This window comes from Ctenocephalides felis, unplaced genomic scaffold (assembly GCF_003426905.1).
Source record: "Ctenocephalides felis isolate EL2017-DRISC unplaced genomic scaffold, ASM342690v1 CF-g0.4_SCAFFOLD_01886, whole genome shotgun sequence".
Lineage (NCBI taxonomy): Eukaryota > Metazoa > Arthropoda > Insecta > Siphonaptera > Pulicidae > Ctenocephalides > Ctenocephalides felis.
In genome coordinates, this window is record NW_020538040.1 from 86475911 (window position 1) to 86547999 (window position 72089).

General features: G+C 28.2%; 3 protein-coding genes across 3 annotated transcripts; all 3 read left to right on the top strand.

Annotated features, from left to right (window-relative positions):
• The first annotated feature begins 37056 nt into the window (after positions 1 to 37056).
• Positions 37057 to 39628, top strand: LOC113378273. Its single transcript, XM_026618800.1, has 5 exons — positions 37057 to 37113; positions 37181 to 37387; positions 37956 to 38112; positions 38217 to 38377; positions 39332 to 39628. Exons 1-5 carry the CDS (start codon positions 37078 to 37080, stop codon positions 39626 to 39628), a joined length of 858 nt encoding a protein of 285 aa, XP_026474585.1. The 5' UTR covers positions 37057 to 37077.
• A 3042-nt stretch (positions 39629 to 42670) lies between these two features.
• Positions 42671 to 49597, top strand: LOC113375478. The gene is made up of 5 exons (XM_026615412.1): positions 42671 to 42703; positions 42824 to 42979; positions 44290 to 44446; positions 46533 to 46812; positions 49405 to 49597. Exons 1-5 carry the CDS (start codon positions 42671 to 42673, stop codon positions 49595 to 49597), a joined length of 819 nt encoding a protein of 272 aa, XP_026471197.1.
• Positions 49598 to 61584: 11987 nt separating this feature from the next.
• On the top strand, positions 61585 to 71199 carry LOC113375479 (protein psiA-like). The gene is made up of 5 exons (XM_026615413.1): positions 61585 to 61617; positions 61734 to 61892; positions 63514 to 63670; positions 66750 to 67029; positions 70800 to 71199. Exons 1-5 carry the CDS (start codon positions 61585 to 61587, stop codon positions 71197 to 71199), a joined length of 1029 nt encoding a protein of 342 aa, XP_026471198.1.
• Positions 71200 to 72089: the final 890 nt, after the last annotated feature.

The following is a 72089-nucleotide window of genomic DNA, read 5'->3' on the forward strand; positions in this document are numbered from 1 at the left end:
CACATGAGTGAGTCACAGGCTGATGATAATAATATCTTTTATTCCAATTTTGGTTTTGAACAACAATAGCATTTTTGGAACTTGTTTGATCATGAGTGATGATCATTTATAATAATGACTATTTTAGTAGGCTATCAAAGGTTGCCCTTTTCTAATTGTGGTGGTAAAAGTCTATTTTACTTGAAAATACAATATCATTTGATCCGTATTAATTTTCAGTTTATTTATTATACTGCGTTTCCAAATTGGTATTGAAGACTATTGAATCTAAGGAATTGAACAAACTGATACTAGTGATGCATGGTATCGTGTTTTAAGGCAAATTCTAGGAGCTTCCTGTATCGTAATTTAAAATTTTTAAAAACTTAGAAAATCAAAATTAGATTCTTTTAGAGGATTTTGTATTTTTTTGAACACATTTTGGAAACATTTGAAAAAAATGGAATATTGAAATTTTCTTTTTCAAAAATACTGATGTTTTTCAAAAACTTGTAAATTTTTTGAAAGCTTAGCCATTCATATCGGTTTTTCATAGCATTTTTTTTAACTTTTTTATCTGAATCTGTCTTATTTGATTATTGAAAAATTTTCTTTTTCGAAAATACTGATGTTTTTTGTAAAAACTTGGAATTTTTTTGAAAGCTTAGCCATTCATATCGGTTTTTAATAGCATTTTTTTTAACTTTATCTGAATCTGTCTTATCAGAATATTGAACATTTTTTTTTTCGAAAATACTGACGTTTTTTAAAAACATGGAAATTTTTTGAAAGCTTAGTCATTCATATCGGTTTTTCATAGTATTTTTTCAACTTTTTTATCCGAATCTCCAAAACCCCTGGACCTACCTTAGCAAAAACTTAATCATTTCTTCATTACATCAATACAAGTCAAATGTCTTATGAATCATTCAAATCACCTGTTAGTTCTTTCGAAAAACTTTATTTTCATTTTCTGAACTCTTTGCTCCGTATCTCCAAAACGGCTGGATCAAATTTTGCCAAAATCTAATTAGTACGTCTGCTTATCAATAGGAATGGAATTGCTTTTTAAATAATTAAAATAGGATGAGCTGTGCTCCAGAAAACGTCGACCAAAAATTTGTATCCATACAAACGTACATACTATATACACATACATCTATTTTTTCTAAGGTATGCTAAGAAACCTCTGAAATGTAAAAATGTAAAAAAAAAATTTTTTATTTTCGATTTTTGGACAATTTTTGTGACTTACCCTACGGTAGCTTGAAACCAATTTTCTCAGATCGCAACGATTGGCAATAATATAATTTTTAATCAAATAATTACCAAATAAATTTTATAATCCAAATCAGTATTTGAAAATTTCTTTTTCAAAAAATTATTCAAGGCAGATTCATTTTAGGGCAGAACGTTGAACAAAACTAATAGTTTAATACATTTACAAACTTTATGTAATAAGTTATTTACTTATTATTTAGTAAGTCCTTAGTGATCTCTTTCTGATTCTGGTGTACAAAAAAACATAAATGATAATATATTTAATTTAATGATATGACAACAAAGTTTACATATTTTTTTTTAATTAATTTTAAAATAATACAAAATCCTCAATGTACATATCAAACTCGATCGTAGTCATCACGTTTCCAATTTTGCTTAGCTAAATGAACTTTAATGATCAGGAAGCTGCATTTAGGAAAAAACGACATCTGAAAACCCGCCGTGTTCATATTATTACATTTTCTTCAGCTAATATATGCGAACTATGTTGTGCTATATGGGTGGTCTGATGGTCAATCCAATCGGATTGTGTGCCATCAACTTCTTTGCAAGTCCAATAATTGATTCAATCTGTTTTTCCCCTGCGAAGGATAAAGCTAAACGTCCGGTTTCCAGGCATGGGAAACGAGCGTTTCTTAGGCTAATGTCACATACGATAAGAGATACTAGACGCAAGTGGAATTTTGCTTTAGGGCTAGTTGCATAAACTTTCGAATATTTTTATAATTAATTTACTTAATCAGTGAGAACTGAAAATTAGCAACCTTTAACATGGTGACGGTAAAATTCTCTATAGAAATTTCCAAACAATCCAATTTGAAATATATCTTATAACTTATTATATAAGCATACCTATTTATGATATTGTAATTATTAATTACAGTGCACAAACACAAGCTTAGAATATAGTGTATAAAATATTTTAAATAATAAATTACGAATAAATAGATCCAAAATTATCAAATCAAATTTTCTAGCAAAAACATGCCAGAAAAACGTGAAGTTAGTGAAATAGTTCATAGTACATGCAACAATTACATTTAATGCATTATAAGTGTGCGCTAAAAAACTATGTAAAATATAGACATGTCATGAATAACGTCGTATTAACATCCAATTGTTTTATTTTATGTTACAGTTGCTAATTAACATCAGTTACCAATATACCGATATAATTTAAAAATAAAGGAAATATAAAATGAGTAATTCATAATCAGAGTAATATTTGAAATCTAAAAAGCAAAAACAATAATAACTAAAATAGAATGAAAATTCAATGCGTCAATGATATTGATTGAAAAAAATTCCAATTTTCAACAAGATTTTTTTTTCTAAATTCAACATTGATTTTAAATTGATTACAAAAAACTTTTTTGACACGCCTTTGATGTAAATAGACAAAGTAAAATAATTTTTACAGCTTTCAAAATCGAATTCTCTGCATTTTTCACACAAATTTTTAAAATCTGTTATTTGAAGGAAACTTGATAAAAGTTCATTACAAAGACACGGCTCGACAGACCATCATGCTAAACTTTTTAACATGAGCCATTATTAAGTTTTATCATGCCTTTATTATATTTCAATAGATGAACCTATTACCTGAAAACGTCTTTAATCCATATTACATTATACAATTCAGAATGAGTTGAAACTTTCTGAAAACAATTATACAACTATAGAAAACATGCTGAAAACAACATCTTAGATTCAAACTTGCACAGAATATTGTAACTTTATAATATTTATAATATTTATATTTTAATATTTATTGTAATTTTATAATATTTTGAGAATACATAGTACTCGGTGAGATGTTTGAGATGTTATAAAAAAATCTTAATAACTTGCCCAAATTATCTTCTAATTAATAATAATAACATACTCTATTAATAAATGATAATATCTATTTCTCTAAAAATTATCGTGTTAATATTGAAGGAATTATCAGTAAAAAATATCACACTATTTCTATTGTGAGTTTTATTAGATGCTTATTTATATAAAGATTTTTTCAATATATTCTTATAATTTCTAAAAAAACAATTCTTTATTACTTTATCCTCCGTCAGGTGTGACTAGAACTATAGTCATTTCTATTCAATATGCGTGTAAAATATTTAATTTGCAATTTATTTACAATCGGTCGCAAATGCTACTGCATCCCGATTTGATTGTTTTATTTTATTGGATATGTTTTTGCACTTTGCGAGAAGGTCGATGCAAAAATATTTATTTTCTTTGTGAATATTTTCTTTTTGCGAACGTTATGCTGCATATCTCACTAGATACAATTTATTACAATTAAAATGCTCACCAAGGAATGCTTAATTATAATAGAATTTATAACAAAAAAAAACATTCCAATACCAATCTGATTAGTCAGTTAAATAATTTTAAGCAAAATGTAAGATGAGGTGGGGCACAAAAGTCCAATTTGACTTTGAGCAATTATATTGTGAAAACCAAACCAATTATATAACAACAAATAACACATATCAAACAAATCATTGTAAAAATGTGCTTTTTTTGTTTCTCAAACATTTATAACCTGATCCTTTTCACCCCATAGGCGGGGTAAGTTTGCACGGCTAAGGGGTCAACCGATTCAATATCCTATTTTTAATTTTAAAGGGGAAATAATAGCTACATTATTCAACCAATCAAAAATAACACTTGATGGAATTTTAAACATTGCCGTTTATCTCCCGAAAGCATTGTCGTAAGAATCAAGGTGATGGCAGGTTATACATCTTTTTTCTTCTACTTTCAAATATTGTTGTTAAAAAATTCTTAACTTTACTTGCTTTTGAAATATCGGTGAAGGACCCTTATACCCGCGGATCTTTAAACTCCAATCTACCTTATATGTTGCCCCAATAAACTGTAATTTATTTCGACTTGATCGAAGCACGATTGAAACCGGTATTATTATTTTACAAATATTTTACAAAATTAATTAAAAAAAATTAAGTATAAATTACTGAGATTTTTCAATCTTTTTGCCACTTGGGTTGAGTTTGAAAAAAAGCGAGTTTGCAAAGTTTTTAATAAGCTCTACCAATTTTACAGTTTACAAAGTTCAAAATTTTGTTTTGTAAAAGTTATTGTTTTGAATTTCTTGAGTATAATAATTATAAGGTATAACTTTTATGATTTTTTAGCTTAAAGTCAATTTAGACTTAACCTATTTATAACACCAAAATAAAAAACGATATAAACGATGATTTCATTTTATTCAGAGTATTTTTTTTTACTGCACTGCAATTGTTGGTCTAATTAGTGAAAAATGAAATTCTTAATTTGTGTACAAAATTCTATTACTAGAATACTAACATTAAGATGAAAATATTTCAAAAACATCTAGTATATTTAATTCTTTACATTTAATTGAATTGACAATATTATACTTACAATATAAGAGTTTTCATTATGAGAATAATAACAAATGAATGCAATCATTTACTGAATGCGAGCAATTACTGCATAAAATAATAATGCGCTTTTGAATAATTGCAACTTTAACATGAAACAATAGAATATTGCTTTATACATATTGTTCCATTGTTAATATTAAGTAACTAGATGACTCGACAGACGTTGTCCTGTACCCATGGCTAAAATTTTTTAATATAATATACTAATATTTACCGTTTACCTAAAAATATTTTTTTTTTTAAATTACTCTTCACGCCAAAATGCATATACATACATTTACAATATGAGCGCTGTTAAATGTAGAGCTGCTTCAAATAAAATGATGAGTCTCAATTCCCACACTATATTGGAAATTAGTCTTTTAAACGGTATAATATTACCATAACCATAACATATCACTGGTACTTCATGTAGGATCAAATTATTTTAATTTTTTAATATTTAAGATATCCAAAATTGCATCTTAAACTTCTCCCAATCGATATCGTAAGGGCCGAATTGTATGTATTCATCTTCACTCTCCGATTTTTTGTTATAAAGTGAAAATTTTACGAATTTTAAAAATATTGTGGAAAGATTAGTAAAAGATGCAAAGAAATTATACATTAAAAAAACTATATTAAAAATTTAATATCCGAATCTTGTGTTAGCGCCCGTTCGATTAATTTGAATAATACTTAATTTTATATTTCAAGTGAATTAATTTGTCATGTCCTGTTCATATGTGTATCATTCAAACTGCCATACATATAGTGTATTTTATATTATTTTAATTTCTGGCACATCTCAGTCATATAAATCCCAGTACTTTATAATCACATACATCCTAGAAAATTTCCTTAACAAACTTCAGAAAGATTTATCAAAATCCGCATAATCGTTTAGAAGGAGTATACATTGAGTGCTTGTAATTTAATATGAACTTTATATAATAGCAATAAAGCTCAAATTGATTCTACGTTTTAGTTAGAAAACGTTTGTTTGAGAAAAAGAAAAGGGCTGTTTTTAGGGTTTTCCCGACGATTATTCGAATTTTTTTCGCCGTAACAACCATCCTTGGACTTCAACGAACATTTTAAAAAAAGAATTGGCCAAATTGGTCCAGGCGTTGTTGAGTTATGCGCTTACCAACACATTTTGCGATCCATTTTTATATATAAGATAAAGGCCACTCGAACCGAGATCGAATATAGAGAATACTGTTTTGCTTTCGAATAGGCATTCCGATGAAAATATAAATGAAAATTCCATGCGTTCCACAGAAGTTCATAGCTGCCGAATTTATGGTTAAAATACTTGTTCCCATATTAGATCAAATGAAATACAATCTCAGACTAGAATTTATGAAATTGTAATACGTTTGTAATTTGAAAGATTAATTGAATTCCTAATGTGCGTCATTGCAATACAAAAATTACAAATTACTTATAAAGGTGAGGACCCACTCATCATTTTAATATTTCTTATTAAAGTTGTGTATAATCTAAACAAATGGAGAAAATACAGTATAAGCCATGTTTTAATATGAGTAAGTCATAATCAATATTAACTAGCTGTAAGTGGAATTCTGTCTTAAGGCAATTAAGGCATCGTGCCTTAAGGCAAATTGCTGGAACTTTCCGCACCAAAAATTATTATTTTTTTAAAAACGATTAACATTTTCGAAAAAAAAAATTACTTTGAAAAAATAAGATTTTTGAGAAACTATAAATTGGACAAAAAATTACTTTTTTTTGAAAAAAATTTAAAAAAAAAAAAATTTTTTTTTATAATTTTTGTTTTTTTTTGAAAAAAATTTTTTTTTTATTTTGACATATTGTGGAAGATCTGAACTTTCTTTTCAAAGCAATCAATCGTACTGCTTTAACTGCATAGGGACAAAATATAAAGCGCGTAAGCGCCGCGTCGCTGTCTAAAGCATAAGCATTGGTACGGAACCCATAGGAATGTTAACAAATTGTATACTTATTGTTAAAATCTCTATAAAATATCTGATAATTTTATGAGCATATGTCTAATGATCATTTTTGAACGCCACATGGCTCATTTTTTTACTTTTTCCTCCATATCTCCAAATCCGATAGACCTACCTTCATGAACATTTTATCGATTCTTCATCTTGTCAATACAAGTGAAATGTTTTTTGAATTAATCAAATCGAACGCTCCGTTCTCTCAAAAACTGAGCTACCGTTTTCGGCACTTTTTGCCCCGTATCTTTGGAACGGCTAGACGTGCCTTTCCCAAAAACTAATCAGCACGTCTCCTTATCAATACAAATCGAATGTTTTTTGAATTATTCAAATCGGTTGACCCGTGTTCCCGAAATCGTCGACGAAAATTTGTATCCGCACATACATACACACACATACATACATACATACACACACACATACACACACACACACACATACATCCATTTTTTCTAAGGTATGCCAAAATGTTCAGAAACCTCTGAAACGTAAAGATATATAAAAATTTTCATTTTCGATTTTTTTGCGATTACTATAACTTGCCCTACGGGAAGTTAATAATTAATTAATAATATAATGAATAATAAATTAAAATTTCTTAGTTATTTATTGATCCAAATTTGTCGCCAGTAGATTTATATTTATGTCACAAGCACATAATTTATTTAAAGCATAAGACTTGCATACATAAATTAAAAACACTGCTTGAAATAAAATATATGTCGAAAGAAAATATATATGATAATCACCCTGTCTTTTTGTTGAAAAGTATTCGAAAATAGATGCGTTTATTTGGAAGATTTCCCCAAACCGTAAAGCATTTTATTTGAATGAAATTATTTTTAAAAAGTGAACTTTCAATCATTTTTTTGTTAATAATTTGAAAAAAAAAACTAATAAATATTGTCGTTGCACGCTGTTTCAGAATTATTCATTGCATTTTAATTAAACCAAGTAGCATTCATTAGCATTTTAAAGTTTGAATCTCCATTAATAATCTCCATTAATAAATAATTATAATGATAACTAATGATAACCTATGCCAAAAACTAATCAGCAAGTGTCCTTTTTAATAGGAATCAAATGTTTTTTGAATAATTGAAATCGGTTAAACCGGGTTCCCGAAATCGTCGACGAAAATTTGTATACGCACACACACACACACATACATCCATTTTTTCTAAGGTATGCCAAAATGTTCAGAAACCTTTTAAACGTAAAGATATATAAAGTTTTCATTTCTGATTTTTTTGCGATTTCTATAACTTGCCCTACGGGAAGATAAAGTATAAGATAAATCCATGATTTGAAGAAAAGGACAAAGAGCTACTTTTTTAATTGTTTACTTAATTCTATAATTCAATTTTAATTAGTAATAGTAATAATAATAATTGAAACAATATTTTTGTATAATGAATATTAAAAAAGAACCTTGATCTAATTTACAATGTGCATTTCATCATTTGAAGTCACGTGTTATATATATATATATATATATATATATATATATAGTAGGATTACTGCTTTTAAAATTGCCATATACGTAAAGAAATTTTGCTACCTTCACAAAACAATAAAAATATTATGAGCAAATGGAACAATAATTTTCATTGAACTTGTCTCTGTTTATTACGAATGTGATTTATTGATTTTCGTCCGCCGATTCATGAGTATAATAAATAATTAAATTGCCAAGTCGTTAAACAAATTTCAAAGAAATAAATAATATATGATGACCGTTTCTCGGAATCTCTTGATTGCCATGCACAGTAGCTGCTTACAAATGCACATTGCTTCATTTGTTCAAATATTTCGTATCTGTTATATTAGACGATGACACGAAATATTTCATGAAATTATTCTAATATTATCAAAATTTATTCTTATAATGCAATATTTAAAATATTCAATAATAAAATAGTATAAATTGTACAATAATTTGTACTTTGATTTAAATATAGAATCTCTAGATATTTATGAATAATCGCATATAAAGAAATCTTTGGGGATGTGTAGTTTTCAAAAAAATTTTAAGATTTAAGTATATTTTATTATATTAGGATACAATGAGTGTACAAATATAAATGAGTCTTTTTTACCCTAGAGTATTATACATTTCCAACATTTGTTTCTGTTGCGAAATTTTGTGTAAGTTAGTTTTTATATATTGTGTCAATTTCTCTGCAATCCGACAAAGCCCGAAATTTATTCTTGAGTACTTAAGGAGGCGTCCATTAATCATGTGAGCGAGTTTTTAAGGATTTTTGCCCCCCTCCCCTCTTCCTTGGTGATACATGGTGATATTTAAAAACACCCCCTCCCCCTCCAAACATTACGCGTATTTTTAGTTACGTGAAAAAAACTGTATTTTTGTTTCATTTTTAAAAAAAAAAATTGTTAAAAAATAAATACAGGTGATATCTTACTATACCCCCCCTTGTAATATTTCGTGATTTTTTGTCAAACCTCTCTTTCCCCTAAAAACCTCACGTGATTAATGGACGCCCCCTAAACCAGCTTGTACACGCCTGCACGAGAATTTCTTTGGTACCTTTACACGCAGCAATGATGTTTTAAAAAAATTAATAGTCAAACAACAAAAAATGTCGCAATTTTAAAATGTAAAAGCCACACTCTAATAGTGCTGACCTTCTATCCATTACCAATTTTACCTTCCCATTTCATTTTTAAGGGGGTTGTTCTTTTTTTTTACAAAAAATGCAAGGTAATTGTTTTTTACCCTCGAAATGATTATTACGAAATTTTCTTTTTCTTTTTTTTCGCTGTCATTTTTTAACCAGGGGGCGACAAAATCGATCTCTTTTGCGGTGCCACAGATAAATCCGTTGCGCATCGCCTGAAACAAAAAAAAACTATGTTGAAGAAGAAGTTTGAATTCAGTCCCCCTACCAAAATGAAAGTAAGAAAGCAAGAAGAAAAAAATAGCAGCTATTTAAAAAAAAGTGTTGAAAAAGGCTTTTTTTGGGCGAGAAGCTTCGCAAATTTTTTTTGCGTAATGTTATCAAGTTGTTTGAGGTAGGGGGACTAGGTATTGCAGTGGTGAACAAATTAAAAAAAAATGCAAGTCGATCCGACTTGTAGTTTTTTTTAATTTGTGGCATTGCATTGAAAAAAGTCAATTCGAGAAAAACGTATTTAAAGTTTTTAATATAATGTACTATGATGTTCCAAGATGCTGACACATTAAAAAGGTCATGTGCATGAGGTGTTACAATGAAAAAGGGAGCAGCTGGTATACAATAGCTCGCGGAGCGATGAAAAAAACGGTTTCAGAGGATCATACACATATATATATATATATATATATATATATATATATATTAGGGTGGTCCTTAAAATGGTCATTTTCGAATTTCCTTGCTCCCAGGGGCTCAAATGGTTCCAAATTGATAAAAAACAATTCTCTGAAAGTTTTAGCTGTTAATATTAACGTTTAGATAGAGCGCAATTCAATCAAAGTTTTGTATGGAAATAGCATGGAAAATTTTTCAAAAATTGTAAAAATGTTTTTTAGATGTAATTTAGCGAACAAATGAATGAATAAAACTCATTCATTTGTCGCTAAGTTATACCTAACACATTTTTTTTAAATTTTCAAAATTTTTTCCATGCTCTTTCCACACAAACTTTGATTGAATTGCGCTCTATCTAAACGTTAATATTAAGAGCTAAAACTTTCAGAGAATTGTTTTTTATCAATTTGGAACCATTTGAGCCCCTGGGAGCAAGGAAAATCGACAATGACCATTTTAAGGACCACCCTAATATATATATATATATATATATATATATATATATATATATATATAACTTCGTCAAAAAATAGATATTGAGATGATTTTTTTTTAAATAATTCTAAGGTTTTTAGCTTTCATAATATCAAAAAATCTCAAAATCGAAAAAAAAAATAAAAACCGAACAACCCCCTTAACCTTTGTAATTTTATTGAAGCCCTTTACAAGGTTTTTTAGTTCCAAGAATATCTTTAACATTTATCAAATCAAACAACTTAATCTTATATTGTATATACGATAAAAATTTTAATGTCGTGTAGGGTGAGTTATAGTAATGGGCCTAAAATCGAAAATGAAAATGTTTGCATTTCTTCATGTTTTGAATGTATCTGAACATTATAGCATGCCTCAGACAAAATTGATGTGTGTATGTTTTGTGTGTCCGCAAACCGATTTGAATGGTTCAAGAAACATTCGATTCCTATTGTTAGGGAGATATACTGATTAGTTTTTGGCAAAGGCAGGCCCAGCTGTTACGGAGGTATGGAGCAAAGAGTGCAGAAAATAGAAATCGTGTTTTTGAGAGAACGGAGTATGCGATTTGATGATTCAAAAAACTTTCTGCTTGTGTTGATAAAATGATTGCTTTCCAAAAAAAAATTTTTTTTTAATTTCTAAAAAAAAATTTATAATAATCTATTTAAAAACATTTAATATTCCTCAAATATTTTTTCATTACGGTATGGGAAGATCCAGCAATATGCCTACCACTAATCCGATTTTTAGATCAATGAGTCTAACTGATTTTCAATCTTAATTTTTGTTTATAAAATTAATTATGTATACTTATCGGAAAATTAATGCAACTTGCCTTAAGGCAAAATGCTATTTACAAATAGTTTAATTATTGAGGCCCATAAGGTGCAATTAATGGGCCTTCCAAAAATATATATCCGTCTAACGGACGTTCAAGAAAAAGGTTTGCATGGCAAAACGGCCATTGTTGGGGTATATTTATGCATATTTATGCAGTACTTCGCGGCGCGAGTTAAGGAGGAAACCTGCTTAAGAAGCTTCAAAAAATTGCTTTTTTTGAGAAATTTTTAGGGTTAGAAATAAATATTCAACTGAAACGAAACTTTCAGGGTTTACTGTTATATATTTGAACATTCTTCTCAATTTACTTGATTAAAATATATGACATAATATGCCAGGTATAGGCATTTTGCCGATGCGCCACGAGCTTGCAGGTGTCATTTGACGGGAAAGATGCAGATCACAATTTCCATCCGAAACAAAAAAAATCAGAGCAAACATATATTTTCAATTTTTTAAAACATTAAATATTTTGAAATAAAACTATAAATTTTATTAAATATAAAGATTAAAAAATAGAAAAAAAAACTTGTAATAAAAATATTACATATTTAACAAATTAACATTCTATAAAATAGAAGAGACTGGGTACGGTTGTGCCAGGTTACGGTAGTGACAGTTGCAGAAATTAGTTTTTGCTTAGATACATAACGATGATTTGTTTTCAAAAGTGTGCGTTGGGTACGGTTGTGTGTTCGTGTTTGTGTTTTTCGGAATTCAAGAGGACCAAAATATCTAAAGCCCTATCTTTTTGGGTTATCTAAATCTGATATGATTTCAGAGGCATATAAATAATTAAATGTAGATGTAGACTGAAGAGATAAGTGATATTACAATAATGCAGTTCATAATTCATACTTACGGATTTCTTAAATTAACACTTTATGCTTATAAGAGTACGCTTAAAATTATAATTTTATATAAGTATTTTTATTTCAATTCAATTTCAATGTCTTTGTTTTTGTGCTGGGTTGATAGTATTTACTCATTTTCGGAAATATTATAGCTTGTGTTTATATTCATTTAGCTAGAAATCACTAAATTAGAAAGCTAAGTGAAATTATCAATTAATTAGTATTATTGATTGAAATATTGATAATCAGAAAGATGTAAGCGCACAAATTATTTGTATATATATATATATATATATATATATATATATATAATTGTAGAGCTTGGAACAAAGAATTCAAAAAATAACCAAAAACAAAAAAAAATGAAAAACCTTTCCTTTATTTACTGTTGACGTTTCGTACGTTCCATCTTCAGAACAAATTTTGGGATGGAGTAATTACTTAATAGGGATGAGTAATTACTAAAATATATTTATAAATGTTAAATGTAATACCTGCCACTTTGGTTGAAGTATTAATTGCATCTTTATTGCTCCTGAAGATTTTCCACGTATATTTAATTTATTGTAATGCTTTTTACAAATTTTTCATTGTTCTCAATCGACTAGCAATTGATTAAACTTTTTTCTGTCGTTCTATGTAAATGTTATTTGAATTTCGCGCTCAACGCGAGTGCAATTCATCACTTCTGGGTACTTCATTGCCCGTGGTTGTCGTCATTAGTGTGGACCACCCAGGAGCTTAAAAATACGGAAAAAATATAAATATATAAAAAAACTTACTCGGTTTACTTTACATGCATTTAAGTTTACAAGAAAGTAATTAAAGCGCTGAAAAAAATGCCAATTATTTTGTTTCGCCTAATATGAATTTCAAGTAATTTTAATAATAAAAAAACGTGTGTCGGTACAAAAACCGAACACAACATATTAAAGTTTATTGTAAATTAAATTAAATTATTGTTAGTACTCTGGTAGTTGTTGATAGTATAACTCAATGTTTCTCTTTTGTCTTTTTTAGTTTAAGAAATTAGATTTTATATTAAATTTCTTCTGAATATAAATAACTATCAGTGCGCATTATTATTAGAAAGCCTAGTGTATCCGGATAACCAAAATTTAAAATTTTAATTAAAACGCTTTTAATTAACTAAAAATAACAATAAAATTATAATTACCAATAAATTTACTCATAGTTATAAGTCTTGAAACAAAGACTGACGAAGAAAAGACGACAATCGTAGCAAAAGGGTTAGTCAACAATGAAATTTCTATATCGATATGAGCATTGAGAGCATAAAACATACGATTAAAATGTGCAAAAAGTAGCAAAAATAACGACTCTATAAAGTTAATGTAAATAAAGAAAGCTTGCCTCATAATATATAAAAGAAGTTATAAACAATGTAGGACAAAAAAGAATATTTATAAATTTTTGAGAATAAGTAATAAATCAATTATTAAAAAAAGACTAAACTTTCATCTAAATAATCTATACAAATTATATTAAACTTAGGTTGAATGTAATTTAAGAATGAGATTTCTATTTCATTAGGGGCATTAAATGCACAAACCAAAGTTAAGATATTGATGGAGTCCTATAAAATAAAACATAAGTGATAAAAGCGCAGGACATAATAATTACAAATTATAAATTTTTATGAATAAATAACAAATTGATTATTTATAAAAACTAAAGTTCTATCTATCGATCATGCAGTCTAGGAATGAATTCTCGAACGCTATTAAGTAAAATGTGCATTACTAACAAAAATAAGCCGTAACCGTCACGTTTTATGCAAATAACATTGAAAGAATGAACAATTTAAATTTTTCACGGAATGCTGTCAACGTATTGCAATTTGCTTCCATTGATTGCAGAACTACCGGTGCACATTTTTTCTTTTTTTATGATCGTTATTAAAGAGCAGGCACTACTTCCTTCCGCAATTATAAAAGATGGGAATTGAAAGATATTAACGCAAAATTCTTTACAGTTCAATTTATCAAAGTAGTAATTATCACATAAGAAACGCGTTCAAAACAAAAAGCATTTGTTGTTACGTTATACAATGAAAGGATATGAGCATTAAATAAACAAAGAGGTAAGTTATGTTACTTGGTGTTTCAAGAGTTTCATTTTTGTTTAAGACAACTTGCTATCAAGTCTGCTGCTAAATATTATTACTTTAAAATATTGATGAAGCATTGCTGCACTAGGTTCAAAATATCCTCACTATTAGAAAAATTCGAATGATAAAGTATAGGCAAAGGCAAGTAGCTAAGAAGTATCATCAGAATTGCTAATATGACTCTTAAGTACTGAAAACAAATAAAGAACTCCATTAATTATATTTCTACCTTATTTATATAATACACAAAGTCAATTTTGTGTACTATATAAGCTTTTGTCATCAGCACTATCGATTCATAATAATTATGCGAAAGAGCTTTATATTTAAATTGAACGGCATACTAAATTAGATCTTATTAAAGAAAAATAGGAAAATAAATCATTATCAATAAATATTTATTTATAAATTTACATTGCCTATATAAACACAAAAAATAAGAATAAAGTTCTAGATGTAGAAGTGTATATAGTATAATAGATGATTCTATAGATAGAATTGTATATGTATTAATGAAATGGCTTGATAGATCCAATTATACTGATTGAATAATACACAATACTTTACTGATTTTTATATAAAATCGATAAATAATGATAATAAAATGTACAGAATAAAAAAAGTCAGGATTTTTTGCAAAACGTGGTGAATATTTTTCATTCGAATGTTCACAATATTTTCAATGTTAAATTAAGCGAATAAGATCTAGAAATAAAATAATTCAAATATTTTTCTGTTTTTTTTGCTGATTTTTTAACACTTCAAGCTACTTACTTATAGCTACTTTGCCATAAAAGTGTTAAAAAATCAGCAAAAAAAGAAAAATATTTATTTATTAGAAAGAATGTGGTCAAGTTCAAAGTGCTGTCATATATGGAGAGATTTGATACTACGGCGAGAGCAGCAAAGACTTTTAGGCGACCGTACGCTCCAACTATCAATTCTACAAAAAAACGGTTTATTAAAGAGTTGTAGGAAATTTTATCTAGTTTAATTCGTACATAGATACTTTTATCGTAGAATGAGCCAGAAATAGATATTTTAAAAAAGCAGTTTTTTGACGCCATTTTTCCAATATGGCGGCAACTTGCCGTTCAAATTTGAGGTGGCAAAGTTGATTTTCGTAAAGAGCACCTCGAAATCTATAAGATTACCAATTTTCAGAATTTCCGGAGTACTGTACCGGCAACAGCCTTTTTTTGCACCAAATGACTGGACTTTATGGATAGATGGATAAACGAAAATCTACGAAATGGTTATGATACTCATTTAATAGTGTTGAGATTGGAAATTATTTACAATTAGTAATTAATAAGGTTACCATACGTCGTTAGCCGAAAAAGTCCCAGATTTCCATCTTGCGTTCCGGGATTTTCTAAAAGCAATACTTTTCCCGGATTTTTATCTTTTGTCCCGGTTTTTCAAAAATTAATAGGTTAATAAACAAAAATTATTAAAACAAACAAACAAATTCTATTTTTTTCAAAATATTTATGAAAAAAATTGAATTGAATTTTATACTCAAAATTGAAAAATATAAAATATAATATAATATCATAGATCTTCATATAACTGTTTTTTTATTGTATCAATATTTTAATTTTTGTGCTTTTGTACAGATAGGTTCAATAACATACACAATATATTTTCGTATTTGAAAGCTGGCAAGAAGGGAAAGAAAATCTCATCGAGTTATTAGAAGATTTTCAAAAACAATTCTCTTAAAAGGTTATTAGCATCAATTGCAGCACGGGGCGTAAACAACGGCCTTCAATAAAAATATGAAAATAATTCCAGCTAAAGATTATTTTAACTTCCTTAGACGTGAAAATTGGCATGAAGCGTTGTTAGTGTTGAACACGATATATTTTCGTATCTAAACAGAAGCGATGAACGGAGGCAAATTGTAACAAATTAGCAGAAGCCGTATTAAAAATAGCGCACTTAAGAGGTTGTTAACGTCGTCCGTAGCACGCGCCGTTACGCGTTAATAAGCGTTTAGTACGGATGCGATAATCGGCAAAGTATCTCGCGATTCGAAAGGGAGACGTGGGTGGGCACTTGTTCTAAGCGCACAGCCTCCCGGTTAATTATATACTAACAAACCCGACGGCTGAATTCGAACAAATCGACCGTACGAAATGTCTCGGCAAGATGTACAAGCACATGCGTTAAGTGATGAATGAACCAGCAGGCATTTTTTGCACTTAACACAAATCACATATAGAATTACTCTGGGATAAAAATACACGATTTTATTCTATGATTTTTGAGATCAGATTTTTTTTTTATTTATTATATTTTTAACTGCAATCAGAACCTTACGTCCTATGAGCTGTCGGGCTGAAACTTCTTACTTCGTATATTTAGATGGTAACCTAATGGTTAATCCATCCATATCTGATGATTTTTGTTATTAGAATTAATCTAATAGGGCTGACTTTTTATTGGTGCACCAATGCCGGAAATTATATTATATTATCACTTGGAAACATATTGCTATCTATACTTTCAAGTGAAAATCGTTGTCACTGCTGCCTGACAACAGGCTGCTCGAAGTGGATATCGAACCCGGGACCTCTGAAACAAGTCCCGTCGCTCTTAACCGCTTACCTACGGGCGAGCCCAAGATCAGATGATTAGGTTGCAAGATTTTAGAAAATTTGTTTTCATGATTAATTAAACCGGTTCACAAAATAAAAAAAGTTCTCTGGATTGGGTGTGCGGCATATGTTTTCCAATGTAGTTTTTACCGCTGAATACGAAAATAAAGTTTAAACTGCGGGTCGAATGCCAAAAAATTGATTTTTTTTAAGACAAAAACTCTAGTTGGTGAAAAATGTATTCTTGAAATTTATATTTTGCATTGGATGAGTATTGTAGCTATTATTTCGTAAAATCCCTTCAAAATTGAAAATAAGACATTGAACCTGTTTGCCTCTGCCTGTAAAAACATATTTCTAGAATGATAAATTATCTGGGTGTTTTACTTAATATAGCCTTTGTTTGATATGTGTTTTTTGGTGTAATATATTGGATTTTTTTATGTACTTTATTTAATAGCAATCAGAATTTACTCAAAGAATTGCTCAAAGTCATATTGGACCTTTGAACCCCGCTGGTTTAGTAAGAATTTCATAAATGCTGGCATTCCTATCATTATTATATATGGATCCTTGTCAGATTATCTAAATTTAAGTTCTTGTATTTTTCTAAATAAAAATCAACAGATGTATTTTAAAATTTAATATCGTTTTGATAAAAATTTTAATTTTAATGAAAAAAAGGAATTTTAGTTTAGGTTTTGATTACACCAGTTAATTTTTAAATTTCTTCAACAAATGTCGAAAGTTTCTCTTGACTTAACATTTATTTAGAATAAATCTTACTAGTCTCCAATATGAATATTGAGAGTATTTTAAAAATTGTTATTAATTAGAACGAAACGAAATTAGATGATCAAGTTAAAAATGTAATCATGTTAAAGATTACGAACAAATAATGAAAAGCTCTATAAAATTCACTCATTTGCGTAACTGCAAAATGGTTTAGTCTTCTTTCATTAAAAACCAATAAGCTCAGAGTATAAACATGAATGTTTTATGGTTCATCCAAATCAAATATTCTAATTTAGAAGTATGTCAATTAAATTAAAAAATGCAATGTATATGAAAAAAAAAGAAACAAATTTAGTTAAAAGCAAATAATTTCACTATTTGCTTTTACTTGAATCACATTGTGCGAAATATTGTTTAACAGTTGTTTGCCAATTTTAGATTGAACTAATTAAATTGCAATATTAATTATTTTCTATTATACTCTATATTAGTACTCTACATTGGTAAATAATGATTATTATTAACATACATTAGTGAAAAACAGATCAAACAATGTTACGTAGCCTTAAGGTTTAAACATTATTGACCAATAAATTACATTCAACCCACATTGCTAAATAATATTTAGTTTACTTTGGCAAACTAATTTTACGTATATACTAAATAATAGATTTTTCATGAAAAATAATAAACAAAAATGCGTATGAAAAGTTATACTTCTGGCTATTTGCTTTTTAACCCGTAGGGCCGAAAATCGAAAATGAAAATTTTTGCATTTCTCGACGTTTTGAAGGTTTCTGAACATTTTGGCATACCTCAGAAAAAATTGATGTGTGAGTGTGTGTGTGTATTTTTTGTGTCCGCATTTTTCGTTCACGTTTTCGGGCGCACGGAGCATCCGATTTGAATGGTTCAAAAAACATTCAATTAGTAATGCTTGGGAGAAATGGCTATTAGTTTTTGGCCAAGACAGGCCCAGCCATTTTGAAGATACAGAGCTAAATATACAAAAAATGGCAGTTTTTGAGAGAAATAAGCATCCGAATCGAATGATTCAAAAAACTTTCTGCTTGTGTTGACAAAACAATTGCTTTTGGGAAAAAAAATTAATATCAATTTTTTTTGAAAATCAAAAATAATTCAAATTTCAATTTATATACTAACATTCAATTCATACATTTAACTTATATACTTTAAATAAATATTTTTGACTTCGTGATTCAGTTTATATAATTCTTGCAAATATTATTCAATGTTACAGTGTTTATAATAATCATAACATTTCGTTACTAGTTTCTTCTTAGATTACTGACTAATATAGTAATATGAATCTTAATGAAGTGACACCGCAAAATACAAAGAATTTAGTATATAATTTTCGTCAATGTGTATTAAATCAATTTTATTTCTATCTTATATTTTCCACGTGCCACCGCATTATAATATATTTTCAAATATGCAAATTGCGATATATATCACGGAAATTAACTTTCTTAATTATATTCCAACAAGAAATTATTTTAGCTTTTTCAGTGTCACGTACAGTGGATTAAAGCTGAAATTATGGCATTATAGAGTAATTATACATTGCATTATCGGTAAAAACAGTTTATTAGATAAATATATTATTAAAAAGTTTATACGAGCAGAAAAACTAATTCATTAAGAAAATTAAATATGCTATTTTTTTTAAATATATAAGCATACACTAGATAGAGGAAACAGGATACTATTGTGCCAAAGTACGGTAGTGACAGTCGTCATAACAGCTAAACTAAAGAGGAAAAAAATGAAGTATGTTTGTTCGAACAAGTTTACTTTATTGCATTGAGTCAGTGCTCTACGTTAACTTGATCTGTAAAACGCATTTCTTTTTTTTAAAGTTTAAAGTTTTTTTTCGTTTGATTTCTTTTAATAATATCTGTTGCTGTTGCATAGATTACTTTGCTTGTTTTTATGCTGTAAGTTGAACATTAGTTTTGCGCAGATAATTTAGCTCAGTCATGACGATGACATGTTTTCAAAAGTGTGGGTTGGGTACGGTTGTGACAAATTTCATGGGTACGGTTGACACATATATTTTTCATACATTTTGAGTGAGGGTTAAACAGATAAACAAAAATCTATCTTAACTAAGACCAAATTTGAATGGACACAGTACAAGAAGTAATAAAAAAGTAGATGCGTATCTCATTTTGACCGTCTTAGAGAACATGAAAATGCTGTAGTCATATCTATCGCTGAATCTTCGAATACCGGGAGAAGATTGAAGAAAAAACAACTAATTGATTTACTATAAGTAATATGGGCTCTCATTGGAGAGTTTCCTAAACAAGCGACATTTGCGTACTCAGTTTTAAGTTCAAATACATCTCAATAGCTTATAGAATAATAAGATTCTGATTCCTATTATATTTGTAAATAAAAAAAAACTAAGACAAATACGATAGAGAAAAGAAAAGGATAATTTAGCACAAGAATAAAAAGTTCGAATATTAGTTTTTTTATGAATTTCTTGTTCCAAATGCTGAACAAAACATTCAACAACTCAAGATTTATGAAGTATATATGGATATATAGATAGAAATATATCGAGAATTATGTATGTATAAGTATATAAAGTAATAACAGATTTTATGGCAATGTAATTCGTACCAAATGGTATATAACATATGGAACACAAAAGCTCGAGCCCTCGCGGACGTGATTTTGCAGTATAATGACAAGATCGCAATTTTCAAGTATCAAATATAAGAGCGTTGGCCGCTCATATTTTTACTCTGTCATGTACATTGTTGCTGCATGCTGAAAATATTTCAGCGCTTATTTTGAAATTATATACACCGTACTTGCAGTTTAATAAATCATATACATTTCTTGCAAAATACAAAGACACTGCACAAACAAACGTAAATATAAATTATTCATGGTATTATTTTGAGATATTCAATTGAACAGCGCAGAGGAAGAATTTACACACACAAATATGTATTCACTACATGTGTACTAATATATAATTATGTGACAAATAAACAACTACAATTTAGTCCTCTGATTACTACCTAAATCATTTGCTATTTGTATTCAAATAGCTGTTGCCAAATAATGATTCACAAAAAAAATTAAGACCGTTAAATTAATATCTCAATTTTATAATTTTTGACTGTAAATGTACTATACTCAATCATGCATATTAGAATCAAATATTTTTTATGCAATTTTAAAGTAGTTTGCGTTTTAATTAGCTACATGCGATACTTTTCTTCATAAATTAAATTAAGGATGCACATTTTAATCTAATTATAAAAAAGTTTAACTCACTATCACTTTACACTAGTTCCTGCGTTTAAAAAAAATATATAACCCGCATAATACGCCTTTCTGCGTGTTTTTAGTCCGGTTTTTGGGTAAAAAAATACTGATGATATATTTCTATGCGAAAATATCGGTCAAGGTTTATTTTTACTAGAAATCATATATGGATCTATATTATCATTATTGACTAATATCAGGTTGACAAAGGTGGATATCAAGCCTGAAACCTCGTGATTGTAAGGCCAAAGATTTATCACTTACCCGAGGAAAGCCCTGGTATACAAACAGAAAGTTATTTATAATCCAATGTAAAATTTTATAACCGGGAACCACGGTTATAACGTATATTTACATATCTGATTACGTCAAAGAATGAAAGATAAGATAAGAAAAAGTACTTTAATAATTATAATATCTTGATAAAACTCAAATTAATCAACAGATAATACTATAAGATGTTTGTTATAAAATTAACACATTGCGCATAATTTAGAACATAAATACTATATTGTGGTAGATTAAATTAAGAAAAAAACGTTAGAATCTATTTCTCTCTATGAAGCCTAATTCTGAAAAAGTTTGAACCAATTTTCAATTACATAGTTGGGATTTTTTCTGATTAGTATTTGGTAGAGGTCAAAATTTTTCGAAATAAAAATAGAAAATATTTTTTTTGATATTTTTACGTTTCAGACGTTTCTGAGCATTTGAGCATACCTTAGAAAAAATGGATGTACGTGTGTGTGCCATGTGTATTTACCGGGAGTACGAATCAACCGATTGAAATGATTAAAAAAAACATTCGATTCGTATTGACGAAAAGGCGTGCAGATTAATTTTTGACAAAGGCAGTTTCAGCCTTTTTGAAGATACGAATCAAAAAGTGCAAAAATGGTAATTTTAAGAGAACGAAGAGTCCGATTTGAACAGCTCAAAAAACTTAAGTGATATGTAGTTGTCAGAATGAAGAATTGGTTAAATTTTTGTAAAAGCAAGTCAGAGGAAAAAGTTTTAATATCATTATTGCCACTTTGTTAATATCATTATTGCCGGCCGGCTTTGGATTATTTTAGAATATTTACAATGACGCACAAGTGTGTACCTAAATGTCGCAAGTATGGCTGTATTCATTCGTCAAGTGATAATAATACGCGCATTTTTTTCATTTCTTTGGTTTCCGTATTTAATTGTTGTTTCTTAATTATGTAATTTCTTCATTCTCAATTAAGTAATTTCTTCAATCGAATTAAGTTTTTGAATAGTCGAAATTCTCGCAGATCAGTGGGTACAATTTTTATTTTTTTATTTCAATAAATTATAACAATCAGAGTCAGAATGACTCTATGAGTTACAGAGCTGACATAAGAAGGAAACTATAATTAAAATAATATATAAAAGTTAAAATAAAAATAATAATAATAATTACAACTCATAGCACAATTAATACTAAAGGTAGAATTATAATATAAACTAAATAATCCGTGAAACTGTTCCAATGAACAGCTATGTTATGCCAAATCCAAAGAAATTTTTTTCTTCAACCTTCTAGTAGACGGAGTCATAAATATAGGTGCTATTTGGATGGTTTTCTAGCTTGGAGTGATGGATTGAACTTCTGCTGCTAATTACATCCCTAATAAAAGGAATATTGAGGTCGCCATGGATGACTTTATTGCTTACATACCAAGACCTTAAGATTTTGGATTGCATCCGTTGCATTAAAACAATGTTGGACATGCTGGCACAACCTCAAAGCTCTATACCGTAGGTCCAGATGGCTTTATTGCAGATTTATATATCAATAACTTGTTGTCAAGCGATAGGATTGATTTGCGCCTTATTAGCCAATTCAGATCTGCAATCTTCTGTTTGATTTGTTTTATTTTAGCAATAATGTGGGTTTTCCATATTAGTTTTCGATCCAAATATATTCCCAGATATTTAACATTTTCAGCTGGTGGAATTTTCTGGCAATTAAAGTAAACTCAAGACATCTTAGTTTGTTTAAAGAAAATGTAATATGGCAAGATTTGCTCTCATAGTGGGTACAATGATCCACATTTCCATTAAGTTTTTGAATTGTTCGCGAATCGTCCATATTTGCGGCATCGTGTCCGATTACAAGTCATCGGGAGAGAGTCTAGTACTGTGGAATTATACGCAAATTGTATAACATTACATCGAACGGTCTCGGACGTGTGCGAACGGCAACTCACTACCGCTGCGGACCCCAAGCGTTCCGCTGGGGTCAGTGGCGGAAAAACATCGAATTGGAAACTTAAACGGAGAAGATATATACATATTTGTTTTTAAAATAAGCTTACGTTTAAAAACCTATTAAATATGGCAAGCTATACAAAAAATAAAACTTGATGTATGGTGTATGTTTGTCTGTATGTATGCTTTTACGAGTACATTTATGTATTGTTGAAACCATCGAATACCACCGACAATGCCAAACATGTATGTAGGTTCTTCCTGCTGCTAAACAAAGTTGTTACCTATGGAGGCTGATCAGTGAAACAGACAAAGACGTTTGATGTATTTTTTTATTTCATGACTTCTTATATACTTCACATATAACTTGACTTAACAACTGAACTTGAATACGCCTGAATATGATTAACTAATTGTAAGATACTGATCTTGATCTGAACTTTATGGAAACTTAATGACGACTGACTGACCATGTTGCGATATTGCAAGCCTTTTTAACAGCTCGCTACAGTAAATAAAAAAGTTAAAATAAATGCCATTTGGCAGTCAATAGTGATCATTAGATATATGCATATCACCTGAAAAAATTATCAGATATTTTATAGAGATTTTAATAATATGTATAAACTTTTTTTATACTTCTATGGGCTTTTTTTTTAAAAAATAATTTTCGAAACGGAAAGTTTCAGCAATTTGCCTTAAGACACAATGGCATGCACCTCTTGATTTTTTTTTAATAATTTGCATTTGATTAACAATAAAATTATACCGATTGTGTTAATGAAAAAAAACTAAGCTATGTCATTTGTTGTAAATTTTCTCTTAATCTAAAAATCCACTCCTGTTCATATTTCCACCAAACGTTCTTGTTCTTTGCGCTCAATTCCCGCGTCTTATATTTTGCCCTTTGCATCTTCTTGGTATTATGCAATTCGGGGACAACGCTACATGCACATCTAACGCGTTTGGTCGCCCGTTATAGCGGCTATATGCTATCGTCACATATTTATGATGGAATCATCTATTATGACTAAGAAATTATTCATTATTTATTACAATTATTCCAAAACAATAGTATTATAATACATTTATAGCATGTCTTTACTATTTTTTTTTAACTTTATTAGAATTTCTTACATTTTTACATACTGAACACTTTTTCTTACATATATATTACAACTTCTTACGTATTGCATACATTTTTTACTTTTTTTTAACATATTACATGTTTGTTACTTTTTCCTTTTTATAACATATTTGAATTTATACCTTTTCCCGAAGGTAGACGTAGATGTATTAACTCACCAGCTCAGTCATAGGTGCACAGAGTCAAAGTCCTTATTTTTCAGAGTACAGGGATACAATCCGACTACCTCTTACTTGTAAGAGGCATGTTGCTACTACAGCTATTGCCCCTTCTTCATGTACGTATGCTGCAGCAATGCCCACGAAACGCCATTTTACTTGAGTTATTTGAAATCTATGATTTCAAGTGAAAAGTTGGTATCAAGCTAGTTTGATACCGAACCGACCGAGGTTGGATTCGAGCTCGGGACTCTATTAAGATAGACGAAGCATAAACGTCCTATTTGACTTTGAGCAATTATATTGTGAATACTATAGCAACTATATCACAACAAATAACACCAATTAAACAAACAACTGTCTGACTATGTTCAGTAAAACTCCGGGTTAATTCATAATTGCAGAAATTTGTTCCTTTGGCTGTTTTTCAAACATTTGTCACCGATCCTTTCTTTCCCGATGGTATGCGAGGTAAAATGGAACATTTAGGGGACAAACAGGTCCAATGTCTTTTTTTTAAATTTTATATAACGAAATAATAACTACGTTATTCAACCCATGCAAAATATAAATTGCATGAGTATATTTTTCACGGAGATAACAGTGTTCATAACCTTGATTTAGTATTATTATTCAGAGAGCAAAAAATTCTACTACTTTATTTATAATTTTAATCAATAAATGCGCTGCAATCTGATTATTTGGCTGAACAACAAAATTAAAAATTATAATGTATATTTATATTATCAAATGTAATAAACCAAAATCATTATCAACTCTTATTACTATCATGAATCTTGCATTTTGGTAGGTATTTCAAACTGACACTGTATATGCGTCATTATATACTTGTCGAATTAATTTTTAATAACTGTTTATATTTATTTAGGTGTTTATATATCACTTATGTGATTTTTATTTTTTACATAATATGGTACAATTAATTTGTTTATAAAACTCACCTAACACACAATACAAATTTGTATGTATGGATTTTGGCACAATACAAACTTGATAGTAAAAAAAAAAAATAAATAAGCATGGTATTAGATATGCTGCTTCATCACCTACTTAAAAAAATTACAATTATTTATTTAATCTTATATAATTCAGCATCAATAATTTGATTTAATATTTTTAAACTGACTCTCAAACTATTTTTTAATTGTGAAACACGTTGCTGAAAAATAATAAATATTTTAAACTAAAATATTGAAATTGAATAATTAATTTAATTTGATTAAATAATTTAATTAAAGGTAATTGTAGAAAATGCTGAAAAAACAGGATAAATGAGTTAATTTGTATCTATATAAATAATACATATATATATATATATATATATATATATATATAAAGGTAAAAATAATTAAAGTAGTGTGATGAAAAAATGAATTCAATTACATGAAATATGCGTTATATTAATTAGTAATTAAATATCAAAAGCATTTGCGCATATTCATATATAATTAAGCTATAAATCACAAACTTTAAAACGGTAATAAATCATGGAACAATATTAGAACTTTATTAACTTGGTAATGTCATTTTCGTTGACTTAGCGAAGCGACTTTCCAACAGACTTGACTTTGATCTTGTTAATGCAAACATCGTCATTATTCTCCGCAAACATCTCATCACGTGCTGCCTGATCTCACTTTGCCTTATCTCATAATCATAACCGAAAAACATATCTATCTAATTTTAAAAAATAATACATATAAACCTTGGCACATTTTTTAATAAAACTGCCGTAAATATTTGAAATAATAAATTAATTCATTCAAAAGATTATTTACATAGTTTAAATTCAGTATTAATTAGCACATCACTTTTTGGCAGAGAATACACGTTTCATTTTATTCATTAACTCTACAAATATTAAAATATTTACCACAAATATTATTCAAATTTAGATTGTAATGTAAATATTGGGGTTACAAAAAATTTTTAAAATTTAAGACAGTTCACATTTTTACCCAAAAATTCAATTGAGAATTTTTTGATACAAGAATTATAATGGTTGTATGTGTATGTATGTAGACTTGAATTTGAAAACGGCTAGTCCGATTTTAAGATTGTAAATGTGCTTTGATAATTCATACGAATGTCTTGCGTTGTTTGATCGAGTTGCTTTCTTTGTAATGAGCAATTTAATAAAAAACATCAAGCTTCAATAAAAAATCCGAGGCCGATTAGAAAAATTCAAAAATCCAAAATATATAGTCCAAATATATTATTTGTGAACAATTTTGTTATTTTAAGAAAAATTTGTTACAAGTAGATTATCGTACACAAACAAATCGTTTAACTGGTTAAAAACTTTTCAAACTCAATCAGTGATAAACAAATATGAAGTCATAATTTCTTAAAAAAAATTTAAGTATCCAATATTATGTATTGTATACAGGAAATACATAAATTATTAAAACAAATATTAAAAATCAAAATCAAATACTTATCTAAAAACATATCTACCTGAAAACATTAAAGCTAATATCATTAATTATTGGCATTAGCCATAGTTTTGCAAATTCGACAAATAACAGGTAAAGTATTCTGTAATAAATTTATAATACTGGAAGCCATCATATAAATCGATTTATAGTATTTCTCGAGTAAGTATCTCTAATAATAAGTCGATTTTTCTTTGTGATAATTAGCAAAATGTTTATGTCAATTCAATATTTTTTAGAATTTATAGATAAGTAGTTTATAGGTGTGCATGATAATAGTGTAGACATGATAATGATAGTTTTATATTTTTAAGATTATATTCATGAGTATATGAACCTGTTCCGATTTTGGGAACTTGGTTCAACCGATTTGAATGACTCAAAAACATTCAATTTCTATTGATAGGGAGACTTGTTAATTAGTTTTTGGACAAGGCAGGTCCAGCAGTTTTGAAGATACGGGGCAAAAAGTGTCAAAATGATAAGGCAGTTTTTAGGAGAACGGAACGTCCGATTCTAATAATTAAAAAAACATTCTACTTTTATTGACGAAATAAAGAACTGATTAAATTTTTGGAAGCCAATCAAGTGAAAAAATGATCATTAGACATATGCAAATCAAATTATTAGATATTTTATAGAGATTTTAATAATAAGTATTTTAGTCCACATATCTATGGATTCCGTAAGATTGTTTATTCGTGCGACGCGGCGCTTACGCGCTTCTATATTTCGTCTTTACGTAGCTAAAGCAGCGCGATTGCTTTAAAGAAAAAGATTAAAATTTTTAAAATATTTCAAAATATTTTTTTTTTCAAAAAAGTCAATTTTTTCAAAGATTTCAAGATTCTATAAGATCAAATATTTTTAAAGTTTAAAAAAAAGTTTTTTTTTAATTCATTTTTTGGTACGCGAAGTTACAACACTTTGCTTTAAAGGACCATGCCATACACCATTATTTTAATACTTTTTTCATATAATTATGAATTGCAATAAGCAACAACTTTCAAATTTTTTTAAGTAACAACGGTTCCAAATGTTTGGAAATTACTTTAAGATACCATATATTACATTCGGTGATTTTAGTAGGAAACTAAAAAAACCTGATACAAAATACCCTGATGTGATATTATAATTGCTGTTTTAATATCTAGATATTTGGTTTGATATTATATTTTATTTGTCGGTATGTTAGAACTAGTCTGAGTTTGAAATGTATGTTTAAATCAGTAGTGTGTCAAAAACTTGTAACTACAACTTTTGTTAATAGAATTTATATCATTAACAGGTCGCATACCGCAGATGGGCAGTCCGAGGACAACCCCGTCATCCTACAGCCGTCGGATGTAAATAATCCATTGGCGTACGAAGAAAATTTACCATATGATGACTATTTGCTAAACGAAAATTTTATAACCTTTCTGACTCGACCAAAATCGCTGCAACGCATGCGACCGAACATAAACGGCTACGACTTTGAACAAGATAATACTAAACCGTAAAAAAATCTCATTGCACTTTCATATATTGAATGAATTAATATTTTATGATCTAATGGATTAAGATTGAGGAAAACGATTTATTTGAACCAGCAGTTTCCAAATTTGCATATGTTCATTCATGTATTGTTTTGCGAAAGTTCTGCAAGTAATTTTTTGTATTTTTCTTTTTAAAACGTTAAGTATTTGCATCCATTTATATCAAGAAATTAATTATCAGACATTTGTTCTTAATATATAATTGAAATAGTGTTATGAAGTTCTTGATAATCTTGTACAAAAAAATGTATAAAAATATATGTATGGTACAACCGCGCACTATATGTATTCTTTCAACCAGGCTCTGGGCAACCTGACATCGCGCAGTAGCGATGTCCATTTTTACTTGAAAATATAGATCAAAAATATGTTTCGAAATGAAAACACTTGGGGCACTGTGGTGTGAAATGGCAATGAGAAATCTCTCACACTATTTCTTCCTGAAATGAGTTGGAGTTTAATTCAGTTCACGCACCTGCCCTAGGACACTACTACCCTTTATACATACATATATTATATATATATATATATATATATGATATATATATATATATATATATATATATATGTGAATATACATATATAAATACAAGTTGTACCCTACATATATTTTTAATTCGATAACTATGTGTTTAAATTCAATCATTTTTTAGTTTATTTTATTTTTAAACTTTGTATGTTATCCGTATTGACGAAGAGTCAAACTGAGACTCGAAACGTATGCAGCATACTCTTAAATAGCTTATTTAAATTTTCAATAATTAGACGAAAAACTAAAATCTTTTCACACTATGTTTTTCACCAACTCAAAACTTCTAAACATTCATTATACCATAAGGAATAAACAAATGTTAAAACGAAAGTCTCCTACTGCTTTTTTTAAATATAAACTAATTGAGTTTAGAATCCGTGGCTTTATCTATAATTATCGACATCCATTTGATAATGAACAATCTATACAAGAACTTCATTAACAATATTCTGGTTAAGCCGATTTTATTCCAAGTTTCACTTATCAGATAGAGAATTAGTCAATTATTACAAGAAGTAACATTTTTGGGAAACAGCTGGATACGCGTTAAAAATTATCATAAAATTTAATAAAACTTGTGAATTGCAGAATAATCTTAGTTTTTAGCGCAATGTTATCCTATAACATTCAAATAAACAAAATTATAAAATATTTTATCATAAACAAGTATATCTATATTTTCACTATTTTAAAATCCAAGAATACCTTTCATCTTAAGCATATCATAAGAATCATAATACCTATAATTATATCATATCGTTATTAGCTTAAAATTTAGGTCCGCAAACAAGGCTGATAATCATATCATTTTATTTTTTAACTAATACGGAATATAATGACAATAATAAGCTCTATAATAAAACAGAAATGAATCTTAAAAAATACGAATATATATTTTTCAGTCAAAATTATAGTATAATATTTTAGAGAAGTATTAGATAAATATTTATTATTAGGACAAGATATCTCAAGAGTGCGGTTAAAATAATATATATCAATAAATTATTTGGAATTAAATAATGTCTTTCTTTACGTACTTTATTAATAATCTACGTAAATTTTGATAAGTATCTACATTTGTCCTATAATATTAAATTTATTTTTTAATTTTCATGTAACTAAAATATCAGATACAAAAAAATTCAATGAAGATTTTCATCCTGATTCATTGTCCCTAGTTTCATGTAAAATAAATTTTTCTAATAAATTAATTCAATAAGTAAAATAAAATAATTGATTATGAAAATATGCCAGAGAAATGCATAATTCTGTGTTGAAAAAAGTCATACTACCAACATATATAATCTTGTATGCAAATTGTATGTGTAGTTATAAAATGTATGATTGTCTGCTTCACCTGAATATAAATTTTATTCAGTAAGTTATTAAAAAAAATCCGTTTTAAGTTTTATGTAGTAAATAAGTTGAACATCATATTATTAAAAATGATTTTCGAGGATTTTTAAAAATTACATCGAATTGCAGAGACGCTTCAAACACACATACTATAATTTCAACAAAATACTGAATAAATGTTCACCCAAGATAAATAATTAATAGTTTTTGTGTGGATTATTGTTTACATCATAGTAAAAAACCTGTTTAAACAAAAAAATATTTTCAAAAATCAAGAATGTCTGGTTATAATATTTTAAGTGATCACGCGCACTTGTGGAATCTTGTCCTATATTAAATATTAAAACAATATTATTTCAGAAAAAATAGTACAAGCGTACACAGAATATACAAAGACACCATCGAAATGTAAAAACAATTTTTATTGAATTCAGTTTTATTTCTTTTTTAAAAATCTGTAAAAAACAAGTATATTTATAATACGATTAATATACTAATTTGTCGATCATCGCACATTGATATTTTATATATTCTGTATAAAGAAAATGATTTTGTCGTATGTTCTGTGTACGCTTAAAAATACCAGAATTATCATAAATACATATTTCCCAAAATAAAGTATAAAATAATTTATATTATTTAGCAATCATAGCTCAAAATAAGTTTTGACAATACGTGGGAGAAACAATAATATAGACCGAAGGATATTTAGTATAATAAAGTTGGAAATATATCTATAGATTGATTATATATGGAAATATTATTTATAAACATATTTATAATACAAATAAACATAATTTACTCAAATGTTTAAAAAAATAAACTTTTGAAAATTCTAATATATAAAAAATGATCTCCATTAATAAGAATAATCACGTACATTTCCTAGTTTTAGTGTTCCAATAAATATCTGAATTTACTTTATAATACTTTATTATCAGAAATAAAGATACTGCATAAATACAAAAAATCTATATGGAATTAACGTGATCTTAACATTGACAATAAAGTCTCAAACAATAAAAATAATATAAATGTATCTCAATGTATAATGATGAAATAATTAAATTTGATGTAAATTTAAATTTTAACATATAGAAAATATTGAATAGACTACAATGTCTTGTAAATTATGACAATAAATTAACTTGAAAAAAATCTGTGAAATTGACAATAAAATCAATATATACAGTTATCAAAACTTACCTTAAAAGCATTTGATTTCAGTTTATTATATATATTATTATATAATAATTTAAGTATGTATAATTTAATAAATGTTACATCAAGGAATATCAAACAAAATCATATCTTGTGTGTGTATAAATGTACAAATATTTTATTTCAATGTGCGTGACAATACGATTAAATGTAGACCTTAGATTTTATTATTGATCATTTAAACAAAATATATCTACATGTTTATATCAAATTGTAATAGGCACTACATGTATCAATTACAACTATTTAGTTTACAAATTAATCCAAATACTTTTATGTATATAAAATATTAATATTGAATAAAATGGTATCATCAATGTAAAATTGTTTATTATTTAATTTCAATAAGAATTTATTTATGCACAATTTTTTTTGTGGCTACGTGCTTAGCTAAAAAAAAGCTCCGAAAAGCTCTAGCTCATATTTCTGATAGCTGTTTTAAAAGTAGAAAAAATCCTTGAATTAAATTTTTATGAGAGATAAAGAATAGAACGCATAGTTATTATCAAATAGATGGTAATAATAAATGAACTAGGTGTTTATTTGAAACTTGCATAACCTGACCGATATCGAAAATAATTAGATAGGTCTTTTAGTGATTTAGTGGTCGAGAGTCTCAAAATGAGAGGTTGACTCTTTATAAAGGTTTAAATATATCAAATTGTTTGTGAATTTCTAAAATTGTCTAGAAATAGGCTCTGTCTGCTGATTACAAAGTCAAAATTTCATCTGACACTAATAGGAGACAATAATTTTGAACCACCTAATAGTTTTAAAATATTTTAGAATAGTGACCGAAAAAATTTAATTGCCAATCAAGAAAAACCTGCTTAACTGATTAAAGTAATTTCGATTAAAATCATTTCGATGCATATAATTTCAAATAGTTTATGATTTGCAAATAGTTTATACAAAATATAAACTTCCCATGTAGAAATTAATATCGGTACAATATATTACCAATATTGGTTTTCTGTGGCCGTGATTGCCTATATTGCACAAATATAGGCGAACGTCGGTTCTGTGATGATGTCAACTAATCGATCAGGCCAACGTCAGCCGATATTGAGGCAATAAGCTCTATAAATGGCCTTGTCCAATATTGGTCTCAAACTAAAATAGAAATATTGATGCAATATTTTTTATCATCGGCTAATAAATATTGTCCTCAAATAGAAGAATAAATATTGATGCAATATTTTTTTATCATCGACTGATAAATATTGTCCTCAAACTAAAATAGAAATATTGATGCAATATTTTTTTATCATAGGCTGATAAATATTGTCCTCAAACTAAAATAGAAATATTGATGCAATATTTTTTCATCATGGGCTGATAAATATTGTCCTCAAACTAAAATATAAATATTGATGCAATATTTTTTATCATCTGCTGATAAATATTGTCCTCAAACTAAAATATAAATATTAATGCAATATTTCTTATCATCGGCTGATAAATATTGTTCTCAAACTAAAATATAAATATTGATGCAATATTTTTTTATCATCGGCTAATAAATATTGTCCTTCTCTAGAAAAATAAATATGATGTAATATTTTTTATCATCAATATTGTAAGTATTATTATTTAATTAACTTCTCGAAAAAGAAGTTTGTTTTGTGAAAAAATCTGATTTGCTAATTAAATATTTTGTCGAAGTGGAATGAGATCAAAGATCTATATATTCACATATATCCTATGCTACAATCTAAACGGTAAAGGATACTTAAAAGGTTTATTCAGACGAAAAATGCAGAATAAAATTACGAATAAAATGATATATAATTCGACATGTGCATTCATATAATTTTCTTGAAATTTTCCAATTTTTTTAAAATTTTGGCACTGCAACTCGCCTATAGGCCAAACCGTTTAAAATACCAAGTTGTGATATGCGGAAGAAAAACTAAGAATTTTGAGACGATTCTGACGATGTATAATACTTTATACGGTTTCTTTATGAAAATCTCAAATGTTGAGAATAGTATAAAAATTGAGTTTTCCTTTCATTATAAAAAAGTTATAAATGTTACAGGGTAATTTATTTTAAATACTGTCCGATATATATAAAACTAATTGAAAACTTTAATTTTATTTACTCATGCAATTATAAAATAACAAAATAATAATAAAGGGACTGGGATTTGAACCCCAAAATCAAAATCTAAACGCTGCAATGCTAGCCATTGCACCACCAAAATATACAATCTTGTTGTAGTAACTCACTATCTTGAATTGCAGGTATAAGGTTCTAGATATTTCTATGAACTTCTATGCATGACGCATGCCACAAGAAGCGCTGCGCGTCACGGCGTCCTTAGCCTTTAATGCAAAATTGTTAATTATAGTATATTTTAAGATACTAGTGTTGCTGGAAATAATCGAATAATATTTTCAGTTATGTGTAATGTGTAATAGTGTTATAGTGTACATTGTTTTCTAATGTGTGTAATGTGCATTGGTGCGAAATATATACCACAAACAAGTTTTGTTAACAATTGTTTAGTAAGCATTGTCTCTGAAAAATATACAATATTTCATTTCTTTGTTGTTACTTTGGATTAAAATACAAAGGTTTGAAAGTTCAACTTAATTTTACGTCATCTGATTTGATTTGGGATGGATAGATTAAGTAATAAGTTATGTATATCAAACATAACCTTAGTTTTAATAGACGAATACTTTTTACTATTGGTGAGTATAATACTTAATTATGCGTTTATGCATTGTAACTAATAGCTATTTATTTTTAGAATAATTACTGCTAACTACATTATTATTAGTATCTCTAATAAATAATCGGAAACTAGCTATTCGAAATGTCAAAATTTGCAAGTTTTCAATAAAAATGGTAAGAAATGCAAGATAATTTTATTTTTCTCACTAAGGATTTTTATATTGATCAGGAGTTTAAACACATTGAGAAATCGGTTGTACATATTACGTGAAATATAATAAAATATAACATAATAAAATATAACATAATAAAATATAACATAACCTAATCTTTTTGAGTGAAGACATACTGCACTTTCATATTTATAAAAGGTAAGACAATACTTGTTATAATATAATTATATGTCTCTGCATTTAAAATATATTCTTATTTATTTTCAGGTAATATTGTTGTAAGCGCAGAAAATAGAGAAACTGGTTTGCTTAGTAGTAAAATGTTATCGAAAAGTTTTTCATCAAAAGTTTGTAACTAAATAAGTTATAGAAAGGAAAGATATAAATTTTGACAGAATAGTCATAATGTTTGATTATAATAAATGCAGTGTGGAATGTCAATAAATCTGTACATTTGCATAGCAAGATTCTAGACTATGATATGAAGTCATTATTTTTTAAGGTAAAAGTAGAGTCGAGTGCATTTTACAATCTCATTTTAACGCTTTCATAATTATTCATATTGATAATATATAATGATATATTATAAATTTATTAACATGGAATACGAGGTTTCAGATGACAATACAAACTTGGACAAAAATATTTTGGGGTTATGATTGAAAAAGTTTCCCAGTCACTGTTCTAGACGATGAAATAAATATTTCATAATGGATAATAAATATATTAACAACAAATAAAATATGTTCAGATGCTGTGAAATGTTTTATCGAGTGATGATGTTATAAATAGTTAAGTTAATTTGCTTTTATTACTTTTATTACTTTAACTACCTTACATTTGATATATATCACATAAATTATAATCGAATAATTATTCGATTATAATTTATTTGATATATATCAAATGTAAGGTAGGTTTTCCAATGACTGTTCTAGACGATGAAATAAATATTTCATGATGGATAATAAATATATTAACAACAAATAAAATATGTTCAGATGCTGTGAAATGTTTTATCGAGTGATGATGTTATAAATAGTTAAGTTAATTTGCTTTTATTACTTTTATTACTTTACCTACCTTACATTTGATATATATCACGTAAATTATAATCGAATAATTATTCGATTATAATTTATTTGATATATATCAAATGTAAGGTAGGTTTTCCAATGACTGTTCTAGACGATGAAATAAATATTTCATAATGGATAATAAATATATTAACAACAAATAAAATATGTTCAGATGCTGTGAAATGTTTTATCGAGTGATGATGTTATAAATAGTTAAGTTAATTTGCTTTTATTACTTTTATTACTTTACCTACCTTACATTTGATATATATCACGTAAATTATAATCGAATGATTATTCGATTATAATTTATTTGATATATATCAAATGTAAGGTAGGTTTTCCAATGACTGTTCTAGACCATGAAATAAATATTTCATAATGGATAATAAATATATTAACAACAAATAAAATATGTTCAGATGCTGTGAAATGTTTTATCGAGTGATGATGTTATAAATAGGAAAGTTTATTTGCTTTTGTTATTGTTATAAAAAAAGTTTACTTGATATGTATTAATAATATCTATTAAAAAAATAATCAATATTTATGACACTTTTGTGTTTTATAAATAATCATATTTTAATGCAGTTATATATTTGTATCATTGTTTATATTTAATAAATGAATTTCCACAAAAACATTCTTAATAAATTTACGTATATGTTCATTTCAGAAATAAATAAATAAATAAATAAATAAATAAATTTCAGGTGTTTTATTGTTAAATAAATGACATTGATTTATGCGTTATATTATTTCAACTTCAAATCTTCAAATATTTGTGTAATATTTCAACATCAGTTATAAGTTTCAGAATAATTCAATAATTAATAATTCTAAATGTTTACCAGCTCTCTGTCTAATTGTATATTACCTTACCAACATTCAACAATTTGTAGGCAACATTGGTTCCAAATTTCCAAATATAGACCAATATAGACCAATGTTGGTTTACCTATATGGCCTCAATATAAAAAATGTTCAATTTTTATGACCAGCCGATATTGGTTTCAAATTTGACCAATGTAGATTTTATATTGCTTGTAGATTCAGACCATATTAATTTCTACATGGGTTATTATTAATAGATTCACACAAATTCATTTTTCTTTTTAATATTTTGTTTCCGCAGAGAAATTTATTATTTTATACGGGTTATTACCAATGATCCAAGATGCATCAATAACATTGTTAATACTGCTAAAATTATAAAAAATATTTTTTCAATATTCTACATAATTTCAGCAATAATTTAATACTTTTGCTTTTCATGATAGTTTTATGTCTATTATATATCTTCTAGAAATTGAAATGAGGTTGCAAAAAAATGTGTCTGAAACTAAGACATAATAAAACTTATTGTACATAAATAAGTTTGACAAGCTTAGATCATAACCTTCCATTATTCAATATTTGCAATATGCAAACGGCCAAGTATAATAACGAATAATCCTGTTATTTGCAGAATGCAACGATAAGAACGTTTTTTTATTTTTAAAATGTATATAAACCCATTTGAATATATTAATCATAATTAGTCCACATATAAAGCTGGGTAACATATTTATTAGAATGTTTTATAACACATTGGTTTTTATTAGTTTTGTGGTATGGTTCAATGTGAAAGTTTATTTTCTTAAAGAATTATGTAAATTTGTTATTTTTTTAATTTCAGGCGTTATCTGTCGTTACCGCTTATGATGGTGAGTTTAATGTCGACGGAACGCCTTTAACAGTAAATAAAGAAGTATTTGCATCATTGGATGAGCCCGCACCAGGAGTAGTACCTACTCCTGAACCTACACCTGTACCGAAACCCGAGCAAAAATGTGAAAAAGTAAAATTTAGTTGCGTGAATTCGTGCAGTTCACCCGAAATGCAGGTATATATGCATACAATTTATAATTTTTAGGAACACATTATTTTGGGAGAGTTTCTCTTATAAATAGCCAGAGATTCCAGTCTTCACTTGAACATATATATCTAAATACAATTTCAAGTTAAAATAGTTTATCAGAAAATTACTGCAAAAAGTTAAAAAAAACTAGTTGGTATTGGTATTTTGCCTTGGGGCAAATTACATGAACTTCCTATGAAGAACAAATATGAAGATAAACTTATTTTTTTCAATTGTTAGTGGTGTGATATAGTTTTATATAATTGATTGTATGATAATATTATTTATATCTATGTATTTAATAAAGAAGTGATAAGAAGGGTCCATCAATTAATTTTATAGTGAAAAGTATACCGTAATTAATATTATTTCAATAAATAAATCAATATAATTGAATCTTACGAATTTGATATTTTAATTATTCGTAAACTTTCAAATGAAGTTATATATAATTATGAACTTGATCACTAATTTAATCTGTTAATCTTTCGTCGTGATTATGATAATCATAGCATGATTATTTATTTATTTGATATATACTTCTTTGTTACAGTATTGTACGGAAATAGGAGCAGATCCGGTTAAGGAATCCTGTAGCCCAGATCAAGTGTGCGCTGATCAAAGTGGATATCTACAGTGCACCAATAAAGAAAGTACAGTCTGCAAAGTACAAGGTTTCAAATGTCCGTCACCATCGAGATTTTATCCAAGTACGGTTCTATTATTATTTTATATTTATTTATTCATACATTATTCAATAGAATAATTAATATTTTATTTCTAAAATAATTTACTGTTGATTTTCTTTTTTTAGATATAAATGATTGTCAAAGTTATTATTATTGTGACGAAAACAGTATAGGAACCCAATATTATTGTCCCGCAAATTTCGCGTATGATCCATTGCGCCATAATTGCGGACCTATGGCTCTGGGCACAAAATGCTATACAGTTACATGTCCTGCACAGCCTAAGGTAAATGAATTATTAATTAATTTATTTCAAATTGTTAATAAAATTTTAGAAATATCTAGAATATGATATCAAATATCTAAAAAATTAACGTTAAACATATGCAAATAATATTCTAACGCGTTCAAAAGAAACTTTTATGAATTTAATGTATGAGTATTTAGGTTTCACATTAAAATTGGGAAGAAATAGAACAGACAAATTTGGTTTCATTCGATTCAAAATGACTCAAAATGTCGATAAAACATAAAATTAGCAAATTGGATATTTGGGTAAAAACATCAACTTCTCCCAGAAGTTAAAATTATTAACTTCCCGAAGGGAAAGTTATAGTAATCGTAAAAAAATCGAAAATAACTAGCTGTAAGTAGAATTCTGTCTTAAGGCAATTAAGGCATCATGCCTTAAGGCAAATTGCTAGAACTTCCCGTACCAAAAATGATTATTTTTTTAAAAACGATTAACATTTTTGAAAAAATTTTACTTCGAAAAAATAAAATTTTTGAGAAACTATAAATTGGACAAAAAATTACTTTTTTTAAAAGTATAAATTATGTTTACATTCCTATGAGTTTCATACCAATGTTTACCCGTTAGACGGCGACGCGGCGCTTACGCGCTTCGATATTCCGTCTCTATGCAGTTAAAGCAGTACGATTGCTTTGAAAAAATGTTCTGAATTTCCAAAATATTTCAAAATAAATTTTCTTTCAAAAATTCTTTTTTTTTTTAAAAAAAAGTAAATTTTTGTCTAAAATTTATAGTTTCTCAAAAATCTAATTTTTCAGAGTAAATTTTTTTTAAAAATGTTAATCTTTTGAAAAAAGAAAAATTTTGGTACGGAAAGTTCCAGCAATTTGTTTTAAAACACGATGCCCCACTAGTTTCAGTAAAAAAATTTAGACATATATTCAGAATGACAAATTAGTTAAGTCGATTGTAATTAATAATTACTAGGTGCTTCCGTACATTGGTGATAAATCATTATACGTCGTATGTATGGCCGGAAGAGGAACCGTATTGCAATGCGAAGAACCCGCTGAGTTTTCCCCAAGGAGCGAAACTTGTGTCGGGCAATGCCGAGCACGTGGAAAATTTGCTTTCAAGAACGACGCTACATGCCGAAAGTTCTTCACGTGTTTACGTCCTAAAGGCGAGCCAGTTCCTGATCAATGTCCGATTGGAACAGTATTTAACCAAGCTACTCAAAGCTGCAACACAGGAACTTGCGAGAGGAAACCTAAATTATATTAATATATAGATGAAATATTTAACAAAGGAACTACACAAAATATGTGCTTTGTTTCATTTCATGCTTTATGTAAAAAATTATTATGTTTGAACACAGTCTCATAAATATGAGAAGGCATTTAAAAACTTCACAATTTAGGTTTTTTCAAAACCATCAATATAATTGTTCTAATCAAAATTATTTATTTTACGATTAATTTTATTGGTTGAATATATTGTACATATGTACATAGTACTAATAGATAGATAGATATAGATAAAATTAATATAAAAATAAAGAAAATATAATTAAAAGTAAGAAATAAGACGGACTTCTAAATGTATAGCATGAAGATGTAGAATAATTATTATATCACTATCACTATGAAATTTTGTAACAATGTCATTTTAAAGTAGAGGGTGAAATACATGTAAATTAAATTGAACCTTTATGCTTACTCCCTACCCAGTCCCCCTCCTTTCTAAATACTATATTACATTTACACGAAGTTGTAGTATGGGTTAGAGACCTAATATAAAATACTAGATACTAATACTAATACGGTAATACTAGAATGATTGCAAAGACATTTGATTATATTCTGGAAATGCTGCAAAATTATATCTGAAAATACGGTGTGTCCCAATAAAACTTGAAAAATACACTCGAGAACTTGATGCTCTATTCCGGTTAAATACAGATCAACTATTATTATGGAATCAGTTTATTTGTTTTTTTCATAAATTTGTTCATATTTCACCTTTCTATTAGTTAAAACTTTATTAATTTTAGTTAAGATTTTGTTTTATTGAATAAGCACTAAGAAGTGTATCAACATTAAAATTAAAACGTGACAGTCAATATTTAAATAGTCTTATGTTGTTCGTCTGAGTAGATTAACACTTTACGAGATCATATTGGCATATAGAGACCGATTCTGTCGAAAATAGACGAATGTTATGGCAAGGCTATGTTACGTAGCGCTCCTCTTACAAAATGGTACTAATTACTTTTCAAATGCCATGTGGTTGCTCTGCAGTCAGGCGTGTTAGATAAAAAAAGCCTAATCTAGAAAACACACAAACGTCAAACGCATCATAAACACATCATAAAACGATCTTTGTGATGTGGCATAATAACATATGAGTGAAGTTGCATTTTATGCGTAAAACGCCTGATCGCACAGCAAAATTATAGCATTATGACAGTATTTTAATGCCATTTTGTATGAGAAGCGATTTGTAACATAGCCTGCCCATAACATTAATCTAACATATTTTTTGACAGAATCGGCCCCATAATCTTCTTTTCTGAGAGATTGTTAAAATATCATGCTTTTTCTGTATCTTATGAAGCCACATTAAAAAAATTAAAAATATAAGTTACCAAAAAATCTTTACCCTAAATATTTTTATATAAATTTAAAATACTAGATTTTAATTTTCATATCTTTAGTGTAAAACGATACTTTTTAAACGGCCCGGCATAATTCAAAATTCTGATGGTTTGAGGCAACTTTAGAAATTCTGACAAATTTATTATTTTATGATATTTATTCAAGCACTTATTAGTAACATTACTATAAAAATAAATTGCTTAACATATAGTCAATTTGTAGCTTTTATAATAAAAATGTTATTATTGCCCTCCAAGCAGCCAGAAACGATGTGGGGCGATAAATAATGCTACTCTTATATATATTTTTTTTGATATTTAATTTTTTTTATTTGGCCTCGCTTACTCTGAGCATTTAGCCACTTACAACATTTTTATTTATTTACATTCTAATTTTTTATATCATTAACAATCTATTTATGTATCCTGTTCTATATTCTTAATTTTTCTTATTCTTTTTTTTTTCGAGTCTCGCTCTTTTTTTAAATTTCGAATTCTATTTAACTTTCAGCTTAATTCCATTTTTTTCTTCATTCTTCTTTTAAGTTCAAATATTTCTCTTCTTACTCCTAATTCACAATTCAACTATTCTAATTCTGTTAGACCTATTTTCTTGATTTTTATTCAAATTCTATTTACCAAATACAATTTTTATTTGATTTCAAATTAAGTACGCAATTTTTTTTTCATAAATTATAAGTCATTGACAGGATTTGATCCGAAGATCCCTGTCATGCGAATCGAACACGCTACCAAAGAGCTATGCTCGCCCTATATATATATATATATATATATATATATATAGGGCGAGCATAGCTCTTTGGCATATATATATATATATATATATATATATATATATATATATATATATATATATATATATAAATATATTACTAACAATATGAAGTATTCAAAATATTATATAAGTCTCAGATTTCTCTAATTTTAGTATTTGCTAAGCTTGCTTAAATATACATATAACTATATCAATAAACATATGTACACATATTATAAGTAATAAATTATGGAACTATTTATATAAAAATTGTTTTATAGAAGTTTATGATTAGATATGAGATAAATAGTGCAATTAACAACACGATTTCTCAGGTGTAAAACATATACCAAAATTTAGATTTATGAAATAATCTAATGAAAATATTCATATTTCCGGATACCTTACATTCCAAATCAGAGAATATTTTTTATATTAAGTGTACAAACAAATATAGAACATATTAATTAACTAATAACTGCAACTTCTAAATGTATACGCAATGAAAAATGATAAATTTCAATATTATCAATTAATTTTAAAATAAAATAAGCTAAAATATAAGCTGTACCAATGATAAGAAATAGTGATAATAACAATTGGAATTTTAAATTAAATATAATTAAAATTTATTTTATGACATATCAATTCACATCAAGTTATTAATGAGATCACAGTATTTTAATTTTTCACATTGGTTAAAATCAATATGATAAGATAGTTTTCTTCATATGTTAAGCTTTAGGAGCTTTTTTTTTCTAATATTATAAAAGAAATTGTTAACCTACTCTGTCACTCTCTGACATATGCAACTTAGAAACAATATATAAAGGCATATATGATTATCACTGCAATATGAGCTGCATATAGTTCTACTTGGAAATAAGAATTAACAATGAAGTTCTTAGGAACTTTAATATTTGCAGTGGTAAATATTTTCAATTAGTTAAAAACCAGTTTAGGTTAACAGCTGACATCATTTTTAAATATTTCAACAAATATATTGCAAAATTAATACAGAATTAATGTTGAAATAAAATTCATACAGTTAGTCTTGGGTGCAGTGGGTGCTGAGAGAAAATCGCCAACATATATGCGCGGTTTCCCGGTGGGAAGATCAAGATCACGTGCACCATTTGGCCCTCAATTAACGTGTACTAATAATCAGTATGGATCATTTTGTGACGGTTGTTCGACCTTGAAGGTAAAATATTGAATTTGATAAAAAATGTATGAAACAGTTCTCAATTCCAAATTTAACTAGTGATGCATGGCATCATGTCTTGAGGCAAATTGCTGATACTTCCCGCACATTTTTTTTATATTTCGAAATTTTCTGAAAATTTTTAACTTTTTTTCGAAGCAATTGCGCTGCGTACTTGTTTTAGAGTCAAAATATCGAAGAAACCCATAAAAATATAAACAAAATGTGTACATATTATTAAAATCTATATAAAATATCTTATAATTTGATGTGGGTATGTCTAATGATCATTTTGGACCGCCAAATGGTATATTTTCACTTTTTTTATTGGATCTCCAAAACTGCTGGACTTGCCTATCCAAAAATTTTATTAGCAATTAATTTTGTCAATACAAATAATATTTACTATAAATCATTCAAATCAATTGATCCGTGTTCCCGAAATCGTCGGCATAAACATTAACACAAATATTTTTTCTAAGGTATGCCAATATGTTAAAAAACCTTTGAAACCTAAAGATATATACAAAAATTTATTTTAATTTTTCTGCGATTATTAGAACTTACCCGACGGAAAGTTAAAAATCATTGAAGAAGTTTATGGATTACTAGGCCCATTCTCGAATCAATATAAATGTTATAGTTATGTTATGTTACGGGTCTATAACCGCATAAGTTGGTAATCACAAAAGTCAAATGACTACGTATTTGCTGTGCAATCAGGCGTTTTACATATAAATTCTAATCCTAACCTAAAAACGCACAAATGTCAAACAGCAATTTTATCATAATTGCAACTTTATTATATCTCTTTGATAACACATACGCGAAGTAAGGTTTTTTGTATTATAGACCAGCAACATAGCATTACACAACATTTCTATTTTATCCGAGAATAATTTATCATAAATATTTTATATAAGACGATCCGAGCTTTTTAATAAATACACGCAACAAAAAATGTAAAAATTTAAAATTGAATAGTCCTATAGATATTCAAATCACAATTTTTTTAGATTAAACACATTTGCAAGTATTATAATTGCGCTTTTTGTTTATTTGCGATTAATTTTACAACGTATACGAAATAATTTAACATGGTACATCCTCATAAGCTGTTAGTGTTTAAATTAGGGATTAAAGTTTAGTTTAGATCAATTTCAGTTGCATTTTTCACAGAAAGAAGGCAATACTTGCACATTTTTTATTGATGTAACGCTCAAATATGTGAAAAATGAGTATCTGTTCGTAGTATATGTCTTAATTTAAGTATTATAAATTTTGTGTGAAGAAAAAAACATTTTTTGCAGTTTTGTGTTGGAAAAGAAAACCCGGTTACCACAATAAATTGCGCAGAGTCAAATCCAAGCCTTCCATATTGCGTAAATAATCAGTGTTCGTCGAAAACTGATGATGATAATTGCAAAAATGAAGGAACTACATGCGCGGTTGTTGGATATCAACCAGGTAACCTAGATAACCAAAAAATAATCTATTTCACTTCTTGGTAATTTTGTATAGCTTTATCTTTCTATTCTATCAAGATTCATATAAATGAATAAACATATTTTTCTGAGTGTCTGTTTGTAGCATATGTAGAAATATAAATATGGCACTCTTAAAATATCTAACAAACTCATTAAAAAATCAACTCTCAGATATAGAAATAAAATATATATACAACAAATAGTTGTTTAGAAGGTTTAAGAAATGTTAAGAGGCATTATCCATTGTCATTATGGATAATAATGAGCCTTCATAAACAAATTTCAATTGGTAAAATTTTGCGCTACATTTTAAAGCAAAATTAGTTATTACACCATTACTCATATTTTTTGCATTATTTTGTGTTTGTTGATTTGTAAAATTTTTAAAAATTTATTTTAAACACTTCGAAACTTTGGTGTAATACATAACAAAGTAATTACGAAAGCATTTTTATTATGAATTAGAAAATATAACGTGAAAAAAAAAATTGGGTATCGTTGATTTTAAAATAGAGTAACGTAGAATAAAAAAGTATAATGCATATATATATATATATATATATATATATATATATATATATATATATATATATATATATATATATATTATATATATATATATATATATTATATATATATTTATTTATTTATTTATTTATTTATTTATCTTGAATGTTGATTTTCAGCCAATCGTCGAAATAAAAGAAAACATAAATAATAAAATATTTATTTTTAACTTTCCGTTGGGTAAGTTATAGTAATCGCAAAAAAATCGAAAATGAAAATTTTTATATATCTTTAAGTTTTAGAGGTTTCTGATCATTTTGGCATACCTTAGAAAAAATTGATGTATGTGCGTGTGCGTGTGTTTGTATGTGCGAATTCAAATTTCCGTCGACGATTTCGGGAACACGGTTCAACGGCTTTCAATTGTTTAAAAACATTTGATTGCTGTTGATAAGGAGACGTGATGATTAGTTTTTGGCATAGGCAGATCTAGCCGTTTCGAAGATACGAGGCAAAAGTGCCACAAACGGTAACTCAGTTTTTAAGAGAATGGAGTGTCCGATTTTAATAATTCAAAAAACAGGTAAAGGCAGGTCTAGCGGTTTCGGAGATCTAGTGAAAAATGTGTGGGAGTAGTAATGAATATGAATGTATAAACTCCACTTGTATAAAAATATATAAAATTTATTGACTATAAAAATTAATGATATCAAAATATGACAAGTCCAATTGTTTTCTTTACCACGACTAGCCTGCTTGATCCCCACAAATGTAAAAAAAATGCCATTTGGCGGTCAAAAATCATCATTAGACATATGCACATAAAATTATCAAATACTTTATAGAGATTTTAACAATAAGTATAAATTTTGTTTACATTCCTATGGGTTCCGTACCAATTTTTATCCGTTCGACGACGACGTGGCGCTTACGCGCTTCCATATTTCGTCTCTATGCAGTTAAAACAGTACGATTGCTTTGAAAAAAGTTCGGAACTTCCAAAATATTTTAAAATAAAGAAAACATTTTTTTTCCGAAAAAATAATTTTTTTTTTCAAAAGTTTATAGTTTCTCAAAAATCTAATTTTTTCGAAGTAAATTTTTTTCAAAAATGTTAATCTTTTAAAAAAAAAATATTTTTGATACGGGAAGTTCTAGCAATTTGCCTTAAGGCACGATGTCATGCGCCCCACTATAGTTTTTTTTTTTGTTATACAGTATCTTTTTTGTTATACACTATCTCAGTTAGATACTATATAACAAAAATTTCTAAAAAGGCTTGCTGAATAATGACACACAATCCGTGTCGAAACGTATAAATGAATATTTTATTATTTATTTGTTTTCTTTTATTTTGACGATTGGGTAAAAATAAACATTCAAGATATGTCTCAACGTCGAACAAAAAAATCTAAACCTTATATTTATTTATATATATATATATATATATATATATATATATATATAATTTTGTTATAAGTGTATATATGCTTATAAGTTTCTTACAATAATGTCATAAATGTCATAATAACTAATAACATTATATGTGCATCAATCAGACCCGAAAGACTGCACAAGATACTTATTCTGCAAAGAAGGTAAAGGCCAGGTTTACGTATGCCCACCTAACTATGTATATGATCATTCTAAAAATATGTGTAAAAAGAAATCGTCAGAAGCTGATTGCGCCATCATGAATTGCACAAATCCCAATTCTTTTATAACCTATGCACCAGACCCATCAATTTATGCTTGGTGCAATGACAAATTGCAACCGATCGTACTGAAATGTGAAGACGACGTCAACGAATGGTTCGACCCAAAATCTTTCTCGTGCAGGTTAGTTTAAATTTTTATTTCATATACATTGTTTTCGCTATAGCTTTTAGCTATTATATTCATATTAGCTAAAAGCTAATAGCTATTAATATAACTAAATGTATAAAACAGCTCTCATATTCAATTCAATGTTTTAAATGTTATTGACATGTACTAACTTTTTTAATTTTGGGTTTTTTTATGTATTTTTTTTTATTCAGTGTATAGATAATGTAATAAAGTTTTACATTCTTTTTTATGCGCAACATCGCTCGAAAGTTTTTTTTACTGAAAAACATTGAATTTATATGTCCAAGTAGAAATGAATATCATTATTGCATGGTACCTAATTAGTCAGAGTAGAGTAGTCATCATCAAGTACTTTACTTAAAATTGGATAATCAAGAAAATCGCTAATATTTATTGTTATAATAGATATTTCGAGAAAGAGCATATGTATATTACAATGCTGTATAACGAAGGAAAATGTTTATGTTTTCGACAAAATATACAACCTGCTAATTTTATGTTTCTTTGATGTTGTAGGTCATTCTGAATCGTTTGAGATCAAAATTATGAACAACATAAAATATCATAGTCGTAAGTGCGTATTCACGCACTAGGGTAGATCGGGGCACAAAGATCCAATTCGAATTTGAAGAATTATATTGGGGAACCTAAACCAATTGTATCACTAAAAATAACATATATCAAAAAAACAACTATCTGACTATGTTCAGTAAAATTCCCAGCTATTCATAAATGTAGAAATGTTTTTTGCTGTTTTTTGCTGTTTTTTTTTTCAAAAAAAAAATGTCACTTGGTTCCTTTTACCACATAGGCAGGATAAAATAAAATGGCCATGGAAAACATAAATTCGAAATAATTTTAAGAAATAATAGCTACATTATTTAACTAAGGCAAAATATAAATTTCATGAACACATTTTTCACGGATATAAAGCAGTAATACTCTCGATCTAGTATTTCGTCAGAAAAACTATCAAAATTAAAATAAATATTTTTTTAACTTATCTCTCGTAAAATAGCTTTTTTTTACTGAATTTACATTTTATTTACTATTTTTTAATGTTGCCTTTGCCAGGGTAAAGCTATTATAAAGGTTATATATATAGAGAGAACTGTTGCATCTATCTTAAAAATAGCATTCATCTTATTAAACATTTAAATAGTGTAGGTTTAAAAATTATATTAAAGTCTCGTAATTTAAACAAGAGTGCCCACAACCAATAAAACTAACAACAAACAAAAATAATTTTGCAATGTATTTTCAAACATTACTGTTCATCTCCCGATAGCGATCTTTTGCCCTGTTCTTTCAAATATTGTTTTTGAAAAAATTCTTTACTCTTGTTTTGAAATATCGGTGGTAGACCGCGGACCTTTAAGCCCCACTCTACCCTATAGTCAAGAGAATTACATTTATTATGAATTTAAGTAAATATTAAATATTTTTTTTAGTTATATAAATACTATTTTCAAAATTAACAGTATTTTTTATCTGAACAGTTATTAGCGATTTTCTTGACTGGGCCGGCCGTGGTCCCGTGGTAAGAACGTGGGCTAGCAAATCCTAGTCCCGGGTTCGAATCCAACCTCGGTCGGTTCGGTATCAAAGCAGCTTGATACCAAATTTTCACTTGAAATCATAGATTTCAAATATGATTTCAAGTAAAAATGGCCTTTCGTGGGCATAGCTGTAGTGGCAACGTGCCACTTGGAAGTAAAGAGGTACTAAGATTGTATCGCTTTGAAATACAAAGGAAGTCAAGTTGTATCCCTATACAACAAAAAAATGTAAGAGCTCTGACATCGTGCAACCATGATTTGAGTGCATTTTCTACTCAATCCACGGACCTGCCCTTGGAAGAAATATTCGTAAAGAAAAATGTAATATACAGTAAAAATATGTAAAGAAAAAGTAAAATATATGTAGTACGTAAGATAAAAAAAGGAAAAATAATTATTAATAATGTTTTATAAAAAAAAAAAAAAATTCGAATCCCCATTCTTCTTAATGAAAAGGATTGAATTACATGTATCGAAAAGTTCATACAACTTGCCACTTTTATCTACTTTTTTTTAACAACATTCAGAACGATAATATCTGTAAGATGTGATGATATTTCTTCTCGACGACTTGGCTTTTTATAAGACAAACCAGTTGACCTATCAATTAGATAATTTCTTTTATTAAAAAGTAACCCAGTAGATTTCTTTGTCGAAAAAGGCTAATTTTACATAAAAACTCTTTTTTGTACATTTTAATTACAATCTGTCACACTTAGGACAATTAGTAAATGTTTTGACTTTATTATATCCATTTACATAAAAACATGATTTCATGTTAGAAATATGAATATAATATTAGAAAATCACGAAATAAATCTTCTTTTGTCCAAAATATTTATATTTTAAAAAAATGGTAAGTCAAAGTGTACTTGAATTAATAATAAGTAAAAACTTAATTTATCCAAAATTATAACAAATTTAAAATAATTATCCACATAAAATTTATAAACTGCAACAAATATTACATATACATTATGGATTAATTTACATATTGATATTATATATTATGTATTATTTTCAGAATTGCGTGCAAAAGTGAAAACGTCTTTTCCGATCGAAGGGATTGTAAAAAATATTATCAATGTTTCTTGGTTAACAACAAATGGCAAATAAAACATTATGATTGTCCAAAAGGCTTGCACTTTGATAAAACAGAGTTGCGATGCATACCTACGCCAACCGGCGAAGAATGCAAAAGTGAGATCACTAACTAAGGCTTAAACCAGGAAAACAATCTTGAAAAGACTAATTAGGATTCAAATAATCATAAAGTAGTCAATTAATATAATAAATACACAAATGATCTGTGCAATTAAATATAAAATATATGTATAAAAATTAAATGTATAAAATTGTATATAAGAAGCAAAAACAAAATGTCATTAACTATTATAATTTCTGATTATTTAAAATATATAAATATAGAAGCTTTATGAAATTACATGTATTTTTTCAATTAAAATAAATTGGGCCGTCCCTTTGTAATTAATTATTAATTAAAATTTGTTTTAATCATTTATATAAAATGTATTTGACGATAGAGATTATGGTCTTTATTAGGTTTACGGGCATTTCGTATATACCTATTCCGTATATACGGGATAGCTAATTACGCGAATAATGATTATATATATATATATATATATATATATATATATATGTATATGTATATTATACATACATATATATATATATATATATTAGAGTGGGCCAATTTTTTGCATATTGAGGCACCTCGCTAATTTAACTTTTTACACCATTTGAAACAATATTGTAAAAAAAGCATAACTTGCAAATGAACTTAAAGCCAGCGAAAAATTTAAAACATTTTTTAATTTAAAGAAAAAATTGAAAAATTTCGAAAAAATTATATGAACACACTTAACCATTTATATATCATTTTATTCGTAATTTTATTCTGCATCTTTCGTACGAACAAAGTTTTTTCGTATCTTTTACCGTTTCGGAGAAAATCGATGAAAACTAGTGAAAACTTGCATTAAAAAATCGGATTTTTTTTATAAAAAGAAGAAAAAATAATATAACTACAAATAAATTTGTTTTATATTCATTGAGATCTATAAAAATCAATAAATACATATTTCAATACAAAAGTTTAAAAAAAAAACAAAAAAACACCTAAAAACTCAATAATTCACTATAATTCGTATTGTCCATATATATAAAACTGTTTGAACATCTAAAAAAAAATTCGAAAAAAATTTGTCTATCATAAGGGTTCGCAGTTCGAAAATGTCCCAGACTTTTGTCTTGACGATTCACACCGTAACCCGGAGCGACGCTTCGCCGCAGGTCAAATGCACATCGCTTGGGACTCGTCTTAATACTTACGGTGTGGCCGCGCGCCTTCTATAGGGGGATAGATCGCGTCGTATGCGATGCGATCAACTTTTGGCAAAAGTTCGCTGTGTTGTTCAGGCAGGTTTGAATATTATTTCCCGGTGTATTTTATACATTATATTCGATACTTTTAGCCTGTCAACTATATAGCGGCGTTACTTTTAATAATGTCGTAGACCGTGTTTGGAATTATATACGTCGTATATGTTCGGATGTCGGTTTACGGCCGGGTTCTGGACCTTATTTATAAGTGTTCAACCATACTGTACAGCATATGCGCGGGCATGTGTCGTTGACGCAAAGACTCTTATGCGGAAAATAAAATACACAAATGCAATCAACTCAATACTCTCCGAGCGAGAATAAAAGTGAGTTATGACGATGAATTTGCCCCGAAGTTTCAATCTAACGAAGGGTAAAGAGACTAAATAAACTGGGTCGCAGACCGCTAATGTTATATACGGACCGCCGTTTCGACGGTTGTTAAAGGTCTAGCCTCTGTGTAAGCGCAGAATTTATAAAAGTTGCCTGGTTTAGACCGTCGTGAGACAGGTTAGTTTTACCCTACTGATGAATAGTCGTTGCGATAGAATTTCTGCTTAGTACGAGAGGAACCGCAGGCTCGGACGTGGTGCAAAGCTACCATCCGTGGGTATGCCTGAACGACTCTAAGGCCATATCCTTTCTAGATAACAACGATATTTTGAGGAGTCTCGTGAGTCGAAAGACTCAATACAATGTGATTTATTAGGTATTCGGCGCACGCCGTTTATCGCACGAGCCATTTTAGCCGTTTTATAGCGGTCGATCATGGTTCACTAGTTCGATGTAGAGACTCGGAATCGTTTATAGACGACTTTAAGGTACCAGGCGGGTTGTTGTATTTGGTAGAGCAGTTACCACGCTGCGATCTGCTGGAACACAGCCTTTGGCTTGGGGATTCGTCATGTTGGCTTGGCGTCACCCCACGCTCTTAGAGCATAAGCCTTAAGCCGTCGCATTGCAGTATGCCACAATCAGTATGACTTGACCCTCAGAAAGTTGTACATATTGTACATGTGATACTTCTTTGGTATCTACTTAGCTATTTTATACAACGTGCCTAAGTCAGCACGTTAGGCAAAACTTATCGGCATATTCCGATACTAGAAATATTCATTATTTCTTTAAATAACTATAAGGCTATATAAATAGTTATAAAATTTGTGAGAGTTAACAAAGAGTATTTGTTTTTAAGAGAAACTTTTCGTATTTCTTATTATGAATATATGATATCTTTTATTTAATTCTATATAAGGGAGAATGTTTTTTCAAGTTCTTGGAAATGCGTACAAGTTACCAATTAAATGAAATGCGTACAAGTTGCTGATAAGCAAAGTACGTATAAGTTATCAATAATGGAAAATGCGTGCAAGTTGTCAATGTGTTAAATACGTGCAAGTTGTTAATGTGCAAAATACGTGCAAGTTGCCATTTTTATTTAATTTTTGTAATATACTCTAAATCTATAATAAATAGTAACTCAGCTTGACCTAAAATTTTGCTACAAAACAGGTTAAAAACATTTCTCGGCTTTTTCATATCAGTAACTTACGGGTACCGCGAACTACATCAAGTAAACTTTTAGGCGACATTAGCGAAGAAGCGTAACCTAGAATCTTGCATCGAAACCGGTTAAAACATTTCTCGGGTACCGCGGTCTACATCAAGTGAACTTTTAGGCGACATTAGCAAAGAAGCGTAACCTAGAATCTTGCATCGAAACAGGTTAAAAACATTTTTCGGGTACCGCGGACTACATCAAGTGAACTTTTAGGGCACATTAGCGAAGAAGCGTAACCTAGAATCTTGCATCAAAACGGGTTAAAAACATTTCTCGGGTACCGCGAACCACATCAAGTAAACTTTTAGGGCACATTAGCGAAGAAGCGTAACCTAGAATTATGCATCGAAACAGGTTAAAAACATTTCTCGGCTTTTTGAATACGTGCAAGTTGACAATTATGTAAAATACGTGCAAGTTGACAATTATGTAAAATACGTGTAAGTTGTCAATGTACAAAATACGTGCAAGTTGCTATTTCTATTTAATTTTGTATCATACTCTAAATCAGTAATAACTTTCAATCTACAAATATTTCAAATCTTTTATAACAAAATATTCAGTATTTATACATATTATTTCGCAAAACATCCGAAAAGTTGCCACAGGGATAACTGACTTGAAGCGCGATGTGTCCGAAAAGTTGCCACAGGGATAACTGACTTGAAATTTTGTTCTTAGCAAAGAAATATTAGAAAATCTCGAAAAAATTATATGAACACACTTAACCATTTATATATCATTTTATTCGTAATTTTATTCTGCATCTTTCGTACGAACAAAGTTTTTTCGTATCTTCTACCGTTTCGGAGAAAATCGATGAAAACTAGTGAAAACTTTTAGCGGACATTAGCGAGAAAGCGTAACCTAGAATCTTGCATCGAAACAGGTCAAACTTCTTTTGTAGAAAAATGTTGTTTTTGGGTTTTTAGGAATAACATATATTTATTATATTATTTATTTACATGTCATGGTTTAAATAACACATTTTTATTTCTTTAAGTTATATTTTTATTTAAAATAAAATTTCTTACATTTAGCTAATACAATTACAAAAAACTAATATCTGAAATCTTGCTTGCTTTCCAGTCGAGGATGCTTTTTACGAGATTGTAGTGTTGCAGTCATAACTCCATCGCGATTTCGCTCTAATACGCGTTTTGATACGTTAGCCAGTAATTGAACATGTCTCTCAGTTCCCTGAATGTAGACGGGAATTTTAGGGTCACTCCATGGGCACTCATTGCTTTGTAGATATTGTACTAGATGTTCATGAGGTATATTTAGCGTGAAGGCTGGTTCGAATATATTTGAATAATCGTCCATATCTATCATATTAGTATAGTCGGTGCATTCGAAATTTATTTCGGGTGTTTTGTCAGGTCTTCCACATTATTACGGTAATATAAGATTTTTCTTATAGCTGAATCTCGTATTTCCTTTTTATTATCGAACAACATTGCTAATAAAATATTTTCCGAGTGAGCATAGTACGCGTTTTCTTTAGCAACATTGTTCACAATTTGTCTTAAATTCGAGTCTAAATATTGCGTCCAGCTAATAAATTTATAAAATAATATACTACCGTACACCACAGAGTTGTAATATTTAATGTTAAAGTACATTGGAATATATACTTTCATTACGTAGTTTGCCAGAATTTTCAAATTTTTGGATGGCTTATTAGTAGTTACATATAACCGAAGTAACCTACTAGCCTTTGTGAGCCATCGGGAATGTGCTATTGGCCCCGGTTTCTTGTTAGCTAAGTCTGTCGATACTTCTCCAGAAGCAACTGCTTTAGCTATTTTTATTAAATAACTTGAGTCAGTTGTCGATTCAACAGGACTTAAATCAGCCAAATTTTCAAGTGGGATCGTTTCAAAGTCTGTTACCGGCTGGAAGTAAATAAGAAAAAATAAATTATATTGAATTTGAACATAAAGTATTAACAAATAGTAAATATGTTATAACTCACCGGTATATTTTCGCATGTTTCAATTTGTTTGCTTAATATTCCGGTTTTTGTTCGTGGTCCAGTGGTCAATGATTTTTCCAAATAGTTAAATAAATGCCGAAGTGGAAGTTCGTTAAAGTGGAGAAGACACACAAACCAATGAAGAGGCCTATTTAACTGAATTTCAAATCGACGTAAAATCCCATTTTTTACGCCTGTATTTGCTGGTTCACCATCGCAACATATGCCTATCAAAGAATCGAGAGCTATTCCTCTATCGGCGAAAAACTCGTTCAATTTGATTACTTTACTTTCCGAATCTTCATTTTCCAATTTTGTGTAACCCAACAATTGGCAATTCGGTTCCTTTAAAATAACTAAATGCGCTTCTTTAATCATGCGTGGGTGAAACTTCTTATCGATTTTTTCCATGGTAATAGAATCATTTTTTCGGCCGTCGAATGAAAATGCTATTAATTCAGAAGAATCATATCGTTTGAGTAGAGCTTGCCTATTTTTCTGCCTCTCACGAACGCTGTTATTTTTATCCATAATGACAAGATTGCCCCAATCATCCTTTATGTCCAGGTCTTTCAGGATTGCTGTCACCACGGCAGAACCAACTCTATCAGAGATTGCAAATCTGTCGCATATTAAGGCATAGTTTGGAGCTTTGTATCTTCGACTATATGGTCCACGTTTTATATGAGAAGTATTTTGTGAACTTTTCAAACTGCTTTTAAACTCAAAACCAACATCAGGAGTATATGTCTCACCTGGAGTAATATCGCTAGTTATTGTAGATGCTGATACTTTATCTTCAATTTTTATAATATATTCTGGTATCGTAGATTTCCTCTCATTATGTTGATCCATCATAAACGCTTGTAAGTGTGCTGGGATCAGTCCGCAGGAACACAGTATTCTTCGCAAATCGCATTTGCATTTTCCAATATAAAATAATTTTTTCGTGGATTCTACAAACTCCTGAAATGATGCTTGGGTAGACTTGCTTTTATTTGTACTTTTATATTTATCAATCAATCGGTTCAATTTTCTAGCGATACTTCGTTTCTCCATAATTGGAATATCAATTTTTTCCCACGTCTGAATCAATTTCGTTACCACATTTGGAGTAAATGTTTTATATGAAAACATTTTATTTTGTTTTTTTGATTTTTCGGCCAAATAAAAATAATACCTGATAATTTCCATACTTGTCGGAAGATTTACTCCAGTAAATTCTCCTGCTTCCCCAAATGTAATTTGATCATGCGAGCGCATATGATTCAAATTACTGGCACTTGCGCCTGAATTTAAATAAGAATTCGCCATTGATACTTCACGTCTAACTGGAGAACTGAATGAAGATTAATGCGGGTTTTTCACATTAATATATTCTTTTCGAAACTTCGAGAATTATAATAAAAAAATACTAGCGCACTCTGATGGAAATAAATAACAACAAACTAAACCCGATTTAAAAACCCCCGTACAAATTATCAATTAAAATATAACTCACAATTTGAATTATTCACATGCCTAAATTAATATATTAACTTATTAAAAACAGTATTTTATTGAAAATTTCGCTGGCTAAAGAGTTATTTGCGATATATGGTTTTGAAGTCAAAATTCATTTAAATAACACGTATATTTCATATGAAAAGGTGCCCATATCGCTTAATTTTACTACAATAATGATTCGGCCCAACCTAATATATATATATATATATATATATATATATATATATATATCTTAAATATAAAATTTTTCTGTAATTATGTATATAAATATACTCTTACGCTAAATTAACACTTACTTAACAATTATTCGGATTTTGATAAATCTTTCTAAAGATTGTTAAGGAATTTTTTCAGGATATATGTCATTATAAAAATGTAGTAATATTGTAGAAATTAATAAAAAAAAATTGCAAAAAACGTCATTTTATTGAAAATATTTGAGACATTGTTTGACACAAGATTCGGATATGAAATTTTCAATATAGTTTTTTTTTTTCAATATAATTCAAGAAATATATAATTTTTTTGCATCATTTACTAATCTTTGCACAATATTTTTAAAATACGTTAAAAATTTTACTTCAAAACAACAAATTGGAAAGTGAAGATGAATGCATACAATTCGGCCCTTACGATATCAATTAGAAGAAGTTTAAGATGCAATTTTGGATATCTTAAATAATATAAAATTGAATTAAAATAATCCAACATGAAGTCCAGTGTTATGTTATGGTTATATTTAATAATGGAAGGCTAGAATTTTTTGCGCTCTATGATTTGCTCAATAGATTAAATCACATAAAATGCCCAAAATAAATAAGTAAAATGTTTCAATAGCAAAATAATAATTAATAGCAATAATTTTATTAACAAACTGTTAAAACAGGTAAAATAATAGTGAATAGTGAACAGGTAAATTAATAGCGGTGGGGAGGGAGCACAAAAAAAATATAACATGCGGGCTCTGAGGACCCCAGGAGCGTCCCTGGTAATAATGTATATCAAATTTTCACTAAGAATCTTAGTAAATAAAATATTCTATACTAAGATATATGATCATAATAGAGAATAAAACTAATACAAATAAGTTTGATAAAGAATGAAACAGTGAAAGTAAAATACGGCAAATAAAAAATGAAATAAAATAATTGACCAAATGATGGGATAAGAAGAGATGGGATCTAATAGATCATAATGTATGTCCTATTTGGATAGCATTCAGTGGCGGATCCAGGGGGGGGGGGTCACGGGGGTCATGACCCCCCCCCCTGAGCCTGTTTTAGGACTTAGATAAAACATTAATTCAACTATAAAATTACTTCATAATGATTTTATTTATGTATTTTGTTACCAAACACATTTTATAACTTGAATATTTAACTGATTGTAGACGAATGGCGGAGTCAAAAACCCTAAAATTTAAGGATTTTCTAATCGTATTGCGAATATATATGTTATTACAGTTTAGAAAAGAAAAAAATCATTCAAAAATCAAAAAGTAAAACTGATTGTGAGTGGCCCTTACGCATGAACTTTCAGTAATTCTAACATCTGTAAATAGACTACTTACTCAATATATGAACTAGTCGTGTATGGCATCGTGCCTTAAGGCAAATTGCTGGAACTTCTCGTACCGTAACGAAATGTTCGACGAATATTAAATGTTTTCAAATAGATTATTTTAAATATTGTAACAAAGACTAATATTTATAAGAATCATATAAACTGAATTGCAAAGTTAAAACTATTTATTTGAAGTATATAAGTTTTAAACTTCTGCAGAATTAAAATTAAAATCTGAATTAATTTCGATATACAAAAAAAGTATTTTTTTTTTTGAAAAGCAATTATTTTGTCAAAACAAGCAAAAAGTTCTTTGAATCATTCAAATCGATCGCTCAGTTCTCTCAAAAACTGCCATTTTTTGCATTTATTTCAATTTCAAAAAAAAATCATTTTAGATTTTTTGCTCATTATTATAACTACCCTACGGGAAGTTATTAATGACTGATTTATAAAAGTATACCTAATCGCTGTAAACCATTATAAAGTGAGAAACTAATGCAAACTATTTTTTTTTCAAATATAGCAGTTATTTTACTTCCCGAAGGAGAAGTTTATGTTTTCATCAAAAAATTCTGAATCAAATGAGTCCAAATTTGGAAAAAGTATGTGTGTGTGTATGTGAACAGATTTTTTGCCGTAAATTAACGATTTCTCAGAAACGGCTAGACCGATTTCAAAAATTTTAAAGCCATTCGATGTATCTCGTGCGACGATCGGCCAAGCCGTTTTTTCGTCTACGTTTTAGCCCGCAATTATGAATGGATTTTGAAAATTCAAAAACCGTTCAAAAGATATTGGTTGGGAATCGCGCTGATTAGTTTTTGGAGAAGATCGGCCAGGCCGTTTTCTTGTAATAAAGTGTTAAAAAAATTTTTTTGGCTATTTATATTATTATTTTTTTGACGGTAGATACCATAGTCTTTTCGATCATACTAAAATTTACGGCCCTACGACAATTGGTTCAACTTTGAAAATTCGTCAAAGTTTGCAAAAATTAGTATCGTTTTTTGGCATTTGTCAAAATTAGACCTTTCATCGACGATTGCTCAAAAACGCCTGAACCGATTTCAGAAATTTAAAAACCATTTGATGTGTCTCAATGAGGACTATCGCTTGTCACTTTTGTGTGACGATCGGCCGAGCCGTTTCTTTAAAATTTGAAAAAAAGTGTTAAACTTCTGTGATTTAAAAAAAATTAAAAACTGTTTGTAAGATATAAGTTGATTGATACTGATTAGTTTTAGGTGAAAATCTACCGAGCCGTTTTCTTGTAATTTACTGTTGAAAAAAAATTAAGACAATGTTTATGGAACTTCTTTTGGCGATATATACCATGGTCTTATATAACTTACTGAATTAATAAGGCCTTACGACAAGTAGTTTAATTTTAAAAATTCATGAAAGTTTGAGAAAATGAGTAGTTTTCTTGACGTTTGTTAAAATTAAAATTAAACGATTCACTTGGTATAACGATAGAGTACTTAGTCTTAATAAACGTAATACATCATTAAAGTCCTACGGAAACTGGTTCAATTAAAAAATTATTGCTTTTTGAAAATTTGCTCTTAGAAAATACTCCGATTAACGTGTTCGTTCGTTTTCAATTATGTGTAATAAATCCACTCGGAATACTTCTAATCACTCATGAATTAATTTATTTTCTATTGATTAAGTCGATTATTCAATCATATCGGAAAGTTCATGTAACTTGCCTCAAGGCAAAATACCAAACCAACTAGTTGAAAAATGGTTTGAATATTACACATTGATGGAAAACGAACACATACGAAATACGAAGCCGAATACATTTTTTAAAAGCACGGCCAAATAATCCAAACTTTAATTATCATAAGTAAACTACTTGTCGCAGGCCTTAATATAGTTTAGTACGTTCATTTAGAACAGATACTTTATCGCCATGCAAAGTTTCACTTAAATCTTTGCCAGAAACCATTTATTTCCAAATCAATCGAATAGTTTAAGCAAAAACGGTTAAGAATTTTTGACAAAAACATGGACGATAATTTTTGCACTTTTCTGCCAATAGTAAAGAAACAGATCGACCAATTGTCTCAAAAAACTAATCAACGCAAGCGCTTATCCAGTTTCATTTTATAGTTTTTACATTTTAACATCGGTTCAGACGAGAAAACGTCGAGAAAAGGTCAAATTTTGACTCACATCAAAGACGCAGATTATTTTTAAAGAAAATACACATATATAAGGTTAGGCGGGTCCAATTTAACTTTGAGCAATTTAATACATTACAATTTCCAGCTAATTCATCACTGTAAAAATGTGTTTTTTGCTGTTAAAAAATTTGTCACTTGGTCATTTTTTACCCCATAGGCGGGGTAAAATCGGACGACGAAAGGACAAACAATCCAATTCCCTATTTTTAATTTTAAAGGGATTTAACGAAATAATAGCTACATTATTCTACCAATGAAAAATATAAATTTTATAGATACATTTTTTAAAGCGATAACTCTGTATATAACTTTGATTTGATATTGTGTTCAAAATATTCACCAGCAGTGTTGGAATAAATATTTATTTAATTTATCTCTTGTAAAAATGCTTTTTTTAACGTCGTAAGAATCAGGGTGATGGCTGGTTGTACATTTTTCCCTCTACTTTCAAATAGTGTTGTTATGAAATCCTTAACTTTACTTGTTTTTGAGATATCGGTGGTGGACCTTTTTACCAGCAAATCTCTAAACTCCGTTCTATTTTTATATATATATATATATATATATATATATATATATATATATTAAATTTGTTACATACTCATTGAGGACTATAAAAATTTATGACCCCCCCCTGACGCCGAAGCTGGATCCGCCACTGACTAAGATAAATGTAATTTAGATATTATATTTACTAAAATACCTACAAAATTATAAAAATTATAGACAACATTATTAGAGAAATTATTATTAGAAAAATTCAAGATAATATTGTACTTTTACCGTGGATACTACATATTAATTTGTTCTGAATTTGTTATACCGTTTAAAAGGCTTAAATTTCTAATATAGTGTAGGAATTGAAGCTCATCATTTTATTTAAAGCAGTTCTACATTTAACATCGCTCACATTGATTAAACTTAAACACTAGAAAATATAACTATGAATTTATATCATTTACAACAATTCTTATTGAATGTTGAGTTCAAAAGATAATAAATTAAAGTAGCACAATAAGTGTTTTTCTATGAACTCAATGTCAGATAAACTAAAACAATGATGTCCGCGTTTTGAGTAATTAGTTCCTAAAGCTTATAATTCCTGTATAAATAAAAACTTGATTTCGCAGGTTAAGAACATTTTTATATTGATTTTTTAAAGTTAAAAAAAAAGAGTTTTCTCAAATAATTTTAAATATTATGGAATATGATGTTATTAAATATATAAATTGTTAATGAATTCGTTAATATTTTTTTGTAATTAGTATTGCTATTACAGTAGCAGAACAAACAATTATATTTTAGTCTTACTTAATAAAATGATACAATTCTACAACATGCAATACATTTCTATGTAATAATGAATTTGAAAGCTAAGTCTGACGTGGTAATGCATTCAATTTTTTGTCATCACGCACAAATCATCATATTTCAGCAAAATTATATTAATTTTTAATATATAATTATTAACAAATTGATAAAAGGCTTGTTAAAATGTTTATGATTATGAATAGGAGACTTGAATGAAAACATATATTAATGAATAAGCTTCAAGTGCAAATGCAAACTATATTAAAGTAATTTTATATAGTAATAAAAATAAGGATTGCAGAATTAAAAAATTAGTAGAATATATATCAAATATGAAAATGAAAACATATATCAAATATGTATTAACTAATGTAGTGTATATATACAAGTGCCCTCTGGATCCATAATATAATGTGTTAAATTATATTATGATCTACGAATACTCTGTGCATAAGTATACTCTTAATTTGCGATTACATACATAGTTTAATCATAAACACGGTAGTAAAAATATGAGCAATGATTAAAATAAATAAATAAATATTATCTGCCCAAAACATTAACAGTACGTTATCTTAAAGTTTATTACCTCTGACGTCCTTGATAATCTGATTAAAAAATTGTATATAAAGTAAAGAGCTTTTTCAAAATCTCAAATATTCACAGTGAAGTAAAGTGTGCAAAATGAATCATTTGAGGGAATTTGTGATCGTGCTGGTAAATAATAAAACTATAATTATAATAGTTTTCATTATAATATTTTAATTTCGTGTTAAAGTTTAGTATGATGTCTATCAGTTGAAATATGTATTTGTGGATATCATTTACTATAGATCGCAGTGGGGGCGGTGGCTGCCAATTATTCGCCAATGTATTTACGCGGTGCTCCCGTAATGCAACCAAGGATGGCGGCAGCAAGAAATACATCTGCTCCCCCACAGTGCCCAAGTGGAAAATTTGGCGCTATGTGTCATGATTGCAATACCATGCTGGTAATTTTATTAGATTATTTACAATTAATTTCATATACATTAATATTTTAATTAAAAATTATTGCATATATCATAGTAGTTATAGTTAAACATATAGTATTAGCACTAGATTTACGGATGTTGATGGCATATCTATTTTTCTGAAGTGAGCTCATTTTGGCTCAACAAGAAAATTGTTTTTTTTTTGAAAAAAAAAATGGGTACAAGGCAATTTTAATAAAATGTTTATAATAAAAAAAAACATAATAAACATTTTTTACTATTTGGTCAAATACATCAATGCCATGCTTGTTTGTACCAATGTATATAGTTTTATATGTATCTAGTCATCAAATTTTTCAATTTTCAAATTGGCTTGTTCCGTAAATTTAGTGTTAACTAATCAGGTAAAGTTTCATCTGTAAAGGTTGATGATTTCTGAATAAATTACTTCATTGATCAGAAACGATGCCTTTATTTTAATTTATTTTAAGATATACCTAAAAGAGCTTGACAATTTCTATCACTTTTCATTATGCATAGTGTGTAACTTCTTTAATATGGTATGTAAATTTTTACTTTATTGTGGTCAAGGCAAATTATTGCAACTTTTAGTGTGAAAAAAAGAATATTATTGTGACTAAATATTACAAAGTTAAAAATAAATCGGGTAGAACTTTTTGTAAAATTTGAAGTTCTTTGGAAAATTTTATAAAAGTCGAAACTAAATCAAACAATTTTGAATATTGCGGTATTGTAATTACAATTTCTAAATTGATTCATAATTCAATACTAATATTAACTTCCCGTAGGGTAAGTTATAGTTATAGTAAATGAAAATGTTTGCAAATATGTTCACATTTTAGAGGTTTTAGAACATTATGGAATACTTTAGAAAAAAAATGAATGTATGCGTGTGCGTGCGTGTGTCTGTGTGTGTATGTATGTATGTGTGTGTGCGGATACAATTTTGCTTTGACGAATTCGAGTATACGGATTGACCAATTCGAATAATTCAAGAAACATTCGATTCTTATTGAAGTGCTGATTATTTTTTGAAAGGCAGTTTCAGCCGTTTCGAAGATACTGGGCCAAAAGTGCCAAAAATGGCAATTTAGCCTTTGAGAAAACAAAGTGACTAATTTTAATAATTAAAAAAACAATTTTTCTGACTGCAGATCCAGCGGTTTCGGAGATCCAAGAAAAAAAAGTTAAAAAAGTACCATTTGAGTGTCAAAAATAATCATTATACATATGCACATCAAATTATCAGATATTTTATAGAGATTTTAATAATAAGTAAAAATTTCATTTCCAATTTTTTGAGCTCCGTATAAGATTTATGATGTTTTGCGTTCACTTATATGGTACAAACAAATTTTCTCGACATTTTCGACACAATGTATAAACCTACTTGAACGAGTTTCAATATTTTCAAAAAAGTTTTTTTTTTAATTCAATTTTTTTCAAAAAGCTCAAAATTTTCAAAGAAGTCGTTTTTTTCAAAATTTTAAACTTTTGAAAATGTTTGGTACGGTACGGGAAGTTTCAGCAATTTGTCTTAATGCCCAATTCCATGGACCACTAGTTGATTTTAAAATAAAACTAAAGTTAATTATGTCATATTTTTTATTTTAAACAGTTTTGTACTGGTTCAACGACTCCAGTTACCACGATCACTTGCAGGGATAATCCCAGCGTTCCATATTGCGTTAACAACCAGTGTACTGCGGTGAAAAATGAAACCGATCCAACATGTGGGGCAGGTGGTACATGTTCAGTGAATGGCTATCAACCAGGTAAATTTATTTTAGTTCAGTTATAAAATTTATATTAATTTTTTGTTAAAGATGAGTAAAACAAGCAATCATATTATCAAGGCATATAAAAATTATATTGACTAATAAACAACTAAATATTTAAATAAGTTAATAATTGGCAAAAGACGATGGCAAAAATCCCTACGAACATACGGGCCCAAACCAACTGATGTCACTTACCAGCCATGTCTATGTGTACTATGCTCGTGACAACATAATTCGTTCGTTAAACTAAATACTTCTAAATTACTATTATTATTATTATTATTTCTTTCTTTGTTTGTTTTTTCTTTTTTTTTTTTTTTTTTGTTTTATATAACTGTTATTGTTATATTGTTAAAATTCTTAATAATTAGTTAATTAAACACTTACAATTTAAAAAACAAAAAAAATTGAGAAACATTTTTTTTTTTTTTTTTTTTTTTTTTTTTTTTTCTGAATTATTATTTTCATAAGACTGTTATTGTTAAAATACTTAATAATTAGTTAACTAAAAACTTATAATTCAAAACACTTTAAAATTGTGAAACAAAATTTTAATTTTTTTTATTTTGACTGTTATTGTTAAAATACTTAATAATTAGTTAACCAAAAACTTATATTTAAAAACACTTAAAAATTGTGAAACAAAATATTTCCTTCATCAAAATACCTAAAAATTTGTAAAATAAAAAAAAAATTGTAAAAATATTTGACAATAACAATAAAAATGATAATGATAATATTAATAATAATAATAATTACAATAATATAAGATACTTAAATTTGTTAAAATATCATAAAATAACCTAAAATTTGTTAATATTGTAAAAGTATGTATTGTAAAGCTTATTAAAATTACTTATTAAATTTTTAAAAACACTTGTAACAAACAAACTAGTTATATTTAAAGAAAAAAGAAAAAAAAAAAATATAATTAAGTAAATATAAATAGGTTTATAGTAAATAAATTAAGTAATAAAATAGCTAATAATTAATTAAATTATATTAAACCTATAAAATATTGACTTAAGCCATATTATAATATTAAATATTATACCGATGGCTTGTAAAATTAATAAATAAATAAATAAATAAATAAATATAATAAGAAATTAAAAATGTTTAATATATTTAATAGAACAGAAACTGTTACGTAAATGGAAAATATATTTTAAATTTGCAATTCTGATAATATTTAAAAAAAAGCTCTAGGAAGGAAACAATAGTTTTTGTCACGCAGTGGAATTATTTTACAATAATAGAAGCTTAATAGGACATGCACAAACTTTTATTGTTAAAAGTCTGGTCTGTTTTCACTATAAAGATCATCTACTACATGATGAAGATAACGATTTGGACTAAAAACATTAACATTAACATTAACAATTTGTCTCAATAGATTATATATGACATTAATTTATTCAAACGCTGAGTGATTCTTTCAATTTTAGTTTAGATTTAGGTTCTTAACTTACAATTAGTAATAGTTATAGTAATCGCAAAAAAAGTCGAAAATAAAAATTTTCAATTATCTTTACGTTTCAAAACCTTCTGATCTTTTTGGCAAAAAAGTAAATAAGAATGCCATTCAGCAGTCAAAAAAGATTATTAGACATTAGCATATGAAATTATCAGGTATTATTAACTTCCCGTAGGGCAAGTTATAGTAATCGCAAAAAAATCGAAAATGAAAATTTTTATATATCTTTACGTTTCAGAGGTTTCTGAACATTTTGGCATACCTTAGAAAAAATGGATGTATGTGTGTGTGTGTGTGTGTGTGTGTGTATGTGTGTGTGTATGTATGTATGTATGTGTGTGTATGTATGTGCGGATACAAATTTTCGTCGACGATTTCGGGAACACGGGTCAACCGATTTGAATAATTCAAAAAACATTCGATTCGTATTGATAAGGAGACGTGCTGATTAGTTTTTGGCGAAGGCAGGTCTAGCCGTTCCAAAGATACGGGACAAAAAGTGCCGAAAACGGTAGCTCAGTTTTTGAGAGAACGGAGCGTCCGATTTGAATAATTCAAAAAACATTTCACTTGTATTGACAAGATGAAGAGTCGATAAAATTTTCATGAAGGTAGGTCTAGCGGATTCGGAGATATGGAGGAAAAAGTAAAAAAATGAGCCATTTGGCGGTCAAAAATGATCATTAGACATATGCTCATAAAATTATCAGATATTTTATAGAGATTTTAACAAAAAGTATACAATTTGTTAACATTCCTATGGGTTCCGTACCAATGCTTATGCTTTAGACAGCGACGCGGCGCTTACGCGCTTTATATTTTGTCCCTATGCAGTTAAAGCAGTACGATTGATTGCTTTGAAAAGAAAGTTCAGATCTTCCACAATATGTCAAAATAAAAAAAAAAAAATTTTCAAAAAAAAAAATTTAAAAAAAATTTTTTTTTTTTTAAATTTTTTTCAAAAAAAAGTAATTTTTTGTCCAATTTATAGTTTCGCAAAAATCTTATTTTTTCAAAGTAATTTTTTTTTTCAAAAATGTTAATCGTTTTTAAAAAAATAATAATTTTTGGTACGGGAAGTTCCAGCAATTTGCCTTAAGGCACGATGCCTTAATTGCCTTAAGACAGAATTCCACTTACAGCTAGTTTTAAGATTTTAATAATAAGTACAAATTTTGTACATTTCTGAGTTCCGTAATAATGTTTAACCGTTAGACTGCTACGCTGCGCAGCAAAACACAGCGGGATGGCTCTGAAAAAAAGTTCAAAATTTTCAATAAAAAAATTTTTCAAAAAAGACAATATTCTAAAAATATGTCTATTTTTCAAAAATTATATTTTTCCTAGTTTTTAACAAGAAATTAAATTTAAATTTTGGTACGAGAAGTTCAAGCAATTTGTCTTAAGGAACGATGCCACGCACCACTAGTTAAATTTTAGAATGTTTCCTGAATTTTTATGATTATGGAAATAGAATTTCGACTAGATTTTTCTCATTTATAAATATTGAAAAAAAAATTATATGCGTGTAGACTAGCGACATCACTTAATATAATTATAATTTCTTTATATAATCTACAATTATTTTGCATACAGATCCCAAGGATTGCTCGAGGTACATATATTGCAACAATGGCGAATCAACCGTCTACGAATGTCCATCCTCGTATGTGTACGACCACTCCACAAATCTGTGCAAGAAACAAAGTTCGCCAGCCGATTGCGCGGTAATGAATTGCACGACACCAAATTCTTTCGTGACCTATTCTCCAGATAAATCCATTTACGCCTGGTGTAACGAAAGATTAGAACCTATAGTCTTGAAATGCGAAGACGAAGTCAACGAATGGTTTGATGTTAAAACTTCTTCCTGCAGGTACCCCGCTTATGATAATTTTATATATATATATATATATATATATATATATATATAGCATGCCCCATTACTATATATATATACATATATATATATATATATATATATATATATATATGTACATATAGTGAAATGGACAGAAGTGTTTTTATTTTTGGTTGTAAAATGGTTAAAAATGAAAATATTTTCTTAATTTTTTTTGTAGTTGTAAGGGTACTCCAAAATGCAACTTTTTATCATAGCAGATGCTTGCAATTATGTTTGGAAGTATCTCTTTTTTTGAATGGCAAAAAAGTGTATTTAACGTGTTTTTCGAAAATGTAATGAGAAGTGGGCCACCCAAATTTTTATCTGAAAAAATGCTACTATATGCTTCAAATTCTTACTCAGAGTTTTCAAATATACTGATTACGAATCTGTTGTCAAATTTACAAAATTCAAAATCGTTAAATCGAAATAAAGGGTAGAAATTGAAAAAACAGTGACTTCAGTAAAAATGTTCATTTAAATTCTGAAAAGAAGTAATAATGTTGGTATGATAAAATTTTTGAAAAAAAAAATATTTTGCAACAATCAAGTACAGATTCTAGGCGTAATTGGTGCACGTCAAGTCGGTGCAGTTGGTCATATCCACGCGCTTCAATTGGAAGGGTTTGTCGTAGTTATCGCACTCGAAGGAGTTTTTTTTGACAGCTATGCCAACATCAATCTATTGCAAATCATTCCAAAATCGTTGTCTTCACTTGAAGAAATCGTAGAATTTCATTTTTTGCATTTTTCACAGCTGATTATGAAGTATTGGCCTTCTTGGAAACTTTCGCTGGTACTTGCAATATTTGACCCTGTGCTGCTTCTGCCGCGACCTTTCTGTTTTTAGGAGATGTATTGAGGCGTTGAAAAGATAATCTGCTAACGTTGGTAACAGCTGAAGCAACACGCTCCGATATTTTATTTATTTTCACTTCCTTCAAAGCAATAATCAACTATTCATAATTCACCACATTTTTTGAGTGTTTTGTTTTCTTAGGAGGCATTATGACTGAAGAGATAAAAATAAGTAAATAAGACGTTCGATTAATTAATAAAAATATTTTACTGTGCACATAACGGCATTGCGCAAGTGGCCCATGTCTGTCCACAAATAGTGGCCCTCTTCTATCAACAAACGCCTTTTTTGCATATGCATCCCACAAAAACACAATGTAAATAATTGGCAAAAATTACTTTGCATTTCAAAGATTATATATCTACATAATATATTGCATTTTTACTACTAATTTTTTCGTGAAAATTCGATGACAAATCACGTAAGAGCGTACGACGCTAAAAACTTTCTCAACGAAATTCTTAGCGCGTTTCTCTGTACAGTGCGAGAGTAGATTTATTACCTCCAAATGCTTTTTAAAATTGAGCAAGTATCAGAATATGATAAATATGTGCGCGGATCGACATACATGTCACTAGTCTTAGAGTTATTCTGCTGGCCCACTCCAACCTGTGGCCCACGTCTGTCCACTTTACCCTATATATATATATATATATATATATATATATATATATATATAAATGGTCATTTTCAAATTTCTTTGCTCCCAGGGGCTCAAATGGTTCCAAATAGATAAAAAACAATTCTCTGAAAGTTTTAGCTCTTAATATTAACATTTAGATAGAGCGCAATTCTATCAAAGTTTTGTATGGAAATAGCATGAAAAAATTTTCAAAAATTTTAAAAATGTTTTTTAGATGTAATTTAGCAAACAAATGAATGAATAAAACTCATTCATTTGTCACTAAGTTATACCTAACACATTTTTTTTAATTTTCAAATTTTTTTCCATGCTCTTTCCATACAAACTTTGACTGAATTGCGCTCTATCTAAATGTTAATATTAAGAGCTAAAACTTTCAGAGAATTGTTTTTTATCTATTTGGAACCATTTGAGCCCCTGGGAGCAAAGAAATTCGAAAATGACCATTTTAAGGACCAACCTAATATATATATATATATATATATATATATATATATATATATATATATATATATATATATATATATATTTATATATATATATATATATATATATATATATATATATATATATATATATATATATATATATAGGGTACATGAATATTATTACCGAAAATACCCCAAGATTACCAAGTTTACTTTAAGTAGTTATAATTTCAATATCTTGTGCCAAAATATTTTTGCTTATTTTACTTATTGTAAAAGTAGTCTTTTTTAATATAATAAGAAATAAACAATTTTATGAGCAATGCTCATAAACCACGATAGTTCTTGTAATTACGCAGTAAATGTGATTCATAAGATATAAAATTCAACTAAAACAACCTATATTAAAGAAAAGCTTATCGAAAAATGCGCTTATAAATGCGTACCGAAATGATAGTTATTTACGTAATTTACGAGCATAGCCAGCGTACGATATTCGGGTCAGAAGCGAATATTACGCATTTCGAGCATGGCCAGGTATGGTGAACACAAGTATTATAAAATATTTATTCATACAAAACTATAAAACGCAAAATTATTTTTATTTTTGTGATAAACCGTACACTATGAGGGAATAGTCACAACGCATCGCCAGCTTGAACAACTTTGGGCCGACATTTTCGAATCTAAATTGTAAGTTAAGGGGTTAAATTTTTTGTACAAACTATCTGGAAAGTAGGGAAACTAGGGGCTATCTGTAACAGGGAGTAACAGGCGTTTTTCAATATGATTTTAAATGATATTAAAATTTTGGACATGTAACCCGTTCTGTATATTATTTGATATTTTTGACATGTAATATATAATTATTCTATCATGAAATTTCGGATTGCTTTATTATTATCGACTAATTTAAAACTTTTTATAACTTAATTTGCTTCAAATTTATCAATCTTTGATAATGTGTAACAATTTTTGTGATTTCTAAATTGTTTAAATAGTTATCTTGATTAATGTGAAAAAAATCACATAAAGGGTTAGTTGGAACAAAATTTCGAGGCTAGTTGTAACATACAAGAATTATATACAGATTGAAGTGAAGAATATTGAATGAAATATATAGTTTAAAAGATGTGAGCACATGTAAATTGTTTTACAGGAGGCACTATATCTTTTATTAATTGCAGTTTACTTTAACATTGTATTAATTGCAGTTTACTTTGATTTATAAGAATTTCTATGGCATGACACACCATAGTTGTATATGTATTAATTATAGTTTACGCTGATTTATGAAAAGAATTACTAAGGCAACATGACATTTTTCACTAAAAGAACATATTATCAGTATTATTGTCATTTTTTGCCGTTACTAGTTGCTCCGGACTTATTCTACAAAATGATTAATTGTGAAATATTGAACAACATTGAAATTAAACTAATTGTATCGGATTTGGTAGAGGAATAGTTATTGCATCTATTCATATTTATATAGATAGATATATTAATTTAAAAAGACGGTTACAACAAGCCCTTAGCTCTCCTATTTGTTTTCAATATTTTTACATGATAGAAAGCCACAGAAAAATTATTTGAAGTAATATTCTACTTCTATCTATAATTATTCGTAAATGAATAGAAAACATTATCTACCAAGTTATTTTTTCAGCAATTGTGTAGTTTTTGGATTAACGATTTCATAATACATATATATTTAAGTCAATCGATATAGATATAATAGAAAAAACATTTGAATTTATACTAAATAACTCATATTACTTCTCCGTTAATTCCATTTTTTTTTTAATTTAAGAATCGTGTGCAGAAAAGAAGGAGTATTCCCTGATCGCAGAGATTGTACAAAATATCATCAATGCTTTGTCGTAGGTATAGATTGGAAAATTAAACATTATCAATGTCCCAAAGGATTATTCTTCGATCCTGAGAAATTACGGTGTGTTTCTGGAACATGCACACCCGAAATCACTGAACCTACCGCAGCCCCTGAACCTGAACCTGAACCTGAACCTGAACCTGAACCTGAACCTGAACCTGAACCTGAACCTGAACCTGAACCCAAACCTGAACCCGAACCCGAACCCAAACCTGAACCCGAACCCGAACCCGAACCCGAACCCGAACCCAAACCCGAACCCGAACCCGAACCCAAACCCGAACCCGAACCCGAACCCAAACCCGAACCCAAACCATAACCTTTAACTAATTGTAAGCATTATGATTGAATTCGAAGAAACCACTTTTATTAAATATATTTAGTTCTAGAACATAATATTTAATACTATGTATAGATTAATGAAATTATTACTGGATCTAAATAATCATGTAGCTTTAGAAAAAAATAAAGTTCTGTTGATCTGGAAGTTCAGATATCTATTTTTAAACGATACATTTTGCATAAAGATGTCGAAATGAAATTCCAGAAAGTGTAATTCTAAATATTATTTAGCCCGGTCGAATTAAACCTAAAATCAGGGTGAAAGGTACAATAATTCATAATGGGCTCTAACTTGGTAAAATTGTAAAAGAAATATCAAAAGTCCTCATCGTTCCGGTGCGAACTAAAAAATTGGCAGGTCAAAGGTCAAAAACATGCATTTTTTACGATTTTCAGCTAAATGGTCAGTTTTATCGCAAAATTATGGCATAACAATAGAGAAAAAGACAATACAATTAAGAAACAACTGTAAAGCAAAAAATTATTTACAAAAAATGTATCAATACTTTTTGCTATTTCAAACTAATATTTGTGAATTTGGATTGGTAAAAAAACTTTTAGTCCACATTTTAGCTCACAACTCTGAAGCAAAATCTATTCGAAATATATTGGTTGGGAATGAAGTGATTAGTTTTAGGTAAAAATCGATTGAGCCGTTTTCTTGTAATTAACTGTCTGAAAAAAATTTTTTGTTGATTTTTATCAAACTTTTTTTGATTGATATCATTGTTTTCTAGAACATACTTAAATGCTACGACAAGTAGTGTAATTTTAAACATTTATCAAAATTTGATGAAATATTATAGTAAAAATGTGTGTCAAAAGTTGCTTTTGGAATGTGATAAGTCATTCAAGTCAATTAAAAAT

Bases quoted from the DNA above. Each gene is read 5' to 3' on its own strand.
- LOC113378273 (XM_026618800.1), top strand. From the start codon at position 37,078: ATGTTTTATAACACATTGGTTTTTATTAGTTTTGTG. The intron at 38,113-38,216 runs GTACGGTTCTAT...TTCTTTTTTTAG, and splicing joins ACCATCGAGATTTTATCCAA to ATATAAATGATTGTCAAAGT. The intron at 38,378-39,331 runs GTAAATGAATTA...AATAATTACTAG, and splicing joins CATGTCCTGCACAGCCTAAG to GTGCTTCCGTACATTGGTGA.
- LOC113375478 (XM_026615412.1), top strand. From the start codon at position 42,671: ATGAAGTTCTTAGGAACTTTAATATTTGCAGTG. The intron at 42,980-44,289 runs GTAAAATATTGA...CATTTTTTGCAG, and splicing joins ACGGTTGTTCGACCTTGAAG to TTTTGTGTTGGAAAAGAAAA. The intron at 46,813-49,404 runs GTTAGTTTAAAT...TATTATTTTCAG, and splicing joins CCAAAATCTTTCTCGTGCAG to AATTGCGTGCAAAAGTGAAA.
- LOC113375479 (XM_026615413.1), top strand. From the start codon at position 61,585: ATGAATCATTTGAGGGAATTTGTGATCGTGCTG. The intron at 61,893-63,513 runs GTAATTTTATTA...TATTTTAAACAG, and splicing joins ATGATTGCAATACCATGCTG to TTTTGTACTGGTTCAACGAC. The intron at 67,030-70,799 runs GTACCCCGCTTA...TTTTAATTTAAG, and splicing joins GTTAAAACTTCTTCCTGCAG to AATCGTGTGCAGAAAAGAAG.